The sequence below is a fragment of the Argiope bruennichi genome, chromosome 7 (assembly GCF_947563725.1).
Source record: "Argiope bruennichi chromosome 7, qqArgBrue1.1, whole genome shotgun sequence".
Lineage (NCBI taxonomy): Eukaryota > Metazoa > Arthropoda > Arachnida > Araneae > Araneidae > Argiope > Argiope bruennichi.
In genome coordinates this window covers 17085926-17158014 of record NC_079157.1, presented here as the reverse complement: position 1 = coordinate 17158014, position 72089 = coordinate 17085926, and the positions used below count along the sequence as shown (strand labels likewise).

Genomic DNA, 72089 nt, shown 5'->3' with positions numbered 1-72089 from the left:
TTGCCTATAAATCATCAAGATTAAATGTATGAACAATAGAAGTTTGACAATTCCTGCTTGGCAGCCAATACGCTTAGGGATAAATATATGCAGTTAGCGCTCTACTTTTCAATAAGGCTTACTATCTCATCTACTCAGTGATTGAGAAGAAAAGTTATGTTATATAGGCAAAGAAAGCAAGTAGTTCTCTGAAAAAATATATATTTTATCGATTTTTGTAAAATATATATAATGCACAATATCAGCATATTTAATAGATGCTTCTGCTTAACTTAATAACTGCTTAACTTATGTTTTAACATGATGAAAACTTTTAATCAATTCTAACTTGTGTTGCAAACGATTTTCTATAAAGCATGCCTTAGCGAGGCATATTCTAACACTTGTGAAAGAAAAGCCTATCTGAGGATCATACAATATAAAATATTTTCTAATCAAAGGACTCAAATTTGTAATATATGCAAGCTTACGAAAGAATTCTGCAAAATGTGTACTAAAATCCTTTCTACGCAGGAATATATACCACAAATCTCGACGCAAATTAAAGAGAAACAATTTGTTTGTGTTTGCAATAAAGCGTTTTCTTTACTGGGAACTTTAAAGACACATTCAAGGACGCATACGAAAGAGAAACCGTATGTTTGTGAGATTTGTAATAAAGCGTTTTCTGCGCTAGGAGTTTTAAAGAATCATTTAAGGACGCATATCAAAGAGAAACCATATATTTGTGAAATTTGCAATAAAGCGTTTTCTCTACGAGCACATTTAAAGACACATTTGAGGAGGACGCATACGAAAGATAAACCGTATGTTTGTGAGGTTTGCAGTAAAGCGTTTTCTGAGCCAGGAAGTTTAAAGAGACATTTAAGGATCCATACCAAAGAGAAACCATATGTTTGTGAGGTTTGCAATAAAGCGTTTTCTCAACAAGGAAGTTTGAATATACATTTACTGACACATATAAAAGAGAAACCATATATTTGTGAGATATGTAATAAAGCGTTTTTTCTACTAGGACATTTAAAGAGACATTTGAGGACGCATACGAAAGAGAAACCATATATTTGTGAGGTTTGCAGTAAAGCGTTTACACAAAAAGGTAGTTTAAAGATACATTTAAGGGCGCATACCAATGAGAAACCGTATGTTTGTGAGGTTTGCAATAAAGCGTTTTCTCTGCGAGGGCATTTAAAGTCGCATTTGAGGACGCATACGAAAGAGAAACCGTTTGTTTGTGAGGTTTGCAGTAAAGCGTTTTCTGAGCCAGGAAGTTTAAAGATACATTTAAGGACGCATACCAAAGAGAAACCATATGTTTGTGAGATTTGCAGTAAAGCATTTTCTCAACGATCAAATTTGAATGTACATTTACTGACGCATACTAAAGAGAAACTATATATTTGTGAGATTTGCAATAAAGCATTTGCTCGACGTGATACTTTAAAGGACCATTTACTGACTCATACGAAAGAGAAACCATATATTTGTGAGATATGCAATAAAGCGTTTTCTCAATGGGGAAATTTAAATACACATTTAAGGACGCATACGAAAGAGACACCACATATTTGTGAGATATGCAATAAAGCGTTTTCTCGACGGGGAACTTTAAAAACACATTTAAGGACGCATACCAAAGAGAAACTGTGATTGTGAGACTTGCAGTAGAGCGTTTTCTCATAAAGTAAATTTAAAGAAACATTTACTGAATGCATAAGAAAGAGGAACCGCATTTTTGGAATGCATGCAAGAAAACTTTTTTTGTTGGAAACATTTTTTATTAATATTTTCTGTCGCATGCGAAACAAAAATCTCTATGTGTAATAAAGCATTAACTGCAGTAGAAAATTTGCAGTTCTATTTACCAACCGATACATGTAATAAAGCATTTACTGCAAAAGAAAATTCGCAGTTCTATTTACCAACCGATTCTAAAGAGTGGCTACAAAGAGTGTCTGTAGTGTTTGTGATGTATGTAATAAAGCATTTTCTGGTCGAAGCATTGTAAGGAGATATTCATTGACGCTTACAAAAGAAAATCCTCATGCTTGCAAGGTATGCAACAACACGTTTTCTCTGCGAGAAAATATAAAAGTGCGTTTATGGGCTTCTCCGAAATGAAAATGAGAGCAATAAAGCCTATAAAACGGTAAGTTTAAAGCCAAATTTACTAACGCATGCAAGAAAACCTCGCATGTTTGCTATGTATGCAAAAAAAAATTTTTATCGCCGAAGTAATTAACAAAATATTTTCTGATGCATAATACTAAGCAACCGCATCGCTACAAGTTGTGCACTTAAGATATTTTTTTTTTTTTTTTTACCTATAGGAGAAATTGATGTTGCATTTACTGACACATACGAAAGAGAAATCTTATATATGTGTGTGGATTTTGGCCATAATATTTAATTCAATGACGGCGTAAAAAAATAACATTTTATTTAAAGGAAACATTAAGAATTTTTTTGCTAGGTAAATTAATATATATGTAAATCTCAGAAAAACGGAAGAAAAAAACGAAAGGCTCGTGCATCGCATGATTCATTTGCTTGCACGAGAATGCAGCTTAAACTGCGACGTCATCTTGGGTAAGCAGGATCACCACAGTACTCCCACAAAATCTATGAGTAACCCCGCCCCCATCTCTTAGTACAGCAACCCTGTAATCTCGTTACCTCTAATTCCAGTGGTTCTAATCGACGGCCAGATCTGGTTAAATAACGTGGTAGAATAGAATTCGTAGAGATCTCGGGAGTCAACGGAGAAGGCTCAGGTACTGATTGCTTTCAAGAGGGAATTGCAGCTGATGGTGGCGTAACGTTTGGTGCAGATGACTGATAAGAATTTTCGAAGAACGCCTGCTTCACACGATTAATGCCGAACGTAGATTGCCGTTCTGCTCAGTTGTGAAGGTTTTATTAGTACGTCTGAGTACACAGTAAGGGCGATCATGCGGTGCTTACAGGAGTTTCTTAATTGCGTCGTGGCACACGAACACATGAAAGCAAGACTTTAAAGCTCGATGTTTGAACACTTTTTTTTACTATGCATGAGATGCAGGTGACGCAGATTTGAGTTGCCCCAATGAAATTCGAAAATTTTGTAAAAATCCGTGATGTTCAACGTTAAGTGAAATGGTCGCAGAAGTTCCGCAGATCATTTCAAGAAAGGGTTGCACCAATTCTGCTGATGTGCACCCCAGATCTCCCTTAAATGCCGTTCTGAGTGCGATTAAAACTAGTGGAATGGATTCTGTCCATTTCGCGGGTGCGTGAGATCTGAAACTTTATTTTAAGGAACGATGAAATCGCTCTATTTATTATTTATCGTAATTATTTGCAACGAAGCTCGAGATCGAAGTAAAATTTAAAAAAGAAATTTAGTTGCATATATTAAAAAGAACTTATGTATATGACATTTTTTTGAGGATTATTTATAGTCATTGACGATAAGTGTAATGAAGCACACATAACACCACTTCATGTCCCTGCAACTATAACCTACTGATTATTTTTTAAATAGTGTTTAGTTTAGTTTAGTTATATTAACGCCCCTTTTAAAGCAATACCAGGGCTATTTTGGGATGGACCTCGTAATTTTGAACCTCGGTCAGATGACGAGGACGACACATGAGCTGGCATCCCCTCTCCACACCACGCCAAACCAGCGGGAGGACGTTTGGTCATGACAAACTTACGGCCGTATTCACCAAACCGGTTGCTAAACATCGGATCGTTCAACCCATGATCAACGACAAATCATCAACCAATGATCATTGGTATTCACGAACGTTAATTTTACGACTAAGCATCAAGGTTACGACAAGCAGCTTTTTCTGCCTTTTTCAACCGGAAATGGATCTTCATTGGTCTATATATATCACATGATTATCAGCTGATGGGTGGCGCTGTTTCGTGTTTTTGTTGTTATTTTGTTTCTTTCCCAGATGTGTACAAGGAATGTGGTAAGATCAAACGAGAAAACAAAGGTGATATTGCCTAGTGACAATCTCACCGATTTGCTTACATGATATTATAGCTTTTCGTAGGATTGTTTCTCTGACTATACATTATTAACCAAGTATATTTTAAATTTCCACTGTATTATTATGTAATAAAACATTGGAGCATTTGCTCTCTTTTGAATTGAGAATATGCATATTAGCTGTGCTTTGAATAGTTTTCCAATGAATTAAACTTTTACAAAAGGTCTATCTGAATTAAATTTTTGAAAAAAATGCATATTAACCTTAAATTAGTTAATTTACTTATGGAAATATTTAAACATTTTTTATATAATTATAGAGTATATACATAAACAATAGAAATAACAAACTGATTTCGCAAGTGAGGAATTCATTGAAGTTTCTTCTAAACAATGAATTTAACAAAAATTGTAGTATCCTGTATTTTTAATATAATAAAAGAGGAGGAAATGTAGTGTATAAAATCTTGCTTACAAGTATTATGACTTTCATATTAGTAAATAATTCTCATTTACACAAAATATTTCATTTCCAAAGGTTATTTAAATTGTAATGAAAAGCAATGATATCTCTGGCAATCCCATATAATTGTTTGCATGAAGTTTATAGCATATATTACAAACTTCTCTTTAAGATTGTTATTAGACTTTCAGCATTTATTTTTAAACAAATAGGTTTTAAACTTCCACAATATATTATATTTTAAAAAAATACTAAGATTGTTTTTGGTGTCAATATTTAAATATGTATTAGCTGTCTACATATTCAGTAGTTTTTGAGATAATTTTTTTCCCTCAAAGCTGAATAAAAGTAAAAAATACTTATTCTGTGGTATGCTTTTATTTCTATCGAAAAGCAAATATGGAAAAATTTTCTTTTATTAACTATCAGAATATTAAATTTTTACATATATTTTGTTAAAAAAGATATAAATTTATAGTTATAAATGTCAGAATATATACATATAAGAAGAATATATACATTCAGAATATATGCTGCAAATCAGAAGATTCAAATTATAAACAAAAGTCAGTGAAAATTGTATATGAATATTGAAGACCAACAGCTATTTCACCAAAATAAATATTCATGCAATAAATTTGTATAGTATATAGTTATTGTGGAAGTGAAGAAGCTCATTTATACCTCATATCTAAAACTTTTTGTAAACAATGAATTTAACAACTCTTTAAATTTGAATGGGCTAATTGTTAGCTTGACAACATGTACTTGACATTACAAATCAGTATAAAAATAATGTAAATATTGATGAAAACCATACTTATTTTAGAATTGATATCCCTGAATGAAATAAATGATTAATTTGCACATCATAAGCATTCACTTTTGTTCAAATAAATTGAGTGGCAAAACATCTACAATTAACAATACATTTTTTAACACTTTCTGCTTGATGATTCAAACTTTATCAAAAAGCAACACAGGTTAACTTGATTAGCCTGTCAGAAACTAGTAATGATATTTTAATTCTTTCAAGTAAATGTGAAATTCCATTTGTTTCAACAAGTTTTTGCCCACCCCCTTTTTTTTTATTATTCCCATTATTTTGTACTAAAAAAGTTATTAATTTTTTGATATTTTAACATTTAGTTTCTACTCATACTTGAATAATATCTGTCACTTTATTATATTAATTTCGAATGATGTTTTTAATTATTCATATCTTCATGACAATCATTACTTCCTGAAATCATAAACCTATGAGCACAACATCTAACTAAATACTGTTAAGTCAGCATAATTTCCTTTGTTTAATTGTCAAATTTTTCAACACAGGATCTTGTGTATTTAAACAAGGAATCTCTTTCTATATTTAAATTTGATGAAAGATGATCCAAATTGAAATGTTTCAAAAAAGTAAAAGAATTTTTCACAAAAATTTTTTTCAAAATTTTCAATTTGAAATCAATTTTTTTTCAATTTTTTTTCAATTTGAAATCATCTTAAATATTATTCTAATAGGTTACATTAAACTGTCAGTTAGGTTAATGAATTTTTAAAATAAAAACCTCTTTTTTAAAATTTTATATTTGCATCATAATTTGTAGAAATTTGAATTAACTCGGATAAGTTATTATCTATACTTGTTTTTCAAATTCCAAAATTTTCAAATCCCAATTAATCTATTTTCTTTGTTTTTCACACACTTCTCAGAATGTCTTAAAATATGCAAAATTAAAAAAGGACTTCTGTATACAAAAATCTATTTTATTCAAATTTGACTCGAAAAGTAACATATATGAATTACAAAAGAAAATTCTGACAGAGAAGTTACAGCTTCTACAAGCATTAAAACAAAGTTCCATTAAAGGTACTTTAAAATATAACATTCGTGCTGATTATTAATTCAAAATTCTTCTACAAGAATTACAAGAAAATGTCAATAGAGGTGCAACATTAATGCTGATTCTTAATACAAAATTCTTCTATATGTGTCTTTTTATTTCTCTAATACATATACATATTGTAATAAGATAATGAGCACATAAAACCACTAAAAAATAACTACACTGATATGAGCCATACATGCATGTCATTTTCTATAAATCACAAAAAGAACAACATCAAATTAAAAATACATTTGATTTTCAAAGATGGGAATAAGGAATTATTTAGTCATTTCTATACAGATAAATTCAAAAAATAATCAGGTAGAGAATACATTAGAAATAATGTTAAAATTGGTTATGTAATGAGAAGGAAAACATTAATAAAAATTGGTAATCATTTTCAGCAGATAACAAAGGTCAAAATTTGATTTCTTTAAAAAATGTTAATTTTATACACATTGTTGAAGATTAAAGCTGAAGTAAACTGATATTGTAAAAGAGATTAGCTATATTGAGTGACTAAGCACATTATTATATCACACAATTTATAAGTAACAAAAGTAATTTCTTTAAATTTCTAATTATTAATCATAATAAAAACTGCAATAATTCTTTTTCTATAAAATAAATAATAACATAAAAAACAATTTACTAAAAAAAAAAAAAAAAACTTATATACCCATGTGAAAACAGTGTACAATCATGGAAATGAGTCATACAGGAAAGTTTCAAAAATACAAAAAGCAATCCTGTATAATCATCACCAGACAGATGAAAAAGATTTTTTTGTTTGTTGCTTTTCTTTCTTTCTTTCTTTTTTTTTTTTTTTTTTTTTCAGGAGGAAAAGGCTGTTCCTTATTTCTTCCATATCTTTGCAAGTCTTTAATCTGAGAAATGTGAAATAAGAATTAATTATATTATAAATAACTAATGAAAAAAATTGCTAATTTAACAATAATACTTACATGACATACTTAAAAATTGATAGTATAAACACAAATATTATAATTTATTTGATTATAATATTAAATATTTTAAATATTATAATATTTGATATAAGTCAAAAATTCCATTTTTTGTAACTAAATTTAGAATTCATTTATACAGTACTTTTTAAAACTTTTTTATATATACAAAAAAAAAGACATAAGATATTCTATTCTCAATCACTAGAAATGTGCATTCTAAAATATTTGTAAGTGATTTCAGATAACTTTGGAAAATATTCTACAGAAAGAATATTTTTTTTTCCTAATCTTAAAATATTATTTGTTCAACGAAAACATATTTATTATTTAGGTGGTTGTTTCTCAAAAACCCTTCTTGCTTTATTCATACAAAAATCAGCCATAATCTTTGATATACAGTGGTATAATGGTAGGGGTAGAAGAATAAGATTTTTCAATATGGAATAAAGCATAATTAAAATGTTAAGTTTATATTGCAAATAATCTTTAATACTTGAATTCTTTATTATATTTATACAGATTTACAAAATTGAAAAATAAAAGTAGCAAGGTTAAAATTGATTAACATGTACACTGTCTATGTAAAGAATGGGAAAATTTTCTTATAGCATAACAAATGCAAAAACTGTTACAGATGAATTCTAGTTATAAAAGTAATATTAAAAGTTAATTAAAAATGATTTGAAAAAATATTACATACATACATTATTAATTTTTAATAACTTATATCGCCATAATAACATAATTAAAAAAAATAAGACTACACAAATGATATGAATATGTATAGATATGAAATAACTTATTTTATTAGCAAGTCATTAGATTAACCAAATAGAAAATATGCAATAAAATGTTTTTAATGGAAGCATTTTAAAGAACAAAAATCTGTAAAACAGTATTGACAAAAAACAGTATAATCGTACTAAACTTGATGAGTTTTCTAAAAGGTATTAATAAGTTTAGAAAATTCTTTTAATTATAATTCCTTATCTTCAAAAATTTGAATGTTCACGGAATTATACAAATGACAGATTCTAATTTTAATTCCAGAAAATAATAATCAAAAATCAACTCGGATATAATAAAAATAAAAAGGGATTCCCATATGAACGATGTAAAAGGGATAAATGTAAACATACCTCAAGTCGCTCAGATTCATTATTTGGTAGGTAAATGAATCTTGGCCTCATTTCAGCTATACATCTAGATACTTCATTTATAGCCCGGCAACATGATGACTGGCTAGTTTGATTGAAATCCCCAATTATTTGTTGATGACTTCCTGAAGCAAAAAAACGTAAGGCAATACACAATTTCTCTTCAGTAATTACAACACTGTTTCGTAAGATAGTGCTTAATTTCTCCTTCTCAAAGATAAAATGCATCGGAAACAAAATCACATTCATCTAACAAATCCACATCAGAAACTCTGTCAGTGTAAATTATTCACCTCCAATCTGATATCAACTGCAATAATTCCAATGTATCTAAATCCTCCATGTTTGTTTCAAAACTAATGTAACAGTTGTCCTTCTTGAGAACTGCGCATGCGGAAAACCGTTGATCAAATTTGATCATCGGAAGTCCGTGAATCAAAAAATGGGGCAAAACAGGGGGAAATAGTCAACCGATTTGGTGTGGTGAATACCGATTTGACTGCTGATCAGCGTTTAATCATCAGCTGATGTTTAACAACGGTTGGTGAATACGGCCGTTAAAGTGCAACAGACTCCCTTACACGACGGTTCTTCGATGGAATCGGAACACGAACCTGAAACTCTCCGGTTCCGAAGCCGAGACCTTACCACCAGGCCACCGCGGCCCTCATTTAAATAGTGTAATGAGCATGAAATGGGAGAAACATCAAAAGACGTTCCTGTTCTATCCATCGCTATGACTATCATCCGAATAGTTTGACGTCTGACATTTATTTATTGAAATTTGGTAAGGGGATTTTAATATTGGATTAAAAAAATAGCCGAGAGCAAAGAACTGGTTGAAATTCAAATGAGAAATGGCTTTGGCTTATTAAGCAAACTATCACAGAGAAACTGAAAACTTATGCTACAGAAACAGATTTACACTTTGTAACTACAAAATTCAGGAAAAAAAAAATAATAAAAGTAATAAAATAAATAAAAATAATAAAATTTTTAACTATAAAAAGGTTGCTAAAAATACGGACAGAAATAAAAATAGAAAAAAAAAAAAAAAGAACAGGCAAAAAAAAAAAAAAAAAAAAAAAAAAAGGAAGAAAGAAATGCAAATAAATGCCATGTACAAACACGAAAGTAATAGAAAATCAATATGTATGTGTATAATACTGCTCTTGGAAATAGCGTTCTTTAAATCTGAACAGATCTTGATTTCCTTCGAGATGACGAATGATTCTCTGCATTTTTATCCTGGATCTTTGGGAAGAAGCATCACTACGTAACCAAATTCGTTCTAGTCCAGACCTTGGCTTGGTCAATTGAAAAAGGGAAGTCAGGATACATTCTGTTGGATAGTGGATTGGAGTGGCATTGAGATTTCCGCAAGGGCAGAATGCATTTAGGATCAGATTAAAACGGTGAAGATATGAGGGGAATGGCCCATGGAATGTAAAGAAAAGAATATCTTCCCTTTCCCAGTTACTTGGTTGAAGAGAGACTTTGGGGAGAATATTGAATGTAGATCGCCCCATATCTCCGTCTTCCCCATTCTTTTGCCATTCTTTCGTCAATCCCTGCTTGAAGAACGATTTTAGGTTGGATTTTGGTACTTTAGTATGACATAGTTTCACATTTGATTCCGCGGCTTCCTTCGCCAGTTCTTCATTTTCCTCATACCTAACGTGGACTTTAATCAAGGAAACTTTGATTTGTCTGTGTTAGATTAGATTTTAGCAAATGGCCCTCGCAGCTGGATTTTGGTTTTGGGGGCTAGCTGCCTCTTGCACTCTGGTTTTGTTGTCAACTAATATTGTGATGTGTTGTGGAATAAGCATACAAATAAATCAAAATCATGCATTTGTGAAGTATTTTTTTTTTACCTTTTTCTAATGACGTAGATTTAAGATGTCATTTTTTGACTTTCTCAGTCTACACTTGGCCTGGCTTTTTTTAATTTTTATTAGTTTTAGTTGTATTAACATCCCGTTTTAAAGCAACACTAAGGCTGTTTTGGGACGGTCATTGTAATTTTCTACCGCGGTCAGATGGCGAGGACGACGCCTGAGCTGGCTCTTTCCCACCAAATTTCCACGCCACACCAGCGGGAGAACATTTGACCCAGACGAATTTAACGTTTACCACATCCCCTTACACGACGGTTCTTCGTTGGAATCGGTTTTCGAACCTGAAACCCTCTGATTCCAAAGCCGAGACCTTATCTTCAGGCCACGTGGCCCAAACTTGACCTGGCAGTTAGACTGATTTCTTTTAAATTTCATTAAAGAAAAAAAGTACGCCTTTCATGCGAGTAGTAAATTGTTTTTTATTTCTTTACACAAATTTAGGAAACATTTACTGACACATCGAAAAGAGAAATAATATTTTTGCGATTTAAGTAATAAAGTATTTCCTTTACATATCTGAAGATGTTTTTACTAATGCTTGCCTAAAACTTTGACGTATTCTGTGAAGCTTTGCCTCAGAAGCCCATTTCAGGAAGCATTTAATAATAAATGTAAAATGTAAACTAAACTAAAATGAATTTTGTGTTGAATTATTTTCTCCGAAAAAAAATTCATAGAGATATTTATTGGGAAATTAAAAGGAGAATCTTTGTGAATTTGACATGTTTTATAGAATGTTCCTTGAAAAAAAAAATTGATTACATATTTACTGACATTTCCGAAAAAAAAACCGTCGAATGTGATATTTTTAGCTTAAGTTTTTCTCTCAAGAATTATTTTATAAAAATGTGCTATTTTTATGTTATATGCTACTAAACAGGCATTTCCATTTTATTAGAGCTATTAAAATAATGTTTTTTAAAAAATAATTTTATCTGGTAATAATTTTTTTAATTGATTTCTTTATTTTTTGAAATTTGCTTTCCGTATATTTTTATTTGAAAGACCAAAATGAGTATTTAAAAATGATATTTATTCTACAGGATGGTTATATTTATAGTTCCATTTTCAAATTTTCATAAAAGGAAAATTACTGGACGGAATATTATTAAACTTGGTAATATTTTAAAGAAGGTCATGGAAATTTCTTTTCCCTGAAAAAAAGAAAAGTCACCAACAGAGGGCAAATATCGCTGCATGCAATATTAAGCAAAATAGGACATGAAGGCATCGGTTTGAAATGTGTTTAATCGTTTCTGAAACGTGTTACAAAGTATGTTCAACGTCGCGTCCACCATTTTCTGAACTCAAGTTAAATTGGATACTGCATTCTCTACAGATGTTCTTACCACATCAGGAGGAATGTTACACAAATATCGGTGTATCGCATCTTTCAGTTCCGTCAAATTATTTAGATTATTAATATAAAATGCTTTTGAGGTAAACACACAGAACATTCTTTGTAACACGTTTCAAGAACGATTAAACACATTTTAAACAGGTGCCTTCATGTCCTATTTTGCTTAATAGTATTGCATACAGCGCCATTTCACCCATGGTAGTGAGTTTTTGAACTTTTTTGACAGAAAAGAAATTCCTATGAATTCCTTTAAATTATTACCAAGTTTGATAATATTTGGTCCTGTGGTTTTCCTATTATGACCATTTGAAAATAAAACTTCAATTAAAACTAACCTGTACTTTTGCATTGTTACCAAACCAGCATTACACGCCATGTTGCTGCAATACCCCGGAAGTTTCTTCGTGTTACCATTGAAAACATTATCAAGCGCTTTTACCTAATTGATGTCAATGGTACACATGCTGAAAACATTTTGTAATTGAATAAATTTTAATTATTGTGACCGATTTTTTGTCTTTCTTTAGGCGCTACGATTCCCCCCTAAAGGTGAAAATTTGATCTACTTTTTTTTATTTATTTCAGAAGTCTTTACCCCGTAGTCCATATAACATTTATACTAAGTTTCACCAAAATCCGACTGGCAGAACAGATTTTAGAAGAGTCTGAATAGAGTCACTTTAATTATAACCACCCTACATGTATGTAATCAATATTTTTAAAGTGAAATTATCTCTTGTAACTTATTTGCAAGAACTTTTTATCGAAAATAGTAAATTTAATTTGGTGAGTAAATTGTAATAAAACTACAACATTTTTTTGAAGATTTTATAAAAATTGTATAATTTTTCAATTTTGAAAATTAATTTTATGAATTTCAAATGTGACATTTTTATATTTTCTTTTTCAATTCTTACTATTAGTTCACACTCTCCCTATATTTATATATCTTGTTCAAATTTTCAATCGTTCATAAAATACTTTTTATTCATCCACTCTAGTTCAAATACATTTTTTAAAACTTGTAGTGGATAACACTTGATATTTATACAGATTTTTCAAATATTCATTCATTAATTAACTTAAATAATTCATAACTTCAAAAAATGAATGACAATTATTTATAAAGGACTTTCTGCAATATAGTGTAAAAAGAAATTTGGCTTGCAATGGCAAAGTTGGTTGAGCGTCGGAGTAGAATCTTCATGCATTCGGATCGAATCTCGTCGAAGCATAAAATTTCTTTATGTGATTTTCAAATAATTTTTAATATTTTAAATAGTGTTTTAGCAATGTGTAATGAAAATTGAAATCAACAGGCAGTAGCTCAATCGGTAAAATGCAATGATTTCAGTATTTTTCACGTGAAGGTGAAGAATGCGAGTTCAGTTGTTGCGAAAATCAATAACTTTTTGATAAATTTTTGCCTAAGTAGGAATTGATTTTTTTTAACAAATTTATATTACTTGTTTTATATAAACTCTATATTATTTTTTTAAAAAACATAATTTATTTGAATTAACTTAAGTCGTATGATAATTTTACTATTGATTCTAAACTGCAAATTATTTTTTGACTTAATTAAAACAACATTAAAGGTCATTATTAAGTGATATTTCTTCAAATGCAAAAAATTTAAATTATCGTGCCATTTCATTTAAGATTTTATACTAAATAATAATAGCATTTTTTTTTAATAATTTGAAAAAAAAACTTTAATTTAAAAATATGAGACACAGTGCCTATTTATATATGTATTTACGCATATATAAATAGGAATTAATGATATTACCTGTATATTTCTCCCCAAACAATTACCACTGAAATGCAAAATTATATGCAAATGCAATATCATTACATATAATTTTGTTTATGTATGATATGTAATGAATTGCATATCATACTGCAATTCAATGTAAAGGTAACATCATATTTAATTCAAAGAGCTTATTTATTCGTGTTATAAGTCATGGAAACAGATCATACCATAAAGTTTTCATAGTAAATAATAATAATAAAAATCTTGTAAACCAATTACTAGACATAAATTCATTCATCGATTCTAAACCAATGGACAACAACATTCTAAAACAATGGAAATCCACAAAATTTTCTATTGATTTAAAGCTCAAAATTATTTTGAAGTTTATTACCAGTTATGTATACTCAAAAATATCGAACGGCTACTTTGGTAATGAATAATTAAATTAATTTGAAATGAAACCTAACTGCAAAATTCTGTAGAATTAAATAAAACTATCAAATATTTATGCGGATTAATATTTACTTTTGAAAATAAAATAAAATCATTCTATGATTGATAATATATTAAAAGTGAAATTCTGTTCTTTTGGAAGTAACAATGTTCTATAGACTGATTACCTTAGATAAAATCAATACAAAGCAACCATAATTTTTATTTCTTTCAAAGCACTATTTTAATAGTTATCTTGTAATGAGTAAAAATAATTTACTTCAGATAAAATATAGGAAACCAGTAATGTTGGATTCTCTTTCATACTGAACAACACTTATGTGACTTAATCTCCATCTTGAAATCATCACAAATCAGCAAATGAATCCAGAAAATAACTGATCAGATTTTGATCACTCTAATTGTGCCAATGAAAAGTTAGTGCAAAACAAGGGAAATTTGATAACTCGTTTGAATGTCAAAGTATTAATTTGACCACTGAACAGTAAATAATTATAACATGATGCTTCACTTTGGTTAGCAAATGTGGATAAAAATGTGAAGTTCACATTACATTCAGATTTTTAATGTTTTCAGGTACACTTTTATAGAGTTTTGTTGTCTTATATTTCAAATATAGAAGTAAATCATGAAATATTTAGATTGCTTTATTTAGATGCTTAGCATAGAAAGAAGATACACAATCTAGATGAAATATAAATAACAAAAGTGAAAGTAAGTTTTAACTACTCTTGGAAATTGCCAAATTGGATTTTAACATTATAACTTTAATTTAAAAAAAAAACTAGGATAACACCAAATTAAAGAATTATTCACTATGTATTTGTCACTAATAGTGACAATACTTAATGTGATAAATAAATTTGACATATTCCTTGTAAAATATTAAGTAATACCATACACCTATACTAGTTACCTTTAAAGATTTATTTTGGACATGTATTTTAATAATGAAAAATATATGCATTATTTCAGTATTCTTTATTATATATTGTCAATTGTAATCAAGAAATTTTGGGAAAAAAAAAAGGGTAAATGCTACTGATCTGGTCCCATTAAGAGAAAAATTTAAATTAAAATTTCATTAGGGATGGCTGATTAAATTTTACTGAATCATGTCCACACAATTCTGTCGTAAATTTCACTGGCTTTCTGTTGGTTATGAAAATTTTCTTTAGAATGTTTATTGATTGTGAATTTAGAGTAACAATTTTGACTACTTTTCAAAATTCTTAAAAATAATTAATCTAGATATGAAATTAGAACAGAATAATAAATATTAGATACAAAGTAATTTCTTTTAGAATTAACATTTATTTTTTAGTGGCTATGGATGAAAAAACCTTACAAAAAAAATTGTTCCTTGACAAAAAGCTTAATATTTGTGGTTATAGAACACATTCTTTATATATGAAATATTTTTACAAATCTCCTATTATGTGAAAATTTACTAAATAAATTGTAAATGCTACAAAAAGGTTTGCTTAAAGTGTAGGAATATACATATTAATATCAAGTCACTGGAAAATTCCAGAACAAACTAAACCAATGTGGCAGATATTGGTACAATGATCAAAAATGAATAATCTACCTTACTTCTAATACTATCTTTGTCTACTACCACTACCTAATTTCTCATTATACTTTTGAAGAAAAATATATTATTTTATTTTTAACTCCTTAAATTTCCAGTTATTTTTATCTAATAATATGTTTCATTCTGGGAAAGAAAGTTATAAAGCAATTTGGCTGATTTTATATCTAAATTTTAAAAGTTGAGTAATATATATCTAATGTTTTTATTTAATTTTTTCATTTTATATATTCTTATATATTGGAACTTATATTTTTAATTTAAGATTTTTATGAATACATAAACAGTAATGATATGACCATTATATTTGTTTGAATTAGATGAAATATAAAGTTAAGTAACATAATCAATTACAGTATATACAGTTATTACATAAAATTTTAAATTGATTAATATGAATAATGAAATGTGAAATAAAAAAAATACACATTTTAATACTCAACACATATCAATCAATCTTAAATACTCAACACATATTTACAAAGAAATTTCTCTTCAATATTCTAAGAATATCTGATATATATGACACCTATTAATTTTTTTTACTCCAATTATAATTTAAATAGCTATGAAATTTATAATTATCTATAAGGATTAAAAATATCTGAAAAATGAGGCAACTATTTATAACCAAAATTTATTTGTTCTAATATATTTAGTTTATAAATTAGTGCAAAATAAAAAATTTACATATAATGTAAGTAATTTATGACTTATGTAAATTTCATATATGTTTGTACTCATTACATAGAGAAAGAAATTCTAGATAACATAATCTTAAAATTGAAGTTCCATTTATAGACAACCAAAAGGGGAAAAAATAAGATTATATCTACAGAAAATAACTCAATCTTGCTAATAAGAGATTTTATAAATTGACGTATAAAATATTTTGTTGTAAATCCATTGGTCAAGTCATCTTCAAATTATCATTACTCTGTAATGATTTATTGATTTTTAGGTAAAGATTGATTTTATGATATAATAATTAGAAAAAGGTTTTGGCAATGAAAAATACAAATTAATTGGTTGTAAAATTATTAAATATCATAAATTGAAATTATTAATAATATTTAAAATATAGCATTACTCACTTTTACATGTGAAAAATATTCTTTAAATTTTTATAGATTACAATTTTTTACTATTTAGGAAGTTGGCAAACAGTAAATAATAAAAAAATGTATTAACTTCTAGTTAAAATTCATAAATATAATAAAAAAATATATATAATTTTTTACTATTTTCAAATACAAATGTTAAACATTCAAAATTTATACCTACATTTTAAATCAAGGTTGTTGTTTTTGTCATTTTGTACTTCATTTATTCCATTATCATCATAAATTGAAATTATCAATAATTTTTAAAATATAACTTTATTCACTTTGATATGTCAATAATATTCTTGACATTTTTGTAAAATAGATATTTGCCTTTGTAAGCAGTTGGTAATCTGTAAAAATCATTAAAAAAACATGTATTAACTTATAATGAGAGCACATAAATATAATAAATAAAATATAATTATATGTTTTTACAGTATTTTCAAATGCAAATTTTAAATATTTAAAATTTTATACTTAAATTACAATTTTTTTTGTATTATGTTTATTTTATATTCTTCATCAGATTTTATACAATTTTTTCCCCAAAATATAAAATTTAATTAAATATTATTTTCGAGCGTGTGAATTCAGAATCCCAAATCTGGTAACAATTTTTTATTGATTTAATTTAAAGGAGCCAATACCCATTAAATCAGCAAAGTTAAATTGTAACTAATGTAACTTGTACTTGTACTTGTAACTTAAAAATGCATTAAGTTACAAGTACATACCATCCAAGAGCTATGGAATTTCATAGTTACTATGGAAATTAGGTAAAAACTACGGAATTAGGAAAAACTAGAAAAAAAAGGATATATATTGTTACGAATTTTCCGGGGTTCGTTAGGATAGGGGAAGTTATATGGTGTGGAGAACGCTCAATCAGCAGGCGGCAGTAGAAAAAAAAAAACAACGTTTATTTACACGAAGACACACAGGAAAGCACAAAGGCGACAACTATATACAGCACAGAGAAGACGTGAAAACAGCAGCACACAACAAGACTCTACTGCAGACAGTAGCGCACAGCTTAGTTCAGCACTAGCTTGACTCCGTCGCTGATCTGCTAATTTCTGGAAGACCAGTTCTTCACCGTCGATTCCGACTACTCTCCTCTGTCGCTTCCTACTACTCTTCTCTGTCGCTTCCGACTATTCTCCATCGTCGATTCCGACTACTCTTCACCGTCTATCCCGACAACTTTTCTCTGACGCTTCCGACTACTCTTCTCTGTCGCTTCCGACTACTCTTCTCTGTGGATTCCGACTTCGACTACTCTGTCAGCTCCGGCTGCCTCCTTTTATAGGTCTCAGGAGGCGGGGCTAGAAACCTCTCAACCAATCAGGAATCAACCTTCCTGATTGGTTGAGAGGCGTAACTCGGTTCCTACTGGACGTATCGGGAATATTCTCGATGTTTCGGGTTGAATCTATTTTGGCGCCAAAGTCGCCAAGTCGTCAAATGGTCGCCAAGCTCCGGGGCCTCCGACGCGAAACCCGGACTCCGTCCAATACAGATGACTATAAAACTGTCTTTCTGATGATGGAACCAACTATGCTGTTAAGCCACATCACAGATTCGTAACATTGTCCCCCTCCTAAGGACTGCACGTCCCGGGCAGTCCTACTTCAATCCAACAGCTGGCGTAGGCTTCCGAATGATGTGGTGATGTTGATGCGTTTGGCGACTTCCGCACTTTCGAAGATGACAACATTCACTAATCTGTCGGCGACTAACGATCCATCCGAACCTTCTCAATGCTTTTGACACGGACCTTTTCGTCGTTTCGGATGGTACACCCAGACCTGATTTCTTTTCTTAAAATGCAATGTGTCCCATGGAGCGAAAAGCTGGATCGTAGTAGAGGCCTCCGGAATGAATTCTTGCCAGGCTGGTCGGTTGGGCCCTTTAAACTTCTTCCATCGAACCAATCGTATATCAGGATGATCCAACGGTGCCTTCTGAAGTCCACTCGAAAGCCAGGTATTCTTCTTCATCGCCAAAGCTTCCGCGGGAATATCTCCGCCTGTTCCCGGCCCATTCTCGACACTTGAGAATTGTCCGCAGCTCTCCACACTGGATCTTCTGAAGAGGACATATGCCTTTACGAGAAGGGCTCTTCTGCAACGACACAACTTGACCGGATACACAGCAGATTCATCGGCTCCTATTTGCATGACACTCCTCGAAAAATCCACAAAAAATTCGAATTATTGGAGGAAATTGAGACCGTGACTACAGTGATCAGCGATTCCAGCCACATAGTCTTCTTCCGTGTCACTATGCCAGGAGATTCCAAGAGGCTTGCAGAGAGGTAGTGCCTTTAATCTTTGGGACGAATCCAATCCAAACAGGGTCGCATCAACTCTTGCATCCATAGGCATCGAGCACGGGTCGCCACCAACAGAGCCGTCCGAAGAAAGTCCATCTTCTCCGCCCCCAAGCGTCTGCACTTTCGGTTCCACCACATGGGACTCACTCGGAGAAGACTGTTTCAGCTCCGCAACTATTTGACATTCTCCCTGTTCGCTCCTCTCCTCATTAAACTTCGGCTCATCCTCTGGACGGCTAAGTTCCCTTTCGGCGACACTGGTCTCCATTCAATCCTCAGTCTTTTCCTCCACTTGGCTCTCGCTGCTTCCTTCCATTTCTTCTGTGATAACTTGGATGTCTTCAGTTTTGTTAACTTTATCTTCTAAAATTTCTTTCCACGAAAAAAGGCCTTTCTTCAATTCACTCTTCATATCTTCATATCCGGTTTTCATTTCTTCCGTGAAGGCTTCCATTTCTTGCAAAAGTTTCTCTTGTCCGACTTTCATTTCTTGCAAAAGTTTGTTTTGTCCAGCTTCCACAGATTTCTTCATCTCAGCCAACGGAGCCAGTAACTCACCATTACCGCTATCAGCCATCGTAGCCTGAAGTCTCATTTTCACCATACACTGTTGACCACTACCCCACTTCTAGCATTAAATGTTACGAATTTTACTGGGTTCGTTTGGATAGTGGAAGTTATATGGTCTGGAGAACACTCAATCAGCAGTAGAAAATGAAACAACGACGTTTATTTACACGAAGACACACAGGACAGCACAAAGATGACAACTATATACAGCACAGAGAAGACAATTATCTTCAGCCGCGAGACGTGCAAACAGCAGCACACAACAAGACTCTACTGCAGACAGTAGCGCACAGCTTAGTTCAGCACCAGCTTGACTCCGTCGCTGATCTGCTAATTTCTGGAAGACCAGTTCTTCACCGTCGATTCCGACTACTCTCCTCTGTCGCTTCCTACTACTCTCCACCGTCGCTTCCGACTACTCTTCACCGTCGCTTCCGACTACTCTTCACCGTCGATCCCGACTACTCTTCACCGTCAATTCCGACTACTCTTCCCTGTCGCTTCCGATTACGACTACTCTATCAGCTCCAGCTGCCTCCTTTTATAGGTCTAAGGAGGCGGGGCTAGAAGCCTCTCAACCAATCAGGAACGTTCGAGGCTTAACTCGGTTCCTACTGGACGTATCGGGAAAATTCTCGATGTTTCGGGTAGAATCTATTTTCGCGCCAAAGTCGACGCCAAGCTCCGGGGCCTACGACGCGACACCCGGACTCCGTCCAATACAGATGACTGTAAAACTGTCTTTCTTATGATGGAACCAACTATGCTGGGAAGCTGCATCACAGATTCGTAACAATATATATATATATATATATATATATATATATATATATATATATATATATATATATATATATATATATATATATACTAGCTGACCCGGCAAACGTTGTTCTGCCTTATAAATTATTTCTATTGAATATTCTGGTTGTTAACGAATGTATTGCAAGTGTGCAGAGATGGGATCTATGACAGGAAGAGGAATGGAACACTGTAGACGATGATCGCCGATAAAACTAAAAAAAACAACCATTCATTTTCTCAATACAATGTATTTCATTAACGTAACGAACATATACATTGTTTGATCTCTTAAAAGTTAAACGTAAAGTGAAAAAAGTAATATACTTTTTGTTCCTAAAGTATAAAAATGAGATATAGAAAATCAATATTCATTTCGAAAAGCAATTGAGTGTACGATATTTTTTCTCAGTCCGTCTTTAACCAACACAAATAAGCTCGATAGTTTGCCGACGCGAGAACATGCCACGTGTGAAAAACATGGTGTACCCACATCTAAGCCACAAACAGACATCGTTTGGCCTTGCGACTTAATGATTGTCACTGAAAATGCGAATCTAATAGGAAATTGAACGCGTTTGGATTCGACTGGCACGTCTGTGAGAATCATTGGAATTCGTGGCATAAAAACATTTTCGACTCGGAATTTGCCATTCCAAATGGTGTTTTCGACAACGTTTTTCATCAATTTTTTAATGACCAATCGCGTGTCATTACACAGCCATGGTGGGTTCAAATTCCGAAGTAAAATAACCGAAGATCCACCTTTCAGTCGTAGAAGGTGTGGTGACATGCCTGGCAAATCCAGTGAGTTCAAAAACTCTGTTGGATAATTTCCAGCTTCGTGAGCATCGCAAACTGTATCGATCAGTTTGTATGATACCAAGTCGCCTGGCAACAACTGCTGTGTCTTGAAGTTTAAATCGTCGACGTCCACATTTTTTGCTGCCAAAATGGCTCTTTCTGCCATCCACGCATGATTTATGTATTAAGTGCGTATATCGGGAACCAACGATAGTGCAGAAGTTAGTGGGCAATTTTATGCATACAGTATTTTCATAGACAGTAACTCTTCAATCACTGATATCTAACAATTGGTCCGAGAATGTGTCAGCAGATGGATCTTGTAGCATTTGGACGCGCGTGTTTTTTTTTAGCTGGACTTTTTCAACATTTCGTTACAGTGGCGATGATTTCAAGCAAGCGTTGATCTCTTCAGTGTACGGTGAACGTGGATAGGAACACCCTAATCAACTAGCGTTGTGAAATATACTTTACAACCTATTCTCATACCTACAAAATACACATAAAAAATTTCATGAAAATCGGTCGAGCCGTTTCAGAGGAGTTCGAATACAAACACCGTGACATGAGATTTTTATATATTAGATAGATTAGCTGGACTTTTTCAACATTACACCATAGTGGCGATGATTTCAAGCAAGCGTTGATCTTCTCAGTGTACGGTGAACGTGGATAGGAACACCCTAATCACCTAGCGTTGTGAAATATACTTTAAGACCTATTCTCATACACATAAAAAATTGACAAATACACATAAAAAATGACTGACAAATACACATAAAAAATTTCATGAAAATCAGTCGAACCTGTGGTGGTAATATTATAAGCCAACTACTTCCGGAGAAGAGTGTACACTTTTGTCTAGTGGCTTTGTTACTCGGCTACGAACCCTAACGTTGCGAGTTCGAACCTCAACATGCACATTGGTGACCCTGGTTCTGAACAACCGCATCCTTCATTCAGCTGTCGTGGCTCCATCTACCGGCAGCAACCACTCACACACGCTCGCCGTCGCCCGCAATGACACTTGGCGCGATATCAACGTTCGTCGCTCGCCATAACGCCTTGCGCGATAATCACATTCGAACGCTCGCCATAACTGGCGCGATAAAACTCTACCGACTCACTGGTGGGGGGGGGGCTGTTGTGGTGGTAACATTATGAGCCAGTTAACAACTTCCGGAGAAGAGAGTACACTTTTGTCTAGTGGCTTTGTTACTCAGCTATGAACCCTAACGTTGCGAGTTCGAACCTCAACACGCACAAATCGTTTCGGAGGAGTTCGAATACAAACACCGTGACATGAGATTTTTATACATTAGATTAATTTTTGATCCTGAAGCCTTAAGTACCTCATAACCATCAAAATACATATATCATACAGTGTGATTTGATGTATAGCAAATATATAATAATATAACTATGTGATAATACTTACATGTATATATTTTAATGAAAGATTGTTGAACAATGAAGCACTAATAATTAAAAAGCAAGAAGAATTCCACTGTATTACTTTTACTATAATATGAATTCAATTTATACTTGAGTCTAAATAACACGTGGCCGGCTATGCTAATACCAAAAATCGAAAAAGTAAGAACAATTGAATTCAATTGTATTGCGTTTACTACGAAATAAATTTAACTTATACTTTAGCCTCAGCAACACGTGGTGGTTATGCCATTAAATTGTAGCTTATGTAAAACGTTGGTACTTTTAACACAGCGCCATCTGTTAGAATACTTACTCAATCCAGTCAACAGATACCGTCATCTGTTAGAATCGCTTGGAGCTAACAGATAATTGTGACTGTCAAATAATGAACAAATAATTTGTTCCTTCTTAATACCTTCCTTCTTAGTATAAACCCTTTATGATGTATAATAAATCCTCTAATTTCAGTGATACAGATTCTGGCTTCCTCAGCTTAAAGGAAAGATTTTTTAAAAAAAGTTCTATATTCCACACATGAAGTTGCCATGAGATTTATTCCGTCATTGATACATTTGTCTGTTGCAATAATTCAGAATTCATTTACAAAATGAAATCAGTTTCAGAAACATTTATTAAATAATGATAAGCATTGTAGCTGAAGTGAATGATAGCTGAGTTGATGATAGCTGACATAACTTGATACGTACATGCAGTTTATTAGTAAAGAAATGAAAAACTGAAACGATTATTGTAACCATTTTTTATTATCATATCTTCAATAATTTATATAAAAAAAGATTAAATTTCATTTAGCATACAAATGAGTTAATATTTTTTTATTATCCGATTAGAGGAACTTATTATTGGTTCGTTCACTTACCTTTTTTACGATATCCTTAACAAAAGAAATAAAATCATTTAATTGAAAATTCAATGAAGGTAACAAATGTTATTGCCGTACAACATTTTTCTTAGTAAACAGTCAGATAAAGAATCGGAATTCATTCAAAACGAAAAGTAATAATTATCCGTGTGCACTTCTAAGTATTTTTCCAAACTTCTTTATAATTAAAAAAAGCAGAATTTTAGTATGTTATATTAATCAGTGATCCGTTAAAACGTGTGTAATTAATCATTTTCAAATAAAATATCTTATTTCTGAGAATTGCCACCGTGCACAGTAATACAAAATTCAAACATAAGATCGTGATACTTTATCCGTTACAACGTATCAAATTTATTGTATGCATTAAAAAATAATTGTGGAAAATGATATCTTATTCCTGAGAAACGTTTTCGGATAGGATCATAAATAATTGGAACATTCGGATTCGAAACGCAACGCAAATGCGTGAGTTTTTCTACGCCAGTTGGGGTAACGCTATGCAGATTAGACATTTTTAATTTCCTTTATTCTGTTTTATTTTAATTCAAAAGTACTTAAGAATGAATCTGAAAGATCGATTCATTAACAATGTTTAATTTTAAATGCATCAAACATTAAGAAAATAAATAGCATCGTTTCAAATAATCAGCCGAAAAATCTTAAGCCTAGCCTCATGACTGTTGGGAAAAAAAACTGAAGCCTCATTTGGCGGTGGGGAATATGAAAAGTTTTTTGGCGGGAAAGTTAGTTTTTAATTAATAATTAAAATTCTAATTAAAAATTCAAAAAAAGGGCTATCCTATCTTTTAAGTTAGATCAAACTGCACACGGTGTGCAAATTTGATTAAAATCGGTTAAGTAGTTTAGGAATCCATCGCGGACAAACAACGTGACACGTAATTTATATATATATATATATAACTGCAATGTACTCTGAAAATACACTTTTTGAAAATATTTGCTCACAGCAGTGTGGGCAGTGGAAGTATTTTAGAAAGGTTTGAACAAAAAAAAAAAAAAAAAAAAAAAAAAATGTTCTAGCATTAATACAAAATTACGATGTCAATTCTCATAACAAAAATGAATATGGATGCTTGTATGATGTTAAACTGATTAAAGATGAACAGAAGAAAGCAAAAGTACTTGCTCTTTAATGAAACAAAATTGTAAATGATTGCCAAATAATGTTAATTTATTTTATCAATAAAACTATGTTGTATGATTTTTTGAAAAAAATAATCTTACTTACATATTTTGTCTTTAATAAAGGCCTGTTAAATAATTTCGAATAATGTTTGAACATATTTGTTTCAACTACTTTGGTAATATCTGTTCTGCAGTAATTTGTTAATATTATGTAATACATCGGAAGAAGTGCTACCGATGACTAGATAACCAACGTGGGAGGGTATACAAGTTTGAAATTTATTCTACAGTTTAAATATACATTTATTTCTATAGAAAATATATAAGTGATGTATTACACAAATATAACAACATTTTGTTCGCATTTGGTCAAATATTTCAAACAATATTCACACAGATTTCTCAGAATAATAAATCTCCTTTTATTAAAGAAGTGTTTTTATTATAGCAAAGCTAAATTATTTAATAAATAGACTGAAATGAATTAAAAACAAAGCTCAGATTAATCCAAACACAGAAAAAAAAGGAAAAATTTTTGTTGCCACACAACAAGGTATCATAAATAAAAATAAGGTTTAAACAATACGAATAAACATAAGTAAGCCTCCCAAATATTCAAATATATTTAAAATTAAAACTAAGCTTTTGGTTAAATGTTCAAGTTTTTATATAGTGGGCATAGCCTGTCATTTAAAGTACAGTGATGGATTAATAAGACTAACAAATAAACATTAATTACATGCATATTATTTTTTACATTATAAAATAAAATTTGCTAGTAGAAATTTATTTTGTATAAGTGATATTCTTTTATTTCATTCATTTTGATAATATTTGTTGGATGGATCTTGTTCTGTTATTTCTACAAAATAAATATAATATGAATTAAAAATATTATTTGTCTTCTAATATTTGATATATTTTTTATGTAATAACAGATAAATCATTCAATTATTTATATATCTACAGTTTCATAGTTATTGCAACGGATTTCTCCGGAACGAATTCTGGCCAGGATGGTCGGTTGATCACTTTGAACTTCCTCCATCGAACCATGCGAATATCAGGATGGTATACTAGATGGTATACAGACTCATACTAGTCCATTAACCAAATCAATGTTACTCATTCAATATTTTATATAAAAAATTGTCAATTCAATGTTATTATGCTCATAGATTTTTATTTTTTTAGGAGCATTGAGGAAGTTATCATAAGTAAAAGATACGGAACTCCTACAAGATGTTACAAATGTAATAACAAAAATATTTCTGCAACAGTATTAAAAATATATTTTTCAATTAAAATTCAATGTATATATATATATTGCTTAAAATGATTACTTTTTATTTCACATTTCATTATTGATATTGATTTAAAATTTTATATAATAACTTTATATATTGTAACTGATCATGTTATTTAATTTTATATTTCATCTAATTCAAACAAATATAATAGCCAAATCATTATTGTTTATGCATTTATAAAAATCCTAAATTGAAAATATAAATTCCAACATATGAGAATATATGCAATGAGAAAATTAAATAAAAACAATAGATATATATAACTCAACTTTTAAAATTTAGATACAAAATCAGCCAAATTGCTTTACAACTTCTTTTCCACACTTAAAGATATTAGTAGAAAAAAATAATTGGATGTTAAGGGACTTAAAAAATAAAATAAAATATTTTTCTTCAAAAGTATAACGAGAAGTTAGGTAGTGGTAGTAGATAAAGATAGTATTAGAAGTAAGGTAGACAATTCATTTTTGATCATTGTACCAATATCAGCCACATTCGATTAGTTTGTTCTGGAATTATCAATTATTATTATTGATATTAATATTGTATATTCTTACACTTCAAGCAAACATTTTTGTAGCATTTTCAATTCATTTAATAAATTTTATCATAACTGGAGATTTGTAAAAATATTTCATATATAAAGAATATGTTATGTAACCACAAATGTTCAGCTTTTTGTTAAGGAACAAATTTTTTGTAAGGATCTTTCATCCATCCATATGTAGTAAAAAATAAATGTTGATTCTAAAAGTAATTACTCTAATCTAAAATTTATCTTTCTGTTCTAATTTCATATCTTAATTAATATTTTTTAAGAATTTAGAAAAGTATTCAAAACTGTTACTCAAAATTCACAATCTAAAAACATTTTAAAGAAAAATTTCATAACCATTTACTGCAGAATTGTATGGACATGATTCAGTAAGATTTGATCAGTCATCTCCACTGAAATTTTAATTTTTGGTTAATGGGACCAAAATTGTAGCATTCACCTATATTTTTTTTCTTTCTAAAATTTTTTGATTACAATTTACAGTATATAATAAAGAACACGAAAACAATGCATATATATTTTATTATTAAAATCCAAGTCCAAAATAAATCGTTAAAGATAGCTATACTCTGTTTCACCCTAACTTGGCAGTATTGTAAAAGGTAGAAAATGTGATGCTCCGCGTTGAGAAAGAGTTCCCCATCAATTCCGACTTTAAAATAGTTAAAATGCGCAGAAATTTATCAAATAATATCATAAATTACAGAAATCCTTTTTTTATCAGTATGTATTTAAAATTATTCTCAAGTTAGAAGTGCTTATCTGTTAAGTAGTTTGTAAATAAAGCGAACGAATAAAGCTAAAAGATTGACATAATGAATTCCACTTTGGCTAGAACCGGTCTTCAAGGTCAAATATTTGGCGCGTTTTTCTTTTACGTCTCCGCCAACTCAGCTTCATTCAGTTCGCAACCGTTATAATCTTTCGTACTAACTTATAATCTTTCGTAGGTAAACACTCAGGTCTTGTAAAATAGGATGATTTTACATTATCCTGTATTTGACGAAAAATCCATGCATATTTTCGTAGAAATGAGATCCCAACATTAGATAAAGTTTTAAAAGATGTGAACGATTATACAGATATCTTTTCAAAAAACATTAGCCGAACTACGCTTTACCGAATATTGAAAGATTTGGGGTTTTCTTTTGAGAAACGATGAAACGAAATGAAATAACATTAATGTTTTATTAAAATAATGTATCGATAATATTGAAAAAATAATGAAAATAAGGAAACAATTAATTCTGCTATAAAGTGATAATATAATAAAGTAAATAAATATTTACTATTTGGCGAAAAATTTGCGAGATAAAGTTTCGCCAGCGATCTACATTTCTAGTAAATTTGTACTTTAAAGTAACCCAGTTCCCCTGACAACGACTGTGATTCGGCATGCCTAGAATATACACTACTGCCAAGTTAGGGTGAAACAGAGCATAGTGTAGGAGTATACTATTACATAGTATATTACAAACAGTGCATCTTTAGCGTTGAGGGACGCGTGAGGATAGAACCTGGGACCTTTGGGTTAGCAGTCCAGTAACATACCGCTTTTGCTAAAACAGCTGTTCGAGCAGAAGCGCTGTTACTGGCTTATATGCGATTCACCACAGTACTCTCCCTCCAGTTAGTAGAAGGGGAGAGACGAACGATATGGCGTTGAGTGGTGATGTATTGAGTAGTAGCTATTGTCTTAATGGGCCGTACCCTTATTTGAGTAGCGCCAAGCGTTATGGCGAGAGTTTTGTGGGTGCCGATGCGCCAAGTGTGTCTGGTGACTTAGGGTTGCTGCGTCACGTGAGTCTGACGACTTTGCTTGCTGCGCCAAGTGAGTCTGGCGACTTTGGTTGCGGATAGATGGCGCCACAACAGCTGTACGAAGGTTGAAGGTTCAGCGTCCGAGGTCACCAATTTAGCGGTGAGGGACGCGCTAGGATAGAACCTGGGATCTTTGGGTTAGCAGTCCAGTAACATACCGATTTTGCTAAAACAGCTGTTCGAGCAGAAGCGCTGTTACTGGCTTATATGCGATTCACCACACATCAAATTTATTTATAGCATTTAATATTGTCACTATTAATGACAGATATAAAGTGAATAATGCTTTTGTTTAGTGCTATCCTAAATTTATTTTTTAAAAATTAAAGTTATAATGTTAAAATCCAATTTGGCAATTTCCAAGAGTAGTTAAAATCTACTTTCACTGTTATTATTTATATTTTTTCTGGAACAATTTGGATGATAGTCATAGCGACGGATAGAACAGGGGCGTTTTTTGATGTTTCACCCATTTCATGCTCACTACACTATTTAAATAATAATCAATAGGTTATAGTTGCAGAGGCATGAAGTGGTGTTATGTGTGCTTCATTAAACTCGTCATCAATAATGACTATAGAAAATCTTCAAAAAAATGTCATATACATAGTTTCTTTTTAATATATGCAACTAAATTTCGTCTTTAAATTTTACTTCGATCTCGAGCTTCGTTGCAAATAAATCGAGCGATTTCATCGTTCTTTAAAATAAAGTTTCAGATCTTACGCACCCGCGAAATGAACAGAATCCATTCCATTTGTTTTACTCGCCCTCAGAAAGGCATTAAAGGAAGATCTGCGGTGCACATCAGCAGAATTGGTGTAACTAATGCCTGAAACTATATGCGGAATTTTTGAGACCATTTCACTTAACATCGAACCTCATGGGTTTTTACAAAATTTACGAACTGTGGAGCAACTCAATGGAGGAAAATGGAGCAACTCATTGGAAAAAATTACGAAAATGGAGCAACTCAAACCTCCGCCAGCTAGATCTCATGATAATAAAAAAGTGTTCAAACATCAAACTTTAGTCTTGCATTCATGTGTTCGTGCGCCACGATGCAATTAAGAAACCAGTGCAAACACCGCATGAAGGCGCTTACTGTGAACTCAGATATACTGATAAAACCTTCACAACTGAGAAGAACGGCAAAGAATCCACGATCGGCATTGATCGTTTGAAGCACGCGTTCTTCGAAAATTCTCATCAGTCATCTGCACCAATCATATCGCCACCATCAACTGCAATTTCGGCTTCAAAGCAGTCAGTAAATGAGTCTTCCCCATCGACTCCTGAGTTCTCTTCGAATTCTACTCTGCCACTTTATGTAGCCAGATTAGAACCACTGGAATGAGAGGTAACGAGGGCCAGATACCACTAATTGCAGTGGCTGCTGTACTACCACAGGGGAGAGGGGAGGGTACTCATACAGTTTATGGGAGTACTGTGGTGATCGTGCTTTCATGAAGATAGTGTCGCAGTTTTGTCTGCGTTCTCGTGCAAGCAAATTAATTATTCGATGGTGGAGCCAACTGCATTTTCTCTCATTTTTTGGCGAATTATATTTGTATTCCATTAATTAACAAAAAAAAAATTTTTTTTTCTTAATGTTTCTTTTAAATAAAAATGTTATTTTTTACGCCGGCATTGAATTAAATATTATGGACAACGTCCAGATATATATATAAGATTTCTCTTTCGTATGTGTCAGGAAATTCTATTTCAAATTCTCCCACTTGAGGGGGGGGGGCACCTTAAGTGTACAATTTGCAGCGATGCGACTACTCAGTATTATGCGTCTGTAAGCATTTTGGTAATTACTTCGGCAAGAAAATTTTTTCTTCCATGCATCACAAACATGCGAAGTTTTCTTAAATGCATTAGTAAATGTGGCTTTAAACATACTGGCTTAGAAAATGCTTTATTGCTCACATTTTCATTTCGTATCAATCTATAAACGCGTTTTCATATTTCCTCGCAAAGAAAACATGTGGTTGCATATCTTGAAAGCATGAGGATTATATTTTGTATGCGTCAATGAATATCTCCTTACAATGTTTAGACCAGAAAATACTTTATTACACAGATCACAAACATGTAGCCACTCTTTTGAATGGGTCGATAAATGGAACTACCAATATCCTTTTGCTGTAAATGCTTTCTTACATACGGTGGATTTTGCTTCGCATGTGTCAGACAATATTTCTATAAAATGTTTAACACTGGAAAAACTTTTATTGCGGTTTCTCTTTTGTATGCGCCAGTAAATGTTTCTTTAAACTTCCTTTCTGAGTAAACGCTTTACTGCAAACCTCACAAACATACGGTTTCTCTTTCGTATGCGAGATTAAATGTTTCTTTAAATTTTCTTTTCGTGTAAACGCTTTACTGCAAACCTCACAAATATATGGTTTCTGTTTTGTGTGCATAAGTAAATGTTTCTTTAAACTTCCTTTTACAGAAAACGGTTTATTGCAAATCTCACAAACATACGGTTTCTCTTTGGTATGCGTCCTTAAATGTGTCTTTAAATTTCCTTTTTGTGTAAACGCTTTACTGCAAATCTCACAAATATATGGTTTCTTCTTCGCGTGCATCCTTAAATGTCTCTTTAAATGTCCTTTTTGTGTAAACACTTTACTGCAAATCTCACAAATATATGATTTCTCTTTCGTATGCGTAAGTAGATGTTTCTTTAAAATTCCTATTTGAGAAAACGCTTTACTGCAAATCTCACAAACATACGGTTTCTCTTTGGTATGCGTCCTTAAATGTGTCTTTAAATTTTCTTTTTGTGTAAACGCTTTACTGCAAATCTCACAAATATATGGTTTCTGTTTCGCGTGCATCCTTAAATGTCTCTTTAAATGTCCTCTTTGTGTAAACACTTTACTGCAAATCTCACAGATATATGGTTTCTCTTTCGTATGCGTAAGTAGATGTTTCTTTAAAATTCCTATTTGAGAAAACGCTTTACTGCAAATCTCACAAACATACGGTTTCTCTTTGGTATGCGCCCTTAAATGTATCTTTAAATTTCCTTTTTGTGTAAACGCTTTACTGCAAATCTCACAAATATATGGTTTCTGTTTCGCGTGCATCCTTAAATGTCTCTTTAAATGTACTTTTTGTGTAAACACTTTACTGCAAATCTCACAAATATATGGTTTCTCCTTCGTATGCGTAAGTAGATGTTTCTTTAAAATTCCTATTTGAGAAAACGCTTTACTGCAAATCTCACAAATATACGGTTTTTCTTTGGTATGCGTCCTTAAATGTATCTTTAAACTTCCTCGTTGAGAAAACGCTTTACTGCAAACCTCACAAATATATGGTTTCTCTTTCGTGTGCGTAAGTAAATGTTTCATTAAATGTTCTTTTTCAGAAAACGGTTTATTGCAAATCTCACAAACATGCGGTTTCTCTTTCGTATGCGTTTTTAAATGTCTTTTTAAATTTTCTTTTCGTGTAAACGGCTTACTGCAAACCTCACAAACATGCGGTTTCTCTTTCGTATGATTTTTTAAATGTCTCTTTAAATTTTCTTTTCGTGTAAACGGTTTACTGCAAATCTCACAAACATACGGTTTCTCTTTGGTATGCGTCCTTAAATGTGTCTTTAAATTTTCTTTTCGTGTAAACGGTTTACTGCAAATCTCACAAACATGCGGTTTCTCTTTGGTATGCGTCCTTAAATGTGCTTTTAAATTTCCTTTATGTCTAAACGCTTTACTGCAAACCTCACATACATATGTTTTCTCTTTCGTGTGCGTAAATAAATGTTTCTTTAAACTTTCTTTTTCAGGAAACGCTTTACTGCAAATCTCACAAACATTCGGCTTCACTTTCGTATGCATCCTTAAATGTCTCTTTAAACCTTTTACGTGAGAAAACGGTTTATTGGAAATCTCACAAACATACGGCTTCTTTTTGGTATGCGCTCTTAAATGTATCTTTAAATCTCCTTTTCGTGTAAACGCTTTACTGCAAACCTCACAAATATATGGATCCTCTTTCGTGTGTGTAATTGAATGTTTCTTTAAACTTCCTTTCACAGAAAACGCTTCATTGCAAATCTCACAAATATATGGTTTCTGTTTCGTATGCGTCCTTAATTGCTTGCGCATGATATATATTTTACAAAAATCGTTAGAATATATATATTTAATTTTTCAGAGAACTACTTGCTTTCTTTGCATAAATAACATAAATTTTCTTCTCAATCATTGAGTGGATGAGGTCGTAAGCCTTGTAGAAAAGTAGATTGTTAACTGCATATATTGGTTCCATAACCTAAAAAAAGAAAATTTTATTAATGTTTACACTTGAAGTTAAACGTTCAAAATTTAAAAAATTACATTCTTACAAACATTAAATAAAAATATTTTGTAAAAAATATTTTGTTTTGTTTTGTATTAAAAACAATGTATTACAATTTATTATAATACGTATTATGCATATTATAAATGTCCATACGCATTTTCCAATATATTTTTAACACCCAACATATTATGCAATTTAATTTTTATAATGTGTATTATACTTAACATATAGAGTACATTCACGTCTTTGTTAGAAATTTGTGTTAAAAAACGTAATGTTTGTAAAAATATAAAAAAAAAATATTCAATCGTATCTCACATCAAGAAGTCAATGTCACATAGTATATTTCACTAAAAATTCGCTTTAAATATGTTAAAAGTAGGTTATACATTTAATTGAATTAATGTAAATGTTAAACTATCGAATTTAAGCTAAAGTAAAGAAACTTGTTGTAGAATTAGATTTTAAGATATTCCTGAAAAAACGCATGCGCAAAAGCGCGAAGTGTTTTAGAATCCGTTGGCAAACAATGCAACACACAATACAAACAATTAACACTTTACCATTTTTAATGTACTGACTGGCTCATATATGCATGAAAAAGATTAAACTAGTGGGCGAATAGTATAGTATGGAAACAATGAAACAGTTCAGGAAAGAATAAAAACTATTAGAATTACTTTGCACCAAAATGTGTTGTTAAAATATAGATTAAAAAAATATTTTCATCAAATCATAAAAAAAATTAAAATGTCTCTACTCATTGGGGGGGGGGGGGGAGGAAACTGCACGATAAACAAATTGGTATCATGAAAAAGAAAATTTTTATATTATTATTTTAAAATATTTCGTAGATCAATTTAACAAAATAATATTGTTGATAGTTTGCAGGAAAAATATCAAAACTTAGTTTTATTTTCAACTAATTAAAAATTTTTTTTAAAAAAGGCATTACTTGGTGCACATTCTAACCCGCCAAACAATATTTGTGCCAAATTTCGCTTCCCTTCACCAAGCAATTTATCCTGTGTCACGAACACTCACACATGCGCGTTCTCTTTTAATTCGAGCAAATAGGAATGAGGGGAAAGATGAAAGCAGGGGTATTTGCATTTAGCAATAATTTCAGAAATGTGCACATCCTTCCGCGTATCATACATTAGTGAGATAGAACAAAATTCATGGACAGAATTAGTGTGATCGATGAGAATATAAATGCCGCAGAGTTCATAAATGAAATACTCATTCCAAAACGGCCGACTTCTGTATGTGGTCTTCCCAGATAATGAAGAATTTATCATTTATCAGGAATCAACTATGTTATACAGCAATGGATGTAAAAACTGACTTCAAGACAATTGAATTTAGCAACTTTATCCAAATCGAAAATCTATGAAGCAAACTACGCAACTTGTTACACAGAAGTAATCTAGCTATTAAAACGCAATTAATGAAATAATAATACACATCATAAAAGCTGAAGAACTAAAAGAATTGATGAACTAAAAGGGACGAACTTCCAAGTTCGTAATTGCTGCTAAAGATTACACAAATAAGAATTAACTGCCATAAGTAAGACTTTTTGCTTATGTCATTATTCCTGTTTTCTTTTTACTTCTTTACCACTGTTTTTCTAATACAAGTATCCAATAACAAAAATTATTTTATAAAATTCTTGAAATTGATGCATAACTTATGAAGCATCAAATCTCAAAAATGAGGGGAATTTTACCAAACAGTTTTACCAATCCACAATTTTGGCCATTAAATATTTAGCCACATTTATGAAGCCAACGGCATTGAGATAACTCATTTTATATTACTTTTTAAAAATTTTGTTCTCATATATATGAAAATTACATAATTTATTGCATATTTTTTTCTCTAAAACAACTATTTCCATTATTCTTGCTTCTAAAGAATTAAAATTCACATACCTTTATACACAAAATTATCAGGATTTACATGCTGCGTACGTCAGTCTCCTTGCACCACTTCAAGGAATAGCTATAAAGATTTTTTTCAGGTTTTAGAACATAATATGACAACAGGACCATGCAAAGGTGGTTGCCACTATAAATAAAGGAATCAAATTTAATATATATATACATATATAATGATATTTTAAACTTTAATTTCAATTTAATTAATTTCCAAGGTTTTTTTCTTAATTTAGTCTGTAGTAACTTCAGTCTAAATTATTCTCTTATTTCGTGATCCAATTGCACTTTCTCTACTTAGTTAATTCAAGAGAGATTTGTAAATTTGCTGAATCGGCTAAAAACCTAACTTTCCCACACTCCGACTGAAGGGATAAAATACCACTGACGAGATAAATTCTTTTTTAAAAGATCCCTGTGTTTCCCTTACTCTTCGACACGTGTAGCAAAAATCCCTATCGAAATCTTAATAATATATTAGCACTGTAAAGAAATATTTTCCTTATCAAAGTCTCAGGTTATATAAGACGAGAGATAATTTATTTCTCTCTTCTTCCCCACTTCTACTTTTGTGCCACACTTTTGCGGACGTGCCTTGTCCGCGTCTCTGCTTGTAAATAATTATGCTTTCCCAATGGATTAAAATGAATTCAAGAATGTAAAATGTCTCATCTATGTCTTCAAACCTGCCTTCTGCTTCAAACAAAATAATGCTTACATATATATATTAAGTTTTGTCTTTAAAGAACTTTTTAATATTCATAGTAACTGTTTTTCATTAAATGATCCTTATAGTTAAACTATAAAAGATCGTCTTGCCTTATTAATTCAAACTACGCATATATCAAGACTGAATTAATAAGAATCGCTTGTTTAAAATGCATTTAATTTCAAATACAAATTTAAAAATTAACAAACATTAATAGAAATTATTCACACGTTATATGCACGTTTACATGATAAAAAATTGTGAATAGAAAATCTTCTGCAACTTATAGTCTGTCAAAAAAGTATCCAAGTACTTCTCATTGCTCGTAATCTATAAAGGCGAAATTCAAAACCTATCATTCAACTTGGAATATGCCCTCTTTAAAAATATTATAAATGTTTTTGTATTCATCTATATATTTACATTTACAAATTCTTCAAATTTTCCTATTCCAATCTTCAGTTTTTCATCTTTTAAATGATTCTGAAAGATGAGAAATTCCCAGATATAAAATTTTATCCAAATCTGTCCATCATAATCGGAAGTATACAAGAAAAAAGATATTTAAAATGTTCCAATGCATGCAGACGGAGCTATTAGTGTAAATGCAGCAATTTTCTTCTAAGAAAATTTAATGTTTTTTTTTTTTTTTTTTTTTTTTTTTTTTTATAAAAGGCTCACCGTTAGGAATGATAATAATGACTAAATACGAATTCGAAAGTTATGTTTTTATTTGTATATTTATTGCAAAATAATAAATAACAACAAATATTTCAACATATTAGGTTGAATAATAAAGGCAATTGGTTATTTCCTAAAACATTCCTTTATAACTGAAATATAAATAGTATAATGCTGCTGATTTGTGCATTCAAGCACATAAAAAATTCTTTAGCTTCCCAGCATGGTTAGTTCAATCGCTGGAAAGGCCATTTTACGAACAGCTCTGTTGGATGCTGATCGGATGCCGAATCTGTAATCCCAGGGCTTGGCGACCATTTGGCGACAAAATAGATGATACTTGAATCTTCCACAATTTTGGTGATAGAGCCAATAGTTATCGAGATATGCTTGACTGGTCGAGAACATTCTCTACCGTGTCTCGGGAACTATAAAAACAGTGCGACAGAGCTGGAGGCAGTGTTTTGAGTTCAACTGTGATAAATATTTGAAAGAGCTCTCTCCGCCTGTGTGCTTCGAGCAACTTATCACTGTTGTGCTGTTTGCGTACTGTTGTTTGCGAAAAGACTGCTGTTAATGGTTGTGTGCATCTCGGTTGTGCATTTGTTGTCTGCGTATCCGTGACTTCGTGTGAATAAAATCGTCGTTTGTTATGGAAGCCTGTTGATCGTGCGCCTCCATACACCCACTACAAGCGAATTCATTGGCTTTACGGACTTAGTGGAGGAAGTTGCGAATCGATATGTTACATACATTCAACCCCCCCCTCCCATTTCATTTTTACATATATTTCAAAAAAGAGGAGAAAGTATCTTAAAATAAAGCGAAAGACATAATTTATTTTCCATTCCATTTCAGAGATTTATTATTATTATTATTTTATTCCTGAGACAGTGTACTTTTGTAAAATTCAGATGCAGAAAGTTAAAAAAAAAAAAAAAAAATTAAAAGCTTTTGATTATTGCTGCGTATCTTTAAAATATTTGTTGGAAATTGATAAAATTTGGTTTTGTTAAATGCTCTTGAACTCGTTTTACTAACACTGATATTTCTGATTTTCTATTCGAAATTTTTTAACTTATGAGTTTAAAAACACAAAATACACTGTTATATTATTGGAAAACGAGAACTTTTGTATTATTATTGAATATTTTAACGCTAAATACGAATTATCGGAATATTGAAAAAAATCGGAACTTAATATTAGGAATTAAAAAATAAAATTTAGTTTAACTCATCAACCATTTACTTGCAATTACAAACAGTTTTATGTATTCAAGCTGTTTTAATTGGGAGAATTTGAATATATATTCTAAAATAGGTGTTAATGTTGGAGAAAATTGATTTTGTGTAAATCTGATTTTGAACATGACCTCCTTGCATTCATTTATAGTGAACATATTTCTACAACAACAAGCCTTTACAGATTTATTGTATGATAATTAGTTTCGGGAGAAAGAACAGAGTTCAGATACTTTTTTGACAAACTGCACCAAAGAATAAAAATATTCTTGAGCAAATAGCAATGAATACATTCATTAAATTAATATTTTATATTTAAAATAAGATGGTATGCAAAAAAAGTTTCAAATGTTTTATTTTTTCACACTGCAGTTAAAAAAAACTATTTGAATTTCAGTAAACTGCAAATGTTTCATAAAAATAAATTTATTATTTAAGCTTCCAGAAAATTAAAATTTAAGTGACGTTCCGTTAGCGAAACTTCAGACAAAAACCTGACGAATCTTAAAGATGGATCTTAGGGTTTATAGAAATGTGCCAACATTAAAGCTTGGCGACATCTGAGGCTCTGTTAATGCAAAATTATAAAGAAGTGAATTCGTAAACATTCATTAACGCCAGTAAAATAAAGTTAGGTAAACAAAATTTTGAGAAATTAAAAAGAAATAAATGTTCTCAAGAAGTGCATTCGGTTTAATATATTTAAATAAAATAGGAATATCAAATTTGATTTGTATTTCGGCCAAAAATTAGAAATTTCTGCTGAGACGATTAACAGAGCAATAATTTCATCATATCCTCTTCAAAGAAAATTCTTTTAAAAATGCATATTTGGAGGTTTGTTTTCTGCATTTGTCAGTAAATGGGCATTAATCATCTCCCCTCCCCTTCTCCACACACATAGAAATGCTTTAGTATAAGCCAAATACTTAATGTTTCTTCGTCAAATGTATCAGCAGATATTTCTGTAAAGCAACTAGCATATACAGGAATTATCAAGTGCCATCAAAGGCAAGCAACTCTTTGTAAAATATGACTTAGATGCAAGAGGCGGATATATCAACATTGAATTTGGCAATGCCAGAAGAAAGGCAGGCCATGATAATATTTTATTACTTCTCAGGTTTGGTTTGGTTTATTTATATTAACGTCCCGTTTGAAGCAACACTAAGCTATTTTGGGACGGACCTCGTAATTTTGAACCGCGGTCAGATGACGAGGACGACACCTGAGCTGGCACCCCCTTCTCCACACCACACCAGCGGGAGGACGTTTGGTCATGACGGATTTAACGTGCAACTGACCCCCTTACACGACGGTTCTTCGGTGGAGTCGGGTAACGAACCTGAAACCCTCCGGTTCCGAAGCCGAGACCTTACCACCAGGCCACCGCGGCCCATTACTTCATTACTTCTCAAGCGATCTTTTATTGATTTTTTTTTTTTTTGTACAAGATATAGAGGACGGTTTATAATCTTCAAAAAATTCGTACTCGAGATTTTGACATATTTCCACGTTTTAGACATTCCTGAGATTTTTCGGAGGGGGGGGGGGGACTTTATGTCTGTCTATGAACACGATAACTCACAAACGTTTTGAGCTAGAAGGATGAAATTTGGTATATCGATTTATGACCAAATCGAATGCGAAATTTTGAATGAAATCCATTTGGAGGAAATAAGACTGTTTGAGTACAAGAGAAATCATAACACAAAATGTAATATCAATGCTAAAAATGGAGCATGGAACTGTGCTAGGAGTTGTAGACTTTGTAACTGCTCAGCTTCACAAATAAAGCTAAGCTAACTATGCACGCACCAAAGAAACCAACAAGATAAATAGAAAAGGAGCAACAATAATAGACTTAGCAATATCAAACAAAAATAACAACTGTTCCATTGCAACAGTAAATGAACTATCACGTGACCACCAACCAGTGCGTTTCTGGATAGACATAAGCAGAGTTTCATGCAATAACAAAACCTTTATCCCTAATTGGAAAAAATTCCTGCAAAATATTCTAAATAATCCCAACAAATGAATTCACACCAGTACGCGAAATAGACATAGAGGTCGAAATCAATAGATTCACCCAAGATTTGCAGGACTCAATGCAAATTGCAGGGAAATGGGTAGTTAAAAAGAATGAAGAATTCGCATAGGAAATAAAACAACAAACCTAAATCAGAAATAGATGAAGGGAAATATATCAAACAAGCAGAAGTCCTACTGACCAAAATCTTTACAATAGAGCACAAAATCACCTTAGAAAATTACATAGAATACCATATCAAAAGAAGGAACAAAACAGAATAGAGAGTCTAAATCGAGCCGATAAATCCGTTTGGTGGCAAATAAAAGCGTACACCAAAAGTCACAATGGAATGCCCCCCCCCCCCGCAAGCTAATAAAAAAATTGTTACACCGACCAAGAAAAGGCAGATGCAATAGCCGATATACTAGAGGAATAGTTTAAGGTAAACGATTTGTACCCCCCGCCTCCCCCACTGAATATGCAGTCAAAAGAAGACTAGAAAAATTTTTACTAAAGAATCAACAGGAAGTAGCAGAAATATGCAAACCGTCAGAAATAGTAGATATAATAAACAAACTCAAAGAAGATACGATCAAGTAGTGTTCCAAAGAATGTACTTATCGCTTCTTTGACGAATGATTGAATTATGTTTTAAGAATTGTAAATTTTATTTTTTCCAATTGTCTTTTCTATTTAATATTTTGCCCATTAAATAGTTCGCAAAAATTTCAAAAGCAATATGTAATAATTTAGAAATGTCCTAATTTTTTTTTTGTTTGATAACATTTTTTTTATTGTCCATTTAAAATGAACAAATTTTAAGAATTTAAGCAAATAGAATTTTCGCATAAAAACTTCTGTCTCTGTTTGTACAATAAATTTTTAAAAAATCTCAAACTAGAAACATGTAAAAAACGTAACTGAAATTTAGTAACTTTAACTAATAATAATTAATTAGCAACTTGCAATGAAAGAATATTGTAAATTTTTGATACATAATAACACATTGAGGTAAAAATTATGTAAATTTTATAACAGATAATTTATTTTCGAATATATTTCACATAAAAAAAAGCATTTTCTTATTTGCATAAAAAATACCCGATTAGACGGACGATACAGTCCGATTATTTTTGTTCCCGTTGCGCAAAACTAGAGATTGCACTTGCTGCCTCTCGGTAATTTCCACGATGAGATAGCAGCTTAAATTTCTTTTCAGAATAAAGTTTTTTAACACAAAAGTCATATCTGCATGTTTTTTTCCTTTTTTTTTTCCTTCTTATATCCGTCAATAAATACTTCATTTAACAGACTTTTGAGAGATATACAAATTCTATACAACTGCAGTGCTAGATCGGTTTTGCGTCTCCTTCAATGAAATGCTCTACAATATTAATTTTAGGAGCTTCATTTCTCTTATTTTTTTATACATAAATATATATAGGTTACTCAAATTTCTCTTTAAAAAACTTTACTAAAGGTACAGGCATGCGTTTTTTTCTTTTGTATGAATAAATAAAAGTTAGCCTGACTTTTGCAGAATTTAACACCTTCAGGAGCAAGGTCGAAAGTTCCGAAGCGGAGCTGTAACACAGGCCTACGTGATTTGGTCTAATTGTACAGAAAAAAAAATTACATAAAACCGCCATTTTTATATAATGACTTCAATTTTACAAACAACGTATGCAATATATTACTACTACCTAATATTTAATAATATAAAGACTACAATACGAATAGAAACGAATGAAACACTCAACTGTTAGCTATAGCCACGAAAACAAATAAAACCTTCACAATTCAGAAGAACAGCAAGGAATCTAGGATCAGATTGATCGAGTGAAGCAAGCGTTCTTCAAAAAGTATCATCAGTCATCTGCACCAATCATATAGCCACCATAAGCTGCAATTCCATCTTCAAAGCAGTCAGTACCTGAATCTTCTCCGTCGACTCGCGAGTTCTCTTCGAATTCGACTCTACCACTTTATGTAGCCAGATATGGCTGCCAATTAGAACCACTGGAATGAAAGGTACCTCTAAAGAAAAAAATTTACGCCGTCATAAAAAAAATTTAATGTTTGTATAAATAAGAAGAAAAAAAAATTAACGATTCTCACATCAAGAAGTCAATGACACATAGTATATTTTACTAAAATTTCGTTTTAAATATGTTAAAAGTAGGTTACACATCTAATTGAATTAATGTAAAATGTTAAACTATCGAATTTTAAGCTAAAGTAAAGAAACTTGCTGTAGAATTATGTTTTGTTAAGATATTCCTGAAAAATAGCAGAGTTTAATGTAGCTAAATACACATACAACAAAAAAAAATTATTTCAGTTACTTTTTATTAAATAAGTACAATTAATATAAATATGACAGAATTACAATATTAATTGGTAAAATTTTTTTAAATTGAATTCCTACTTATTTTCTTATATTATTTATATATATCTTATATTATTTATGATCGGGTGTCACGTCAGTAATCTCAGAGCTTGAGAATTTGGCGGCATTGGCGATCAAATAGAAATTAATGGACAAATTTAATTAATTAATCAATATTTGAAAAAAAATGTATTAACATCAAGTATCATCCACTACAAGTTTAAAAAATGTATTTTAGCTTGAATGGATGAATAAAAAGTCTTAAATTGATTGATGTTTTCTCTCGATACTTTGCGTACAATGAAATACACTACTGGTCAAAAGTATTGCAAGTTAGAGAAATTTCATGTTTTTTTTTTTTTTTTTTTTTAAAGAATAAAGCCGTCAAAAGTAATATTTTTTTCACTAAAAGTGATATTTTCTAGTATAAATGTGGTGGAGAAGTTTCAAGCTATTGCGTCATCCATTATGAAGCAATCAGCTGCAGTAATTGAATTAATGTAAAATGTTAAACTATCGAATTTTAAGCTAAAGTAAAGAAACTTGCTGTAGAATTATGTTTTGTTAAGATATTCCTGAAAAATAGCAGAGTTTAATGTAGCTAAATACACATACAACAAAAAAAAATTATTTCAGTTACTTTTTATTAAATAAGTACAATTAATATAAATATGACAGAATTACAATATTAATTGGTAAAATTTTTTTAAATTGAATTCCTACTTATTTTCTTATATTATTTATATATATCTTATATTATTTATGATCGGGTGTCACGTCAGTAATCTCAGAGCTTGAGAATTTGGCGGCATTGGCGATCAAATAGAAATTAATGGACAAATTTAATTAATTAATCAATATTTGAAAAAAACTGTATTAACATCAAGTATCATCCACTACAAGTTTAAAAAATGTATTTTAGCTTGAATGGATGAATAAAAAGTCTTAAATTGATTGATGTTTTCTCTCGATACTTTGCGTACAATGAAATACACTACTGGTCAAAAGTATTGCAAGTTAGAGAAATTTCATGTTTTTTTTTTTTTTTTTTTTTTAAAGAATAAAGCCGTCAAAAGTAATATTTTTTTCACTAAAAGTGATATTTTCTAGTATAAATGTGGTGGAGAAGTTTCAAGCTATTGCGTCATCCATTATGAAGCAATCAGCTGCAGTGATTGTGTCATCCTGGCAATTTATTATAAAATCGCTTCGACTGCGAAGGATTTCATTTCGTTTGTTGAGCAGTCGATGTGCGTTCGCTGTGCATTACTTTTAAATTTAAACTGTTCATTTCTTCTTAAATAGTGTGAATTAACTCATGAGAATTGCCAGCCCGTTATTTTAACGCACCAAGAAAAAATTTCAAATGTTAAGACTGCTCATCGGTGCAATGGGGTCAATTCATGTGACGTAAAAGTCACATGTCATGTATCTCTTGCGCATGGCATTTAAGTTTCATCCGCGCCACTCTCGTCGATCAGTCTGCCATTAACGTTCTCCGCCGAGTATGAAGCGGATTTTTTTGTTTACATTTGCAGTTACAATTTTTGAGTCATTTTCTTTCCTCTTATTACGTGTTAAAAGAGGAAATACTGGTGTGCTGATGGATGCTTTAATGCGAAACAAAAGAGTGACTGTCATGATCAAATGTTTTCTTATTTTCCTTTCAACAATCCTGCCTATGGTTGGTACCTTTGGTATAGATTTTTTCAAGCCTTCGAAGTCGGTGATATGCTTCGATCATTTTTAAGAATTCATTCAATGTGTGTCCATTTATTAAATATAGCTGTTCCAGTAATTTGTTAGAAAAACTCTTCGAAGAAAAAGAAATCGGTAAGCGATTTGCCACCAAAAACAATCAAACAAAATCATGAGTGCATTTCTAATTTACTTCATTCACATTTGATGAAATTTCTGATAATTTTGAATATGTTTAGAAGGTTTTAAAATGTTTACATGAGTATTACATTGCATTTTTTTACAAAATCTTATCTAAATTTAATTTATGTAAGTAAACAAACTCCTGTTGCAAAAATAACAACTGCTATAATGCTAAACTTAGGTGGAAGTGAATATTACTAGTTTTCTAATTACATTTGCAGATTTGTGATGGATTCAAAGTGAATTTATATCAAACATCTTTTCTATTATTAAAAATTAAATACAATAAACTATTGACATTTCAACTGAAATTCATTGTTATCATAATATCCTGTTATAACACTGTGCACCTCAGTGATTTCATTTTTAATAAATAAAGGTCTTTTCATTGAAAATCAATTTCCATATCAGCATTTATTATATAATTTTTATTCCCAACATCATTGCTACATGCATGTTTCACTTTCTTTTCTATTTCTTTAACATATCAATTTTGAATTATAAAATTCTGTGAAAGCATAAAAGTGTTTCTTTCAACTCCTCTTTATATCCTATTTAACTTCTCTCTCTCTCTCTGTATATATATATATATATATATATATATATATATATATATATATATATATATATATATATATATATATATATATCATGACCTTATTCTTGTTTATTCATTCAATATAATTTTTATCAATGTAACTTTAGCATTTAAAAAAATTTCATAAATGTTCTGCTTTAAAAGTATACTGTTCAACATTATGTTTTTATTAGTGATAAAAAAAAACTGTTCTTTAGTATCTAGGATGTTTTTGTTGAATAAAATTGATTTCATCATTTACATTAACATTCTTGTCATACTGTGTTTATATTAATTCTAAGTGTCTAGAAAAATAAATGTTGATAAATAGTAAATAGTTTTTTGTATTAGTGAGTACATTGAAACAAAAATTTATCATATTTTTTCAAATAATTATCACATATATTTTATCTCTCTCTCTCTCTCTCTCTCTCTCTATATATATATATATATATATATATATATATATATATTATATATATATTTAAATAAAAATTATGAAAGCGTGAATTTGTTTGTTTTCAGTTAATGATTTCTACAAATTAAAATGAAATTATTTATTCATAAGTTGCATAGATTTAAAAAAAGGTATCCATACCTTTTATATTTCCTAATTTGAAATTGTAAACATAATTTATTCAATATATACTAATTTGAGTTTCATGTTCTTTCTTCTAAGCAAACTAAAAACATCAAAGTCTCAATATTTATAAAAAGAATTACATAAGGAAAAAAAAACAAAACAACAACAACAAAAAAAAAACAATAATTTCATTAGTAAGCTTTAAAATATTAACTTATCTAAGAGTAATAATTATTTTTAAAAAGAACTAACTGGGGGAACTATATTCATAAAATTCAACATTCAATACTATTTAAATAATATGTAAAAAAGAACATATGTAATTTTTCAAAAACACTGCCATAGTCATTTGTCAAAATGTATCCTTCGGACAAAAAAAAAAGGGGTGGGGGGATATGGGAAAGGAAAGAATAAAGCGGCACCAAACGAATTAAAAAGCGATGTTAATTAATTTTGCATAAACAATAATTCCATTGAAAATACTAATTAAAATTTTAATATAAGAAATAAAATTATATAACTAAGAAAATGTGGAGAAAATAATTCAAAGTAATATCTTTAAAAAAAAATCAGAAGTTTTTAATAATTGATCGGCTAGCTTAATATTTACTAAACAATGTCAACAACAATGTAAACAGTGTCAACGTTATCGGCAGACATAACGACATGCGCAGAACGGTTGAAAATTGAACAGAAGCGGTTTGTTTGGTACCTGACACGTGACCGTGAATTGACCCCATTGCAATGAGTCAACTGCTTCACGCTTCATAAAGAGATTCAAAACCGAAGGAACCGTAGATAAAAAGCCTAGACGTGGTCGTTTGAAATTATCTTTTAAACATGCTGACGTTACATTGACAACATTGTGCCATAAAAATAGATTTGCAAGTTCTGCTAAACTTGAAAGACAATGGAATTCCACGTGTATCATTGCCACTCCCAGAACACTTCGCAGGAGGCTCTGTAAAGATGGTTATAAGGCACAAGTACCTACCAAAAAAAAAAAAAACATTATTGAAGAAAGCAATATGGAGGGGGGGAAAAAATTGGTGAACAGCAAGGTGCACAAAAATTGGTGTATTTCGGAAAGGACACAAGTTATATTCAGAGACAAAAGTCACTTTTCTTTAATGTCTGAAAAGCTTGGCCACTTCTGGCATAAAGCAAAGGAGACTATGAGGCCAGAATGCATAGTTTGTATATCAAAACACTCAGAAAGCTTTATGGTGTGGGGGTGCATGCTATATCAGTGAACTGGACGACTTCATTTTGTAGAGGAACCCATTAATTGTGACAAGTAGTTGGTGTACTGAAGTTCTCAATTGCTTCGTAGTGCTCGTAACATGTCCCCAAGCAGAAATGGATATTTCTGCAAACTCAAGTACCCTACCATACATCGAAAAAGATAAGACAAACTTTACAATTAATTTTAAATTTCATTTCAGTTCAGCTCTGATCTTTATATCGAGACATTCGTTATTTTAGGTTAAAACTGCATTTGTAAAACATTGTACTAATTATTTGGCATGACCAGGAAAGTCGAACGGTTTAAACACCACTGAAAATTTATGGAGTACAATGAGAAAGAAAATATCTCAGAATAATTCCAGAATAAAACGAGAACTTCAAAAAACAATAATTAAAGTTTGATACCATGAAATACCGAAAGAAGTATTACAAAACCTTGTGGATACCATGTGGAAGACTCTAACAGAGTGGAAGCTGTGACTGAAGCCAGAGGCGACCTAACCAAATATTGGATGCTTTTCAGTTAACTTGAACACTTTTATTATATTTTCTGATCAACAGAACTTGACATTTTTCCTTCACTTCATTCTATTCCGGAGAACCAAAATGAATTACGATACTGACAACCTGTACATTTTGTTTGTATTTTATTCTTTTTGAAATTAAATAATTTATTTTTGTTCAATAACTTAATTGCATCTTGCCTTTAGACTAATTTAACATATTGACATAAAGAAATATAACTTTCAATGAAAAAATATTACTTTTCGGGGGCTGATTCTTGAAAAAACGTGAAGATTCTCGAACTTACAATACATTTGACCAATAGTGTAAATGTTTATACAAATTCTGATGCTTTCGCATGCTATACTATTCGCTCACTTATTAAATCTTTTTCATGCGTATATGTGCCAGTCAACACATTAAAAATGGTAACGTGTGAGAATGCATTGTTGCCAACGGATTCTAAGACCATTCGCGCTCTTGCGCATGCGTTAGAATGGGTTTAATTCAACCAAACAGGGGTGAGAGGAAAGGTGAAAGGAGGGGTGTTTGTATTTAGCAATAAAGCTAATTCCCGAAATGCGCACTTCCTTCCGCGTCTAACCCATTAGTAAGATAGAATAGTCGAAAAGTGGTCGTCTCAAGATAATAAAAAGAACAGTAACTCCTTATTACATTACAACTATGCTAAAGAACCCCGTAAGTGTTAAGATCTGGGGTTATATGACAACAAAATTCATGGGCAGATCAACTGTGATCAATTAGAATATAAATGCCTCAGAGTTCATAAATGAAATACTCATTCCAAAACGGCCGTCTTCTGTATGTGGTCTTTTCTAGATTATGAAGAATTTAAAATTTATCACGAATCAACTATATTATATAACAATTGCATGTAAAAACTGACTTCAAGACAATCGTATTTCGCAACTTTATCCACATCAAAAAATCTTTGAAGAAAACTAGGAAACTTGTTACACAGAAGTAATCTAGCTATTGAAACGGAATTAATGAAATAATAATTCACATCGTAACAGCTGAAGAACTAAAAGCATTGATGAACTACAAGGGACGACATTCCAAGGTTCGTAATTGGTGCTAAAGATTACCCAAATAAGAATCAACTGTCATAAGTAAGACTTTTTGCTCTATGTTTCCTTTTTACTTCTTTACCACTGTTTTTCCAATACAAATATCCATTACGAAAATTATTTTATTAAATTCTTGGTTAAACGAATTGATGCATAACTTCCGCGCCATCAAATCTCAAAAATGATGGGAGTTTTATCCAAAGAAATTTTTCCACAATTTTGGCCATGAAATTTTGAGACACATTTGTGAAGCCAACGGCATTGAGATAACTCATTTAATATTAATTTTTAAAAATTTTGTATTCTCATATATGAAAATATTAATTAAAAAAAAAAGGTAAGCAACTAGTGCAAAAAAGATCACTCAGAAATACAGTGCTTAAAATGCAAAGAATTAATTTTCAAAAATTAGAAGGTAGTCGCAATTTTTTTTAAAAGATGAAAATAAATTTTCATACAAGAAAAAGATGTAGTTTTACACATTATATTAAAAAGTGAATATTGTTAAAAACAGGGTAGGAAGATATGCACTTATTAAACCTTATTAATGTAAACTACCGAATTTTAAAACCCGCATTCATTCACAAGGCAAGCTGCCGAATTTAAAAATAAAGTTTAAAACATCTTTTGCACAATATCAGTTGCGGAAATTAATCCCGAAAAGTAAATTTCAGTTTTATTAAAAACAACAATAAAAACAGGTGCCAATCGTTTTCCAACGAAGTATGCCTCAGGAAAAATCTATAGATTAACAGAAAATTATGTAAGCCTTTAAATCACAAACATCCATTTTCATTGAATAATATTATAAAGTAAACCTTAATTATTATATCTTTGGAAGGTTGTTGAATAATATAATCTAGCAGCCGAGAAATGCATCCAATTTATTCAGCTGATTAATTAAACTATTTCAAGAATTAGATATTATAAAGACAGTCTACCCCCTTCCCCTAGTAAGTCAACCAGGCACACGGATTTAAACCATAAAACTGAATGACCGGACCGCCGCAACAGCAACTTTGGCGGGAACTGTGGTTGAGTCCTAAGAGCCGTCACCGGCCACGGTACAACCCTCCCCGAAGGAAGTACGTCCCGTCATCGATGGGAGGAGTCAGATCCCTAACCTATTAGTGTACCCTCCAAGGTGGCGAGATCCAACCACCATGCCGGAAGCATCTCATCCTCATTTCGAGGTGCCCCCCCGGGGGACCCCTTCCCCTAGTAAGAATCATTTCACACCTCACAAATGGGATGTCTTTACTGGGGGCGGGGGGAGGGAATGAATGAATAAATAGGCAATTAAAGCATACAAATAGTTTAAATTAGGCATCTGAGCAGCCACAGGTGTATTGATTGTTATTGGTGCTAAGGCAAAAATGTAGGGTTTTTTTTTCCCCTTTCTTTCTTTCTTTTCTTTTTAATTCCTCTTCTTTGCTCCAAATTAACAAGAGTAGCTGGAGGAAGTAAATAAATGACATATAGTGCATGGGACATTTTTGTCCCTTCGTTATTTTTATTTCGTTTTAAAAAAATAGCACAAATGCTTTGTCACAACGGTTCCCTGACATCTCAAACTTTACATAGTGCGTATGCAACTAAATAATGAAGGAAAAAATAATAATAAAGTAAATAAATTAGCTAAAGGGCGACTCTTGGAACTTCCCCATTTAATTATTTGCATTGCCCAATTTCTATGAAATAGTAGTTTCTCATTTGCAGACAGAATAATACTGTAAGCTTAAGATTTTTCTTGATTAATATTTTAGAAAGTAAAGATATATGAGGTGTGTTCTCGATAATAATAATTAATGACTAAAATCCTCTTTGGACTCTCAGAAAAATATTCCTTCGATCCGTTTAATGGGATCGGTTATACAGACAAATAGCATAATAAAAGTAATTTTCTATTCTTTCCATTTTGAAATAATATTCTTAATTTTTGAAGTCTTTTAAAATTAAAATATCAAAAAAAGACAAGAACTGAATTTTTAATAATTTAGCATTTCTAATTTCTTAAAAAATCTTGACTTCATCATATATAAAAATTTAAACTTTTAGGAGCTGAGAAAAAAAAATCATGTACTGTACATTAACAATTTACAAACAGTAGTAATATTTGAAGAAAAATAATATATCATTTTGAATAAAATTATACAGCTCAAAAAGAGGACAAAGAAAGAAAATTATTAAAATAAATATACAGTGCCAGAAAATTAACCAAAAAATCATTTTCTACATATTACAAAAACCAAGTGCATATAAAAGATCCCCCTCCCCCCCACCTACACAAATATTTCCAATTCACATCAATTTTTTTTCCAGACTAGACTTTAGCCAATTTTTAGAATTAAAACAAATTATATGTATTTAAACATAAATAATTAATTTCCATATTTAAGACACACTTTACTTGGTCAATAAAGTTGAAATAAAGAAATGAATAGTAGAGCAAACGCTACACAATATACAGGGTGGTTATAATTAAAGTTACCCTGTTTAGACCTACGTAGTGTCCGCTCTAGTGGAAGGATGTCGTAGAAACTTGATATTTAAGTTGTATGGATCATGGGGCAAAGAAATCTACAATAAAAAAAATAGTTTAAATTCGGCCAAGTTTCATGTACGATAAAGGTCGTTATGCAAATTTAGAATAATTTAAAAAACCAGTACTCACTGTCGCAAAATCATTCTTCGCCATGCCCTTAAGATGAAAGGAAGAGCTTACTGATAAAGTTGTTTTATTAGAACAGCAGTAATTTGTCAACTGCATTGCGAGAATATCGGCGCTTGAAAGACTTACGGAAAGGGCCTATGTCCAGGCAGGCTTTGAAGAAGATGATTATTAAATTTGAAGAGACTGGAGAGTTGGGTGTGGTACAAGAAAGAGGACGGAAATGGATTTCAAATGGAACTGCGGAAGAAGTCGCTCTAGCCGTGGTCAAGCGTCCGATTCGCAATATTCTTCATCAAGTGCTCGAGCGGTGGCACGTGATTTGTCCCCCCCCCCTGGTCTACAATACGAAAGGTTATTCGATCCATTGTAAAGTGGTATCCATACAAGATCCATCATGTGCAAGCGCTGAATCCTGCAGACCCGGAGAAATGAAATCAATTTGCTAGATTTTTTTTAGCCAGAATAGCCGTTGACAATTCATGGCCTCGGAACATTTTGCGGTCGGACGAGGCTCATTTTACCCTAGGCGGAGCAGTTAATAATCACAACTGTCGCATACGGGGTACTGCAAGTCCTAATGATGTGCATGAACAGTCTCTACATCCTGATTACATTACTGTATGGTGTGTTTTACTGCCGATTTCCTTCTTGGTCCCTAGTTTTTTTAGGATAACACTCCTCAAAGGTGTTCCGTTACTGGTGTCCGTTACCACGACCTTCTTCAGCAGTAAGTCATTCCTGCATTACAAGAACGAGAATGTTCATGCAAGATGCTGCACCACCTCACATTGCTCGACCAGTGACGGCATTGCTTCGTGCCCACTTTGAAGATCAATGGGTAATTTCAAGAAGTTTTCCAACTGCCTGGGCTCCACGTTCTCCGGTTATGGGGATTCCTAAAAGATCGTGTCTATGGGGGAAGCGTACGGACTCTGCATGAATTGAAAGCAAGCATAACACGTCATGTTGCTGCAATTGATCGAGAAACCCTTCGTGCCACTGTTGAACATGCCATAACAAGCTTTGAACATGTGCTTGACGTAAATGGAATGCACATTGAGCATATATTGTAATTAAATAAAGTTTTTAAGTTCCAAATTGTGTTTTTTGTTTTTTATGCGCCGCTTTCTCACCTGGCGGTTGAAATTTGAACTAATTTTTTTTATTGCAGATTTCTGTTCCCCATGATCCATACAACCTAAGTATTAAGTTTCTTCGACATCCTTCCACTAGAGCGGACACTACGTAGGTCTAAACAGGGTAACTTTAATTATAACCACCCTGTACTTGCTTTAACTTGAACAGAGATAGTGAAACACCCTCAGTTTCAAAAGAATGCGATAAAATTTCAATTCTTTCAAAAGCTGTTTTAGCTCCTTTGAAAGAATCAAAACTCGATATGCTTTCAATATTATTACTTCCAGCTTAGAGTGAAACGAAAAAAGTTAAAAAAAATGTAGGAATGTTCTAACAGCAGATATGGTTGCAGCTTGTCTTCATGAAGATTGTTCAGTATGTAAAATGGAGAAAGAATGCTACTGTTTAAAAAATCTGGTGGCAAAAAAACCTAGTGCAGCAATTTAGAAAGAGATCAGAGAAAGAATGAAAGGTAAGAGCATCATAAACTGCACACTTTAGACAAAATATGAATAGCAAAATTATTCATTTTTGCACCATTCTCTGGTGAACAAAAATATAAATATTATTTTATCCCACAATTTGCAATTAAAGAAATAGTAGAGATCTGCCTATTAAAATTTGTGCTACTCTTATTTATATACATGATGAAATAAGTATCCCAAAACACATAAATTTAGGAAAAGGCATGAGTGCCCCCGTTTGCCTGTGGTCATCAAATTCCACATTTTTTTAATGTAATCTTTGTAATCGGTTTTAATGGTTCAAAGACTTTATTTCTTCTTTTTAAAAGACTGTCAAAAATCAATTATTATGATAATAACATAAAGCTCATGCAACAGCAAAAAAAAAAAAAAAAAAAAAACCTTTTTAGCAAGAGGAAGAGTAAAAAGACATTGTTACAGCTTAGAGAAAATTGTTTTTTTACCTACATCTTGGTAAAGAAACAGCATATTGTTTCATATACTAAGGACTCAATTCCAACCAGACAAGCTGTAAGTTGTCAAAAAAATCTTCTCTTATATTAAATCCACTACAAAAGATCTATTTTAAATTTTTTTTTTAATTATACAGCATACTCTATACCAATCTAGTACTTCTTAGGCCTTGTCCTTTTTTTAAGTGGTCATTTTTGCACTTTTTTTCTACCTGCACATTGTCAGAAAGAAATCTCACTGCTCCTATGGTATGATTTCTACAAATTGAAAATAACTAATTTTAAGATCATTTTACTCCACCTACACTATTTATATTTAAATTACTGTAGCATATTTCAGTATTTGTAAAGTACTCTTCAGAACTTTTAAAGTAAATACATTTTGTTTTTCATGGTGATCATCTAGTTTCAATTTACAAAATAATGAATACAAGATAATACGAAGATGGTTACTACACTTCAATATAACAAATTAAAGATAGATATACAATTTTCAAAAACTGTAATTAAAAAAAAATCTTCAGCTAATTAACATATTTCAAAACTTTTAAAGTAGGATTTTGTACTTTATAAAATTAGTCTGTTTTATTTTCTCCTGATGATAAATCTGCTTAAATTCACAAAACAATGCATACAAGATATAGTAAGAATTGTGAAAAAAAAAAAAAAGAACTTAGTTGAGTTTTTTCTCTGTATCAAATCAAGCAAAAGAGTAGAATATTTTTCTAATATTAAAAAAAATTATCACCTATAAAAAACCTATATGAGAAAAAAACTCAGCTTCTTAATAGCTGAATTTAATTCTTGAATAGAATGCAGGAAAAGAAAATAATTTTTATAATGAAAATTGCATACATTAATAGAGCAAATTCTTACTAAAATTACATTACATTATGAACAAGTAGTCTCAAGTTTTATAATATATGATAGCAAACAAAAATCATTTTAAAACCCAAAAGAATACTTTATTATAGATTATTTCAATTTGGAAATAATTCAATTAATGGTTAAATAGATCATTACTCATGTAAATATACATGCATCTATGTAGCGGAATTTAAATAAAAATATATATCTATAATGTAATAATATCTGAATTTAAACCTTCATTAATTTCCTAATGTTTAGCTTAAATTAGATTAATTACTTTATTCTAGAATTTTCTCTTATTCCCTGATGTAAATTATACCTTTTCATTTAATTATTTCAAACATGCCTGTATAATATTGCTAACACTCGGTTTCCCACACCACAAATAAAGGGATAATAATTACAAACACCCACACAGTCCTTTCAAAATAAATCAAAATTCCATTTTCTAAATTGACATGTGTCAAAGAACTTCTATTGTATTTCCTTAGCAAAATCAGTTTCCTCATATGTTTTATTGTGAATGAAGACATTCTAGCTTCAACCTATGTACAAACTTAGCCTTCCCATAGAAAAATATATTGAAATTTATTCTAAAAGAATCATCTTCTTGAACATGCATCAGTCAAAATTATTATATATATATATATATATATATATATATATATATATATATATATGGATGTAAATTTATATATAGTTATGTTTTCACAATTTATGTTATTAAAGAAAAGAAAAGAAACCCAAAAGACAACAAGATAAAAAAAACTTATTGTAGAGAAGTTAATCAGAAAGTTATTAATTTTCATATTATCATACAAATATCCATGTATCTACAAACATCTACTATCATATTATATCTAGAATGTTATCAAATTTTGATGGCATAAAAAGATCAGAATTTATCAAGAAATCTCAAAAGAATTCAACCATATTATTCCAAATACACACAACTGTATGTTTTAAAGCAGAGATTTATATTAAATGTTTAATAAGTATTGATGACAGGAAAAATAAATATTTTCATTATCCTGTCTGCAGGTCAATATTTGTAAACTTGAAGACATCATCACCTTCATTTAAGAAATCAAATATATGATTTCTGAAATTCTTAAACTTGGATTCCTTGTTTTCCTTCTCTTAGATAGATTAAATTTAGATACCATATCACTTAGAATAATAGAATTAACTGATTATATTATTTTAGCAGAATGAAATGAGGTACTATATTACATTATATTTTATAAAGCTTTAATATTTTTCACAACTAAACATGGGATTTTTATAATTAAAAGAGTTGCTATTATATAGTCAAATAGGTTTAATAATTCAAGACTGATAGGAGAACATATAAATTCTGATAATTCTTTTGTGATTATTTTAACCAAAACTTAATAATAGTTTGAAAATGATAATACTTTTATTTAAGCAGTCCTTTTCAAAAACATATGTAACATTTCACACTTTGAATAGCCATTTTTTAAACCCGCCTATTCCTAACGTCATTTGAACTCAGTTTCTTCAGCACAATGGAATGCATGGGTTTCTCTATCAAACATAAGAAAAATTATCTTAATCTTTAAAAAAGCAATAATGGAGATTCTCAAAAAGCCTTCCTGTCCCCAAATCAATCTGGGTGAGCATCTTTAATGGACAAATCATGTGCAGTAGGTATTAATTTAATCACAATTGGCTTCTGAGAGTTTTGATACAGAAAATCAAAAGAAATTTGTATTGTTATCTTAAAAATAAATTTTATAGGAATATGCACAATAGGAAATGAGGTTTTACTGATATAATTGTAAATACTTTTCTCTTAGGCTCTTTATCTTCAAAGAAATATTGTTTCTTAATTAATGAAACAGAACTGACATATTCTGCTTTAGAATTTTTCATTCCCATTTCCCCTGAAAGCATCAGCTGACTAATTATTTGGGGATGATTTCTTATCAAATATAATCATAGTATTTACTGCAGTTCTCTCATTTTTTTTTTTTTTTTTACTTATCTCAAAGCCATACAAGAAGCCGGACTGAATGATTTTCTCATGCTTAGAGAGAAACAAGACACTAACGGAGCTTCTGAGGAAACAATACAGTTGTTTTATAGGTCTGGAACATTAATCCCTTTTGCCATTACTATTAGAGAATCATGAATGGTCTATATTTTGCTGTCGCCAGTCAGTTTCTTAAAGCAGACTAGTGAAAACTCTTCCATGTTTTAGATTCCTAAATAATTTTTGAGTTTAAAATTCATTCAAATATTTCTAGTTTACCAATGGATTAAATAAAACAATATATATAACATCTCTGACATTCATGTAAGTAACTTAATACATTTTATTTTTCTTACATTTATTAATCATCCTATGTTTTTACATGTTGAAATCTATGTAAAATGATTAAAATTATAATATGAGTAGGCAATATTATTAGTTGAAAATTGAAATTTATACAGCGTAATTTCAAACCAACAGTATGAGAAAGAATGTAAATAATATGGTGTGGGAAAAGCAACCATCGATTATTTTTCTCTTTCTCCGCTGTTACACGCCTATATGATATATTTTCAGAGCGAATAATTTCATCTAACTATAAATCTTACAAAAAATTTACATTTTCTTCATTTACAACATTCGTTGAAATAAAATACATATATATAAGATTTTTTTTTTTAAAGTATAAACAATACATAGCGCGCTTTTTATTTACTGAAGAAGCCAGCAATAAATTTTCAATACAACTATCTAATTTTAGCCATATATAACGAGTTTTGATTCCTTAAAATATAAGCTTTTTGAAATAGAAAAAAAGTTACGAATCTATTAAAACTTACAATTATTTCAAAATGAAGAACAGAAATTGAATTCAAACATCGGCAACTGATCGTGACTGGTTAACCGGAGGACGCTTCAACCCCCAGAAGCGTCTAGGGGCTGCTCAAAAAATTCTGCATCGAAGAAAAAGAAGGGGGAAATTTGCGCGTAGAAAATCTTCCGAATATTAGCTTATTATGCCTATCCTCAATGGTCGATATGGTTTAGTCCGTTATTTTTCGGCAGTTGAAACATTGTTATGAACGTATTTGAAATACTTTCATTTATTAATGAATGAAATTATAGTGTACATATGAAAAAGTATTATCATTCAATCATTGACGAATGTGATTATTTTGTGAAATAATGTTTCATATGGCTGTAAGAATTGCAAACTGTACACGATACAAATTTTTTGTGGATGACTGTCGGTTAGGGCGTAACAGATCTGAAGAAGGCACACCTTATTTATGCATCATCATTCTTAATAAAAGGATAATACTCTGATACAATATATTTATATTTGCTCATAATTACGTTTTATCAATCTAATTTTTGACTAGAAATTAATGTTGACTGTGACTGAGAGCTTGGGAAAGCTGAATCACAGAAATCGACACTTTCTAGAAATCGGCCAGACCATGTCAACCTAAATGAGTACAATCACAGCACAGTTTACAAAAACGTCATGATGGTTGATGTGATTGGACTCCGGAAGGTTGACATGAGAATGGTGATTCCTCCGCTTATATCCTGTTTACACTTCCGAGATTCATATGATAAACGTAATTTTTAGTGCAAGTTTCAACTCTGTAAAATAAATAAATCCTCTAAAATATCAGTATATTCTGTTTATTTTTTTAAAAATCCCACTCTAAACTTTTGGCTGAGTTTATAATGACCCTAGATATACTTTCTGAACAAGTGCTTATACATTCAGGATAATGGATGGGCATGAAAAGAATGTCTTTCATTGTTATATTTATTGCATACATTTTATTTTCTTGTTTATTCATGATAGCAGATTCCTTATATTAAATATGTATCAAAATATTGCTTTTTATTCTAAAAATGAAAACTTATTGCGTATGTATTATCTTTTTGTTAACTAATGATAATTAACTAATGACCCCACAATATATTCTCTTGATATTTCTATAGTTGGAACTGAATTTACTTTCAGAGCCTGCAAAGAACGTTCTCTTACGAGATTCAATTTTCAGAAATGTTTGCCACTTTCATCAATCACTACATTTTCTTTAATAATTACTTTAATCGTGCAAACTTTATAGTTTCATTTACTCTCTTTCACTCAGTCACACTGTGCAGATAATGCTAAACTATTACTACTAGTATCCAGATTTCTTTCTTTTGCTTTAAATTCTTTATTTTTTTAATTCACTTTTATGCTTATCTTTTTATTAAATTAACGAAACAAGTTGCATAATCAGCACAAAATATGTAGACTGAATTAAAAAAAAAGGGTAAGTGGGAAGAACTTTGAAAATATCAATGTGTTATTCATACTTCAGTATAATAATGATGTAAGAAGCAATGAGAGACAAGATCAACTATCATTTGAATACTTTGTTATGAAATATATGCAAAAAGATATACAAAAAAAAATTATATACAAATTGAGTTTTTTTTATTTAGTATTTATTTTACATTTTAAAAAACTCAATAACCTGAGCATGTATTTCCTCCCATGTTTAGACAGTGTTAAACTTTTGGACCAAGTGTCATTATAAAACTGTAATTGTCATGAACATTTTTTTATTCAATTCTCTCAATGCTTAGCAATGATAATCAAATGAGTGTATCTGTCATCTTCTTTGATTTATTTAATAAGTAATAATTTTTATTAATAATAATGTTTCAATAAAAAGTTTATGATTAGATATTTATGTATAAACTGCATGCTAACAATTAATCACCAAAGATCACCTTCTAATAAGTTATTTCATAAATAAAACTTGACTATAATTGCCAACTGCATGCGGTTAATATGCAAATACTGTATATTATATGGGCAATTTACTCAATAATTGGTTAGTAAATCAATATTTTTATATAATATGCAGTTTTATGCTATAATTATAATTTATTTCATCATAAAATTGTTTGGGACTTATTTAAAAAGACAATGCAATCTTATATTTTAATGAATAATTAGTTTATGTCAATCAGAAAGATTGTTTATGAATTGGCCAGACCATGACTATAGACTATAACACATAATATAGGCCTTTGTGTTATAATAAAAATGTGAATGCAAAACTTTAAAGATTTCATTTTGAAATAACTATTTTGTTGAACTTCAGTTCATGTAAATGTCTTCTGCTGCACAGGAAAAGGCCCCCAAAGAAGAAGTATACTGGAAGCGAACACATATATAATGTAAATTGTGAGTACACATTTTGTAAAAGTTTTAATGTGTATAAAGTAATATCCTGCGAATTGGATAAAAGCAAAGTAAGGTATATTATAATTTGCAACAGTTCTCAAGAAGAAAGATTTATGGCAAATGTACATTAAATATGACTATTTAACATATTTATCACATGTGTATAATAAATAAGATTAAGAATTATCAATTTTTAACATTATTTTTCTTGCTGTATAATGTAACTGCATGATTTTTTATAAAAATACGTTGCTAAATTTTCTAAAATGAATAAAGTTCAAAGTAAGTTATTAGAAACTCAAAGTAAGCATAATAGGAAACACCTAGTTTAGTGTTGCTTATTTTACATAAGTACATTTTAGTATCAGTATTATCAATCAACTATATTTGCTGAGTTATCTAAGAATCTTGCATTAATTTAAATAGTAATTATGTCTTACTTTTTAATAAATCTTAATTTTACTTTTCTATTACATTGCAAGACATAAAAAACAATATTTATCATTTTTCTTTTTATTTTAGCCCCCCCCTTTTTTAAAAAGATTTTGTGTGTATTATTTTGAAAGTGTATTATTTGCTCTTACTTTATCAAGCATAATGTATTGTAATCAGCTTATTTTCTAATGATTTTAATAAAAAATATTCAATTGTTAAGTTTTGATGTTCTATTCGTATTTACTTCAGCAGTATTTATGCACTTTTTTACCCTGTAACTATTTATACATAATATTGTGCAATATTTATAAAAAGCAATATTTGTTTTTTCTTCAATCTTTCATAGTAAATTTATCATGCAAAACTCTTTTGAATTTAACAAAATATAATATGTAATCGTTACTTGATTTGTAATAATTAAAAAGTTATGTACTGTCTTTAAATTTTGAGCACATATTTAGCTTTCATTTTTTCTTTTATTACATCATTTTATTTATGTTTTTCCAGGGATTGTGTCTAAATTTTCTAAATATATCATGTTCGCTACAAAAATGAATACACATATTTATGTTTAGTACTTGTAAAATATCTTCAATACTTACTATGGATGTGATATGAGAGAACACTGTAATTGTGAATATTTACATAGAAAGTTTCAAAAGATATTTACATCGAGAAAACGAAATCTGAATTAATTACATTGGAGCGGAGTTGAGTTGCAACTGTTATGATGCTTACAATATTGTTCAACTTGGGAACACTGGATAAGAAACTGGAAGTATTTGTTACAGAGACAAAAGAAAATCCAGCCAGATCTGTGGCAGATTAGATGATCTGTTCATCTGTGATAGCAGTTAAATACTTGCATCACAGTTGCGATAGATCTTCTTGAATGGATATGCCTGTAAATTATTCACATGCATCTTAGTGCTCTTGCTTACATATACTGCTCTTGATTTTGAATTTAGACTGTTAATACTCCTCCCCACAAATATCTTTTTTTTTTAAATTTCAATTATTGACATTTTTATCTATATATTCTATTTTATTAGCAAGGGAAGACTGAAATGCAATTATTTGATTTATTAGAAACTAATTCCAGAAATTTCAATTGTGCACAATATTTTGGCTAAACATGAAAATTTATTAGGTTCTGAGATTTGAAATTTTGTCTAATTTCCAACAATAGATTACATCGTTGTCCTGAAGATCAAACTGTTTTCATTGTTTTATAAACTCCCTGACACAGAAGAAGGGGGGGGATACTTTATAGGGTCGATTTAATTTATAAAGCTGTATTATTAATATATATGTTTCAAAGTTATTTTATTACTATGCAAAGAAAGTATTTCCTATAAGAAGAAAAAAAAAAAGTTTCAACATTTAAATACATAAATATTTTTTGATCAATTTTTTAAAATTTATAAAACAATTACATATTTTATATCTACATAATCTTTTGCTTTCTACAATTCTCATTAAAAGAATAATGCAAATTGATAAATTGAAATATCAACAGCTTTTTAAAGTTAGGAAGCTGGAAATTTCAGTTGAAAGTTTTTCTATTAGCTAAGTGTTTTCATGTAATTTCTCATCTTTTTGAATGACAATGATATAGATAAGTCTAAAATTTACTATAGACTGCCATACACAACTTCTTATATACTCCTCAGAGAAAAAAAAGGGAGGGGGAAAGGAAAAAAATCCATTTGTATAATATTTTTGTTTCAGCAATTTTAAAAAAGCATTGATAATCATCGTTTTAACAAAAACAGAATTCCAAACATTCTGAATGTTATATTCTGAAAGAAGTTATTGTTTTCTTTGTCATAATATAATTATTTCTTGAGTACTAATGTGAAAATACTATAATATCTGATTTAAGGAATACCACTGATACTTTTGAGAAATGGCTTTGATGTGATATTCATAATTTTATTTAAAATGATTTTAATACATAAGCTGTAACCTCAAGGAAGAGAGCTTTATTTCAATTAAGTGGACCAATGATTATGTTTAAAATTATCTTATGATTAATCAATTATCTTATTAATATATGGTTTCAATACAAAAATTGTAAATTTCAAAAAAAAAAAAAAAATTATTATTTTATTTTTTATTTAAAGTAACATTTTCAAGGAAACAAATTCTTTAAAAACCACCAAAGAATCTTAACTGGTTTTAAAAAATGTTATTCATAATGTCTAATCATTAGTGTTTAGGAATGAATAAAAATTTTGTCATAGCAATGCATTTTGTAAGAAAAAAAAAGATTACAAAAATAATGAAAGAAGATATTTGCCTAATATAAAAGTTGTAAAAATCGCAGATTGTAACTTTTTACTTTGTTACAGGAAAAAAATTGTGTATCACAGTAATTTAATCATTAAATTATCTACTGTCTTGTGTTTTTTTTTATCTTGCATTGGTGAATTTTGGATAAAATACTAGCTTTAATCATAGTAATAAAACAGGTAGGAGGCATCTAACCAGTGATGTGGGATGGGAAAATACTCAAGGGTATATAGCCAGAGACTGGATATTTTGCAAAATAAAAATATTAAAAAACCGATAGACAGGGAAACGTCAACAGAGTTGTCACGTGATTAGTCAAAATTGTCAATTAGTCAAAATTGTACAATTGTCACGTGATCAGTCTAAACCAGTTTTTAAAATAATCCGGCCTCTAGAAAAAAAAATTTGAAATTCGATTAATTTTGAGATAATCAAAATCCACCGCTTTTCACCAAAATATAAACATACCCAATCCATCACGTTTGCCCATAAGCCAATCATATGTGCGATTACATTGTTCCTATACGTGCATATAAGTAGCGAAGCGCCTATATCACAAACTCGGAATTAGTGCATCCTAACGCTGATTGGATGCTCCTATGACATCACTATAAGTTCGGCAACCATAGAATGTTGGCAGGCTATCAGTTCTGGCTTAAAAAAAGGATAGCCAAGCCATTGACCATGTCTAGTATGTATCTAATCTAAAGTGGATTACACGGGCAACTTGTGTAACTATCATTTCGACAAAAAAAAAAAAAAAAATGCCTATTTGTTCTGCATACATAAGCAATCTGCTGAAGAACGATCGAAACAATTTTAATGTATTTATTATGAGGAGAATTTTTTTGAAAAAAAAACATGTTGCCCTAACACCTAGTTACTAGTCAAAACATTCGTCTTGACAATAACTTGCAGTTCAGTGCCAAAAATAAAATTGCATTGAAGGATATTTCCTATTTAAGACTACATTTGTGGTACTCACCTCTGTAGAAACTATGTAAAAAAAAAAAAAAAAAAAAAGCTATATTTTTTTAAAAAAGAAGAGCTGTGTACAAATACAGGAAATTTTCACCACTCATATTTTTAAACTTGTATGCGTCTTGAAGGGAATAAATTTAATTGCTAATTTTTTTAAATGTATAAAAATGAATTATTTATTATGTAAATAAAGTATATATATATAGTATTCTCTTTATTTTTTTAATGTGATATTTTGTAACATTGTCTTCACAATTTGGTTTTTAAATAAAGAAAATATATTTGCATCCTTTGACCCATTTCATTTCCATTTTTAAAAATAAACATTAAATATTTTTCTTATGCTTGTTCAACAACAAATATCTAAACCCTACCCTACCAATATCCTAAAGTTGCTCATTGCAATTTTATGAAATTAGGAGAGTCAAAATTAGGAATAAAAATTTATTTATTTTTATTTCTTGTATACAAAGAGAAAATATTGTAATCATTAAAAAAAAGTTCAACTTTGAGATTTTGGTGAGTCTCTATGTTTTGCAATTTCCAGTATCTAGAAAACATATTTTTTAGAATTATGTCTATATGGGAAAATAATTCCTCAAAAGCTATCTTAGTTATTGAGTTAAGATTTTATATAGGGTTTCAATACAAAAATTGTAGATCTTTTTAAAAAAAATTATTTAAAGTAACATTTTCAAGGAAACAAATTCTTTAAGATTCTTTCTCTTATTTCCTCTTCTCATTCCCCCCCCCTTAAAATTACAGATGAGTTTTCTTTTATTTAGATTTCAGCTATGACATTTACATTAAATTTAAGAGCAAAAAAATAAATTAAAATTTATGAGCCAGCTGAATTCTGACTATCAAAGAAACTGCAAAAAAGGGTGTGTGTGTCTACAATAGGGTCAATTACATACAGCACATTCAGCTACAAAGTAATTTACAATTCTTTCTGTTGAAATCTTGTTATAAAAATACTTTTGTTGAAAGTAGTATGAATGAATATGCTTTCAGAAAAATTAACATTTGGAAACTTAGAACTTAATTTATCCACAAGGTAATGTGGAAGGTGGAAAGTTTTTCTCAAGCTTATGCTTCTGAAACAAATTTCATAGCTTGAGGCAGGTTAAAAAAAATTTTCTCATTCAATTATTGAAAATTTCTGTTTTAATTTATAAAAAACTTTCTGGTAATTTCATTTATTAATCCAAAAAGAATTATAAACAATTACATCTTATATTTTAGTTTCTATTCTCGACTCTTTGTAATTTTAAAAGCAAAGTCATCAATTTCTTTTTAAATTTCGTTTAAAAAAGGATTAATATTTTTAGACCACATTTTTTTTTATGTAGGATCCATGCAGTAAAATTGCATTTTTGTTCTTTCTCTGAATTGTTTTTAATTGTTATAGAATTTAAAAGATTCTCATATTACTAGTTTCCTTTTTATTAACTTATTGTAATTTTAAATATGTATTTTATTCATATTTATATAATATAGAAATATTATAAGTCACAGCAGTGCCTGCATTTTAAATGTGCTAAAAATAGATACTAAGTTATTTTGCATCACTACAAATAGAAATATTGAAATCAAGAGTATTCAAAACACAATTTAGAGATTAATTAACATGCTAGCAGAGCCGGCCTTCTTTATAAAGGGTCCTGGGTGCAGAAAACCATTTGCAACCCTAAATTTTTTGATAAAACAAAACACACAAAAAAAGCACAATCGCGAACGTATGTTACATGTTTTTTTAATGCACGATTTCATTTTTGTTATTAATTACTTCAGAGAAATCAGAATTTTTAGCAATTTCTTTTTCGGTGCTTGATACAGCAAATGCATTTAAGCGTTTCTGCACACATGATTAACCGAAGACAATTCTTTATTAATTTGTTGAAAAAGTGCTCAGCACTTACCATAGTAACTTGCAATATAAAGAAAAGTTTTAACACAATTAATATATTTAGAAGTCATTCATTATAATAATTATTTAGTATGTACTGGAGTATGTTTTGTACGTTAGTTAAATCAAATCCCATATCAAACAAATTTCTTGGATTAGGTTTACATTTACATCGCTGTTATAAAACTTTACAAAGTTTTTGGAACATTTTTTTTAATTATTGTTTTTACAGTTTTTTTTTATCAATGATTTTTTTTTGAAATACTTTTAAATCTATTTTCTATCTGTACAATAGCAGTGCTAAAAATAACATCTATCCTTTACCTGGTTTTCTCTACTTTCTTCAGCTATTTCGGAATAAAATTTTTAACTTTTCCGAACTTTTTAACTTGGTTTATCAGGAAATATTCAAATTGCATGCTGTCTCTTTTGTTTCGTCCAAAACTGTGTTTGAATTTCAGTTTGAATTTTATTGATCAAATTAAATTAAATAAATCAAGAACAGTCGCTTTTGCTTGAAACAGTTAATCTATTTTGGCTTCCCAATGAGTGACGTATAATGTTCTGAGTAATATTTAAATGTTTTTGTAAAAATTCCCATATTTTTCTAGATGCAGAAAATAAGCAATATAAATGTTTCAATACCAAAGGAATTCACAATATATTCTGCTGTAAGCGGCATCATAAATTAATAAATTAAAAGAATGTGATACGCAAGGCACAAAAATTGCCTGAAAATTTATAGCAATTATTCTAAATTGTACACCTTTATATTTCCCTTTCATGTTGCAAACGTTGCAGTATGCCTGTCCTCTACAATTCATTCTTCTACAGTATCTAAATCAAGCTCAATTAAACTTTCCAATGGAATTTTTGTCAGTCTTTTTCCAGTTACTTCAATAAATTCTATAAATAACTCATTTATAGTTAAACTTTTTTTTTTTCAAAATTTGCATATCTAATAATGTCTGACTTTTGTTCCTTATTGGGAATATCTGGAGTATTTGGATACTATAATACATGGCCCTTTCATATTATCATTTTAGTTCTTGATCATTTTGGGCCCCCATCAATCAAGGACCCGGTGCATAGCATCCACCCCCTCCCCCAGATGGCCGGCCTTGCATGTTAGGTGGTATTTATTATATATATATATATGTAAAAATATCTTAATCCTACACATATGTCACATTAATTAATTTACTAAATATCATGATCATTTAAAAAACAAAAACAAAATTCCTCGTACCCACTCACTGTGCTATAGAAGTATTTTAAAATAAATTTAAAAAAATAAAAGGGAAAATTTTTTTGTTTCCTTTTTTAAAAACATTAGCGAGTTAGTTTGTTTGCCAAAACGGCACTAATTTGCCAAGATAAGTCAAACCTAACAGTTGACTCATGTGATTTAGACAACCAATAAATGTTAAGATTCTTAGATCTGCGCTTGTCGGACAGACGTTTGTGTTTCAAACAATTCCATGTGATCGACGCTGTTTTTATTTCGTTAAGTCCACGTGTTTTGTGCTTATATTTTTCTTAGAATTTCAAATTGGAAGTAATTTTTTTGCTTAATATTGCTATGGCGTTAGCTAGCAAACTGTTAGATTTATTGAATTGCAATATTCGATTTAATACTCTTGAAGGAGAATATGAAGGACTTCTCAGGAAAGTTGTTCCTGCAGCTGAACTTGTCGTTGTTGGAAAAGTTATTTTATTACCCGATCGCCGAATGGGCACCTTAAACTTCGGATTTTCCGAATTGTCGAATATCAGAATTATCAGTCAACCTGATAGTCCGAAAGAACAAAATGTTGGAAAAAAGGATATTTTACCAGTTTATCCTAAAACAGGAATTGAAAGACTGTTTGATTTCGACGGAAGCAGTGATATTGAAGATGGTGAAAATGCCGACAGATGTCTCCCTGAATATGAAATGAAATTAGTGCCTCATTTATCAAAGTTCCTTCCGCGAGATTTCGAGATCATCGATTCCTTCAACAAAGAATTTAATTTGGCGATCAAACACATAAAAGAACAAGCTGCAATTGGCGTATCTCTTGAAGGTATTAGAATAAACCGATCAGGTATACTTACTTGGATTTGTATTTCAACTCCATGCTGCAATTTTTTGTTTGATATCTTGGCACTTGGAGAACAAGTATTTCAGAAAGGTCTAAAATCTATTTTAGAAGATGCTAAAATACAGAAAATACTCCATGATTGTCGCTTGGCATCTGATTGTTTATATCACAAATACAATGTTTGTCTTGTTAATGTCTTTGACACACAAGTAGCAGATTTCATTGTGATGATGCAGATGATTGAGAAAGATAAAATTGATAGTCGAGTGAATACTCTGGATGCATGCTTGAGTTATTATTTGGAAGTTCCAAGTGATTATTTGTATGGTCATGCAAATTTCGATGAGGATAAAGATAGTTTGAATTTTCATGCATTGCGTCCTTTAAGACATGAAATCCAGGATGTCTTGATTAAGAACGTAATGTATCTTCATTTGTTAAAAAGAGAACTGGAACTAGCTTTGCAGACACCATTGCGAAGAGCTACGGATGTATATTTGAATTCCATACAAAAGCTGAAGGATAAGGAACTTCATATTGTGCCTCACAAACCTGATGAATTGCCTGCAGAAATGCACTTGGAAGGTATTCAGATATTTCGATACCGAGATTTTGAGTATCTCAGTAATACTGTTGCATCTGGTCCTCCATATCGTACAATAAATAATCCCATGATCACGTACTTGAATTATCATGCTGAATATAAGAATGATCAGAAAAAGGATGAGGAATCGATAGTTAATAAGCATGTATATCAAAATGGGGTTGCCATTTCCTCTGAATTGAATTACAAATCAGTTAATCCTTCAAAAGATGATAAATCTACATCTAGGTTCAAATCACTTAGTGTTAATTCTTCTGTGAATTCAAGCGAAAGTGATCATGATTGCTCTAATGATTCTGAAAAGAATCAAAGAATTAATTATTGTGAAACACGAACAAATAAGTCTGAAGTATTATCTTATAGTGAATCTGCTACCGTACAAAACCCAATAATGCATGGCATGTTAGAACTTACTTCCAGAAGGTCTAGAGAAAACCAAGAGGTGGCGAAAGTTACTTCTGATGAATCAAATCAAGTTAGCAAGCATAATTTTCAAACTTTTGCAGAAAATTTTGGAATTGACAGCAAATCAGCAATGAGAAATTCAAATAATACTGATGAATTTTCGCATTTTAAATCAGTTTATAGTTCTGCTTGCAGTATGGACACAGTTAAAACTCAAACATCACAAATTCAGCAACCTTTTGCTATAGGAAAAAAATCCTCAAGTGACTTATTGGAACTTATTTCTAAAATGAAATCTTCAAATCCTCAGAAAGTGGCTGATACTTCTTCAGATGATGATTTAGCAAATGAGATAGACGATGTTAAAAATGCTGAACTTTTGCAGATTAATAATTTTGCTGTGAAGAATGAGGAAAGCTGTTCAGATTTAGACTTGGAAGAGGTGGCAGCCAGAGTTAGAGCGAGAGGTATTCTGTTTCAGAACTTAAAAACAGAAACTGCTACAAGTGATTATGCATCTGTGTCTGATCTGTTCAGTAAAAAGTTTCAAGTTAAACCTAATGAGGAAACTTCCAAATTCTCTAGAGACAATGTGGAATGTGCTTCAGAAAATGTGACAGTTTATTACGGTGATACAATTGATAAATCATCCAAATTTGCTGTGAAAGTTAATCATAAAAATAGCTTTCTCTCAGATTTGTACAAGAAGGCTGGTGATGGGAATTTATTGTGGACTGAAGAAAATTCAAAAACTGTTTCTAAGTCACTTTGCAACCAATCAGATAAATGTGCAAACAAGGACAATTTTTGGGCTGCTGTTCTCGGTGATGAACCATGTAAACCCATTGATGAAAAGTTACGCTTACGGCTTATTCCTGCTGGTATGTCAGGCTATTAAATGTAGGTGAAACTGAATGTTGAAGACAACATAGTGTAAAATACGAACTGTGTTTTACTGAGAGATTTATAAAGTTTGCCGAGATGGATTGGTAAGATTTGCTTACTATATTTAAAAAAAAAACTTTCTTTTACAGTATAGATTTGCTTACTGTATTAAAGAGAACTTTCTTTTGCAGTATATATTTTCAGATTTTTATTTTTTAAAAATTATAGTTACTTTGTCAATTTTTCTTTTGACATCTCATTTTTTGAAAGTGCTACTTAATGTGCATTTTTGTATCTTCCAAATATGTTGTGCATTATTTTGTTATAAATAAATGGGTGATATATTTTTTCCCTTCAGAAGGCATTTCTGAATGTTCTTGCATTTATGTGTTAATGCATATTTACAAGTAATTTCTCGTGTTTCTAAATTTTTAGAAAATGAGATGCTATCAATTTTATTTACCGTAACATGTATGCAAATTGTTATGCTTATATGTTGACTGTATTTTTTTACATTTTTTGAAGAAGAAATTAATGTTTTACACAAGAAATAATTTTTATATGTTGATGCTATTTCTCTCTCACTTTCACTCTACCCCGCTTTAAAAAAAAAATTGACAGCCGAGTGATTTTTTTTCTTTTCATGGACCAGTCGCTTGAAATTCATTGCTTAATGTATTGACCTGTGATTGTTGCCTTTTTTTGTGCACTGGAATATGAAGTGTAATTTTATTTAATTATATCTTTATATTTAGTATCCTAAAACATAATAAATAACAAATTTATTGATTGTGATATGTTCATAAGTACTTATTCCATTTTGTAATTGTATTTTTTGAAACTGTGAACTATATTGTTTGTACTGAAACAAATTCTGTTCTAATTTTTGCCAAGTTTTTGTGCTGAGTTGAGAAATATTTTTTAAATTTTTATAATTTGTCAATTATATTGCATACTCTTCTTTTATTACATTTTAGATTTATTTTACCCTTCTGTATATGTTTCAAAACAAAATAATTACTTATGATAATGAGTTGGCCTCTAGCTTATTGAACAAATAAGTGTTTTTCTTTCATTATAAACAATTTTATTATACACAAAAGTTTGCTTTTTATTATTTATATAGTTTGAAAATAGTTATAAAAATCTATCAAAAACTGGAAGGAATTTTTTTAAAAAGCCAATGTTCTGTATTATAAATTAGAAAAACAAAAATGTTTGGCATCATAATCATAGTGTATGCTAATTTAAATGTATTGATAATATAAAATCATACTGGTTATATACTGTTTTTGTTATAATTAGCCTTTAAATATATCTTAAACTTTTACCAATCAGTATGTAATATTTTTTGTTTGAAGTGTTTTTATCTGTTGTAACCTATTCAAATATTTTTTTTTTTCCAAGATTTAAATAATCTTAGTACCAATTGTAGTATCAGTTAATACTAATTGATTTGTAAAGGATCGGAGCATTTTTTTGATAGTTTTGTTATTATTTTTAGTTTTTAATTTTTTTAGCAGGAAATTTTATAAATATAATGTTGTTTGGCAATGGTTTTTAAAATATTTTAAACTATCAATAAATAAGTAAGCATAAAATTAATTAAAATTAAATTAATTAAAATTCTGTAAAATTCCTTAATTAAAATTCAATATGTTGATTTTACAAAAACTTTATTAGATCATTTTATTGAAGATGTTTGCTTTCAAAAATTACCAAGCAGTATAAAAATAAGTTTGCTAAAGTTGAAATAACTATTTCAACTTTAGCAAACTTATTTTTAAACTTTTTTTTTTCTTATTACTATGTCTAATAATTTAGTCTGCAAATAAGTTTTAATTAAATTTTTAAAAATATAAGTTATATCAATATTTAAATTTTAATAACAATCAAATTCTACATAGTTACAATTTTTTTTGACTTATTTTGTAATATTTTTCGAAAAGTTTTTACTTTCTGTCATCAGCATATTAAAGTGAATTTTATCTATTATTTTGTCTTCTTAATTTTCATATCATTGTTTTGTTATTTTCATCAGTGAATAAGAGAAACATTGAGTTTTGAAATTATGTTGTCATTTTATATCTTTAAAAAGTGCACATTTATCGTCAGATGTACCTTACGGTTCTTCCGTATGTTTAACTGCCATAGGTTTGCCTAGGTATTCAATGTAATTTAAGAAATAAATGAGAGAAACTGAGAAGAACACAAATCAAAATTTTAGATTTTTTTTTAATTTTGGAGTATTTCTTTTGGATATTAATTGAAATTCCTTTCTTGTATTGATAACTCAAAAATGTATCACTTTTAGAAAATAATTTTTACAGAGTTTGTTCAGTTATTGTATTTTATATAACAGATGTTCAATGTTTTTTACTCCTTTTGATACATTTTTATTAATAAACTAGAAAATGAATTGTTACTAACTGTCTTGTTTCTTTTATCATTAAACTAAATGAATGACAAAATAGCATGTTTCATATCAGGAAAATCTCAGAAATACAAAATGTAAGTTGGTCATTTCATATATTTTTTTCGTGCATTTAGTTGAATAATTATGCATCTAATTACTTTTTAAAGTGCAAAGTATTTCAAATAGATGTAGCAAGATAAATTACTTTCTACATAACAGAAATAAAAAGAATGCAACAAATTCATAAGTTAGTTATTTTCTTATCGTTGAATTTGATAATGTCCTTTAAGTTAGAATTTTAAAAAATTCTTTTTTTTCTTCATACTTTAATCAAGAACAGTACTTATTTAAATAAAACTTCCAAAAACATCTCTTTTTAAAGATGTCTGCAATTTGTAAATTTTTTTTGTGGCAATTTATTATTTAATAATCCTCAACACCTTAATCAGTGAAATTTTAACTATCATTAAAAAATTAATCATATACTGCTAAATTATTCTTCAGATTTTTTTTTTTTTTTTTTTTTTTTGTAAATTATTCTTAAGACATCAAAGCTACTTTTAACCTACAAAATTCTTTCAGTTATGAGCCATGTTTTTAATAAAATAAATCAATACAATAATTATCTATTTTTTTTTTTTTTTTTGCTAGTTTACTTGTTATGCAGTTAGAAAATGTACTACTAATTAGATAATATTCATTTAAACTTATAAGATTAGATTTTTGAAATTTGTAGTTTGTGAAAATGAAAGCAATTAAAAGCATATGTGTATCAATAAATAATCAATATTCTGAATGCTAAAGGAATAAAAAAAAAAAAAATCAATTTAAACATTGGGTTACCTTTTTCTGACAAATATAAATTTAATTATTGAGCATTATCGGAGATGTAAAATGGTATTATGAAAAGCATTCATAAATTACATCACATAATTATTTTTGCTTCAAGTTGTCTCTGGATCTCTGGAAATGTGCAGAAATATCAATCAATAAATTATATGAAAATTTCCTGAGATATTAAATTAAAAACCTTTTAAGTTTTTGATCATTTTATATTTCATGTCAAATTTTTCATGAAACTCAGTTTTTAAGAACTTGTGAACTTTAATAAATTTTTCATATTTCGACTGTGCATTGACTTAAATTGATGTATTTTGAATTTCAAAAAAATTCAACATGCCTTACGATTAAGATTAAGATCTAGGGTCAGATTCTAGATTGAATTCAGTACTTTTTGAATATATAAACATTTTCACTGATTTATTTAATTTTGCATTAAACATATTTAAATTAATCTAAAATTAAATGCAACATTTCATTGGCAAGAGAAAACCACCTTCAATATTGCATTTTAATTCTATATATATTTCCTGGTACTGCTCATGTACATAGTGTTTTTGCTTCTACTCTAAAGTTTGTGCAAAAAAATACATTCTAAGAATATAAAAGAGGAAATTTGTTCCTTCCCCCCCACACATTCCATTCTTTTTTTTTTTTTTTTTTTTCAAACCTTAAATAAAGAATGAATAATTAACATTTAATAAATGTTAATTATTTAATCATTCATTATTTTTTATTATAAAACAAAAATTGTTTTATAATAAGAAAATATATGCATTTATTTTAATGAGTAAAAGTAAGAACAATTTTTATGAATATTTACTGTAAAAATGAGTTCACAAATGAAAAATTGATATTTCTAATAATAATTTATGTCATAACTTT

The 72089-nt window shown here is 30.1% G+C and overlaps 3 protein-coding genes across 8 annotated transcripts in view; 2 read left to right on the top strand and 1 right to left on the bottom strand.

The window, feature by feature from the left end:
• LOC129975778 (zinc finger protein 84-like) overlaps positions 1–1999 on the top strand; it is a 15829-nt gene extending 13830 nt beyond the window's left edge. For both annotated transcript variants that reach the window (XM_056088993.1, XM_056088994.1), the window contains one exon: positions 1–1999. This exon is cut by the window's left edge and continues 30 nt beyond it. In XM_056088993.1, coding sequence (XP_055944968.1) covers positions 487–1650 — 1164 coding nt within the window. In that variant the 5' untranslated portion in view covers positions 1–486 and the 3' untranslated portion in view covers positions 1651–1999.
• A 25861-nt stretch (positions 2000–27860) lies between these two features.
• LOC129976400 (zinc finger protein 43-like) lies at positions 27861–61639 on the bottom strand. Of its 5 annotated transcripts, none has more exons than XM_056089939.1 (4): positions 61549–61639; positions 40998–41274; positions 34568–34703; positions 27861–32600 (listed from the first exon to the last, which is right to left on the bottom strand). In XM_056089939.1, exon 4 carries the CDS (start codon positions 32432–32434, stop codon positions 30542–30544), a length of 1893 nt encoding a protein of 630 aa, XP_055945914.1. In that variant the 5' UTR covers positions 32435–32600; positions 34568–34703; positions 40998–41274; positions 61549–61639; the 3' UTR covers positions 27861–30541. The 5 variants fall into 5 exon arrangements, with proteins under 5 accessions (XP_055945914.1, XP_055945917.1, XP_055945916.1 ...); XM_056089942.1 differs by having other exon boundaries at positions 34568–34637; XM_056089941.1 differs by lacking the exon at positions 40998–41274.
• Positions 61640–65459: 3820 nt separating this feature from the next.
• Positions 65460–69411, top strand: LOC129976699 (uncharacterized). Its single transcript, XM_056090409.1, has one exon. It carries the CDS (start codon positions 65553–65555, stop codon positions 67959–67961), a length of 2409 nt encoding a protein of 802 aa, XP_055946384.1. The 5' UTR covers positions 65460–65552; the 3' UTR covers positions 67962–69411.
• Positions 69412–72089: the final 2678 nt, after the last annotated feature.

Excerpts from the sequence above, each read along its gene's own strand:
- LOC129976400 (XM_056089939.1), bottom strand. The coding sequence starts at position 32,434 with ATGCGCAAGCAATTAAGGACGCATACGAAACAGAAACCATATATTTGT.
- LOC129976699 (XM_056090409.1), top strand. The coding sequence starts at position 65,553 with ATGGCGTTAGCTAGCAAACTGTTAGATTTATTGAATTGCAATATTCGA.